We start from the raw sequence: 72,089 nt of genomic DNA on the forward strand, positions 1-72,089 counted from the left end.
CAGCTTTATTCATAATAGCTAGAAGCTAGAAGGAGCCCAGATGTCTCTCAACTGAAGAATGGACACAGAAAATATGGTTCATTTACACAATGGAATACTCTTCAGCTATTAAAATGAAGAAAACATGAATTTTGCAAGTAAATGAATGGAACTAGAAAATATCATTCTGAGTGATTTAACCTAGACCCAAAAGGACCTACATGGTATGTACTCACCGATAAGTGGATATTAGCCAAAAAGTACAGAATACGCATGATACAATACATAGACCCTAAGAAGTTTAAAAAGAACGAAAGTACAAGTGAGAATGCTTAAATCCCACTTAGAGGGGGGAAAATTATTAATTGGAGGCAGAAGGAGGGAGGGACATTTGTGGTAGAGTAGACAAGGAGTGGAAAGGGAGACAGTCTCAGGTATGGGGAAAGACAGGAGGGAAGCCCAGAAGGCCAGGAGAATGAATGGAAATATGAGGCTGATGGGGTTGTAGGTGAGGGGAACCTCTAGAAAATTCCAGAGACCTGAGATGAGAGAGGATTCCAGGACTCAATGCGGGTGTCGGTAGCCAAATTGCCCAACAGTGTGAAGATGAAACCTGAAGAGACACCCTCCAGAAGATAGACAGAATCCCTGTGGAGAAATGGGGTCAGCGACCTACCTTCAAAATTTTTGACCCAAAATTGTTCCTATCTAACAGAAATGTGGGACAAAAGTGGAACAGAAACTGAAGGATAGGCCATCCAGTGATGGGCCCAACTTGGGATTTTTCCCATGGACAGCCATCAAACCTGACTCTATTACTGTTCTTATGTTGTACTTGCAGACAGGAACCTAGCATAGCTGTCCTTTGAGAGACTCTACTAGTAGCTGACTAAACAGATGCAGATACTCACAGCCAAGCATTGGCTGAAGTCAGGGACCCCTATGGAATAGTTAGGAATAGGATTGAAGGAGCTGAAAGGGATGGCAACTCTATAGGAAGACCAACAGTGTTAGCTAACCTGGAGCCCTGGAAAATCTCAGAGACTAAGACACTAACCAAAAAGTATACACAATCTGGTCGGAGCCCACAATATGTAACAGAGGACTGCCTCATCTGGCCTCAGTGGGCGAAGATGTACCTTATCTTGTATAGATTTGATGCCCCATGGAAGCATGATGACTGGAGTGGCACTCTCTCAGATGAAAAGGGGAAGTGGGACTCGGGGGAGAGTTCTACAAGGGTATTGGGAGGGGGCAACATTTGGGGTATAAATAAATAAGATAATTAATGGTAAAGAATAAATTTTAAGAAAGATAATTATATCTAACATTTTATCAAAATAATGATATGAATCAGGTCCTTTTGCCACCTCCTGGATAAAATATCAGGGAAAAGAAATGATTCCTTAATAAGATTTTTTTTGACATGGAGCATGAATGCCCTGCATTTCCTTACCTACTGATGGCAGTCTAATGTGCTATATTTAGCTTTGGAGGAGTGGATGATGTTGTAGCAATGAAAATTTGAAGAGATATTCTAAAGTTTAAACTGGCTTTGTGTAATCTTTGTGAAGGTTATTGGAGAGTGGTGTCTATTCCTACTATTACAAATAATATTTTATTTTTATTATATATGTTAAATGAGAATCAAAAGGTTTTCCAAAGCCACAGTAAAGAATACCTGAAGCCTTAGAAATATCACCACTGTGAACACCTTAATTCATACAACAAATATGAACCAATTTTTTTTAAAAAAAATCTTTGTGTATGGCGTATGTATATGTGTGTCTCTCTGTGTGTATATGTGTGTTGTGAAATCAAAATCGAAATCAGATCGTCATGCTTTTGTCGGAAGTACTTTATCCCCTGACCCATTGCCCTAGACCAAAAAGGTTTTATCTGGACCTCAACTGTCTCAAGCATGTAGAGACTAAGCCACCAATCAAAGAATACATGGGTTGGTCTGAAGTCCCTCCCCCATTACACACACATATATAGCAGAGGACTGAGCTCAATGGGAGAACATGCACCTTATTCTGTAGAGACTTAATACCCCAGAGTAAGCAGGGAGGAAGGGGGAGGGGGATACAGAGGAGAACCCTCTCAGAGATAAAAGGGAAGTGGTTGGAGGGTGAAGAACTCTGGGAGGGGGAACTGGGATGTGAATAAATAAAATAATTTAAAAAAATAATAAAACAAAAGTCCAAGTCTGAGACACTGAAAAACTGACAGGACCAAGCAAAGAACTCCTCATGAACCAAACTGGAACAATTATGATAACACCAACTGAAGCTATTTCACTCATACCCTAAACAACAAAATTCATACCCCAAATCATGCTGCTCTAAACGACTGATCTAAGTAAGTAATAAGGCTATGAAAAAGTCCCCTGTGTACAACAACTGAAGAAATGTTTAAAGATACTCCCTACTCATAGACCTTGCTTAGAAATCAGTAGAGAAATCCAGAACCATTCCTTGGAACATATGTTTATCTTAAACCATGCTAAAGATATAGGTGGAATAGTCATTCCTTTAATGGAACAGTATACCTTTCCTTCTCAAGATTTCTGTCCCAATACAGTTTCTACAAGCTTCCAGGAGTTTCAGCTGGGTGTGCCACACTTTCTTGAGTTCTGACTAAGAAATTTGTAATTTTCTTTTGCATTCCCCTTTCTCTTTCTTTTAGATAATTCCTGCAACCTAGGGATGCTTTTTTATTTTTCTAGAAATCTAGGCTTCTTTACTCTTTCTGTAACTCTCCTCTACTCACCATGCTGCTGCCTAGTGACACGTGGCCTCCATGCCCACTTAACTCAAACAACAAGACCCTTTAGCTTCTGTTCTCAATTCTCCTTCTCTGGGTAGTTGCTGGGACTCACAGCTTGGCAGCCTTCAGGTTTTCTCCTTTACATTTTTGCATAATTTTCTTTCTGAATTTAAAAATTATATCTAGAAAAATTATTTAAGAAGATAGCTAGAACATCTTCTGGGTATATGCTCAGGAGTGGAATAGCTGGGTCCTCAGGTAATGTTATGTCCAATTTTCTGAGGAAACGCCGGACTGATTTCCAGAGTGATTGTACCAGCTTGCAGTCCCACCAATAATGGAGGAGTTTTCCTCTATTTCCACATCCTCTCCAGCATCTGCTGTCACCTGAGTTTTTGATTTTGGTCATTTTGACTGGTGTGAGGTAGAATCTCAGGGTTGTTTCGATTTGCATTTCCCTGATGACTAAGATGACTAAGGATACTGAACATTTCTTTAGGTGCTTTTCAGGCATTCAAGTTTCCTCAGTTGAGAATTCTTAGTTTAGCTCTGTACCCCAATTTTTAATAGAGTTATTTGTTTGTCTGCAGTCTAATTTCTTGAGTTCTTTGTATATTTTGGATATTAGGCCTCTATCAGATGAAGAATTAGTAACGATCTTTGCCCAATCTGTTGGTTGCTGTTTTGTACTATTGACAGTGTCCTTTGCCTTACAGAAGCTTTGGAATTTTATGAGATTCCATTTGTCAATTCTTGATCTTAGAAAATAAGCCATTGGTGTTCTGTTCAGGAACTTTTCCCTGACCACATGAAGCTCATGAACAAGGAAGACCAAAGTGTGGGTGCTTTGGCCCTTCTTAAAAGGGTAACAAAATACTCATGGGAGCAAATACGGAGACAAATCATGGAACAGAAAGTGAAGGAGGGGTCGCCCAGAGACTGTTCCACCTGGGTATCCATCCCTTTTGCAGTCACCAAAGGTAGACACTGATATGGATGACAGGAAGTGCATGCTGACAGGAGCCTGATATAGCTGTCTCCGTAGAGGTCTGCCAGAGCATGAAATATATAGCTGTGAGTCAGATGATCACAGATAACCATTGAGCTGATTGTGAGATTCTCAATGGAGGAGTGACAGAGAAGACTGAAGGAGCTGAAGGGTTAGTGACTCCATGGGGAGAGCAGCAATATCAACCAACCAGAGCTCCCAGGGTCTAAACCACCAGCCTGGGAGCACACAGGGAGGGACCCATGGCTCCAGCTGTATATGTAGGGGAGGATGACAGTGTCAGGCATAGGTGGGTGAGGAATTCTTTGGTCCAGTGAAGGCTGCACGCCCCAGTGTGAGGAAAATCGTGGGAGGGGAGGTGGGAGTGGAAGGCTGGGTGGGGGCATATCCTCATAGAAGCAGGAGGAGTGAAGATAGGATAGGTGGTTCCTGGGTGGCGGGAAAAAGGGATTACTTCTAAAATATAAATAAAATATCCAATAAAAAAATGAAAAAAAAGATAGCTAAAAATATCCTTTATATGCCTGAAAATATAAAGAGTACTTTTAAATAGTCCATGAATCAAAGCAGTTTCAAAGATAACCAGAAAACATCTTACATTTATTGACAAAAAAATATACTATACATAAATATTTGTGGAATTTATATAATGCAATGAATAGAAATAATTTCATATAATTAAATACTTGTATTTCAAATGAAACATGACCGCAAATGAGATTCTAAGGTTCCACTGTGCAAAACTGGAAGTAAAGGAGACAGCTGAGGAAAAGAAGTTTAAAAAGACAATAACAAAATGCCTTCAAATATAAGATTATAAAATAAGGAAACCTAAAATTTAAGCCTTGGGATAAAAATAAATATAAGTGATAAAACTTCTAGTTGGTATGATTATTTTAAGAACAAAAGATTACACATAAAATTTGTCACACCTAGAAGACTGCTCATTTATGGGACATTAAAGTAATGAGTTCTTTGAAAGATACAAAATACCAAAACTGAATTGAAAATATATTATTTTTAAAAAAGAAATAAACTCTGTGATACAAGACCAATTTACATAAGTAATCATAATAATGATCGTGATCATTATTGTTATTTCAAGAAAAGGGTAGGCTAAGCTGTCCCATGAAACAGCACACCTCGCCCATATAATTTTTTCTTATTGCACACTATCCATGAATGATTAGAATTAAAATAGAATCAATAGTATGATGCATCTGAAAAAACTACACATTGTATGTTTTTAAGAATCAGACAATTGGGAAAAGACATAATTGCAGAAATAAGACTAAATCTTCATGAAACTATGGACCTTGATAATGACATGTAAGTCAAGGTTCAATTGCAATACTGCTATAATAGAAAGCTAATCTTCTGGAAGGCAATGCATACCATGGACCAGTGACAAAAGGCAAGCCCTGCTACCTGTTCAATTTGTTACTTTTCTATGTCTCAATTAAAAAATAAGATATATAGTAAAAAAATAAAATGAAAGTTAAGAAACTACTTTTATGCAGAAATACACATTTAATAATACATAAATCTGAATAGTTTTCCCTAAAAGCATCTGTAGGTTCCATTTAGTTTCTATAATATCTTAGGATTTCATAGACTTGACTGTCCAATTTTAAGTTTGTAAGGAGATAAATTGTCTAGAAAATCTGAAACAGTTTTGAAAATAATAAATGTCTACATTCATTAAAATAACTAAAATGCATGATTATGTCAATTAATTAAAGATTAATTAACCAATTTAAGATATAAGACAATGCAAATTGTCCTACCTCATTGGTTAAAACTATAAAATAATACTTCAGAGAACTGTTTAATGTTTTAATAAAAAGAGTAATAGATTTCCTCATATCACATGTCAATTTGACAAACATTCATCTAAGAGAATCAAAACTAATTCTATGCAAATGTCTGTAAACTCATGTTTAGAGAATCTTTATTCACAAGAACCAAGAAGACTGTTGATGTGAGCAAAGATTGAATTGCACACATAGCAATATGAATTCATTAGGCATGTAAAAATTATAGTACTGAAATCCACATACAAAAGAGCTTATGCCATCGAAACCGTGCTTATGAGGTGTTCTTTAAAACAAACAAATACATAGCCCTAATTATCTAAATTCCAATGCCAAGATGCTGCACATACTCAGGAGGTACAAGATATAAGAGCTAACTTTCAAGTCTTACTTTAATTTTTGTTTTAAGATGCACTTGTTCTGAATCAAAAGCTCTATATTTGTAGAATATTAGCTGGTTAATTTATAGCTGGAAGAATTAAATAGTAAAAGTAACATGTTATTTTAGATTGGAGGCATCCTTACCAGAACATCTCACTTATCTTGGCCCTAGATTTTGCTCACCTGTGCCCAGAGGACCCAGGTATTAATCTTGGTTCCACAGTTAATTAGCTTTGTGACCTAGGATATGTTACTCATTTCTCTTAACCTATTAAATGATATAATGGACTATACTATCCTAAATGCCCAGCTATCTGTAAAATCTTGAGTCCAAGGTAAATACTTGAAACTTTAACAGAGTAATAAAATGTATCCTTTAATTTATTAAATCTTGAATTTATTAAAAGATCAACAACATATAATTACTGATGTGTTCATGTGCCAAAAATTTAAGGTTGGAAGATTTTCCTTAACCTCTGGATAGTATTACCTGCAAGGACAGAGGGAAGCCTAGAGAGAATGTGGCCTTCAGCTGCATGGCCCCATCAGCAAAGAGGGTATATAGTTCACTCTTTTCTTCTTCGTGATTCGGTCTTGGAGATAAATAAAAGAGTTGGGGTTTTTTTTTTGATTTTTTTAGTACCTAACACTAATTACTACCAAATAAGAAAACGCAACCATTATATTATTCAGTTCATCTAAATCTAAAGAAGTTTATATGGAAGTTTTAACAGCATCCTCTAGCTTGATTATTCCATTCTAAAAGTGATCTATAAGTGTTATTGATAGCAACGTGACTGCTGATTTTCCAGTAATCAAAAGTTAGTCTTAAAGCCACTGAAATAGTGCCCCTGCTGCAGGCATCACTGGTCTCTGTTGTGTACATAGGCATTCTTAGCATCTAGAAACTACTAATTTGCTGAAAATATGCTAATTAACAAAAATTATTGTCTGATGATACTGTCCAGCAAATAAGGATGCTTGACATTAAGCCTGACAACTTGACTCTGATCACCAGATTCCATGTAATGGAAAAAGAGAACCAATTTTTTTGCAACTGTCATCTATAACTTCCACATGCAGATCATAGCATTCACAAACACATAATAAATACATCTTTAAAAAGTTATTTGACACCAATGAATCAAATAATAAACTGAAATTTTCCAATCTTTGAAATAATTTAAGATACCCCTAAACAACAAGTAAGAGTTTTGAGCAATTTTTTTTCTTACTGGTATAAGGGAAAGCTGGAGAAAGAGATCCTTGAGAATAACAGAGGCTTTCTCTCCTCAGTTATGCATCATTTAAAGACCATGTCTATTGTAATTGTTTAATTGTTGTTTGATATAGTAGAGACAAGCCCACAGTTGGTGTCATCCCTAGGGAGATAGTTCTGGCTTGCATAAGAAAGCTGGCTGAGAAATAGAGGAAATAGGTCATGAAGCATCACTCCTCCACTGCTTCTGTAACAGTTCCTGCTTTGAATTCTTGCTCTGAATTCCTCAATAATAATAAATCATACCTGGACGTGCAAACCAAAAAAAATCTCTTTCTTACCTTAAGTTATTTCTGGTTATGCTGCTTATCAGAGCAACCTGGAGTTATTTTTTGTTTGTTTATTTGTCTGATGTTTAGTAATGTGTAGTGTGGCGAATTCAGAGGTATCTAACACTTGCATTCAGCTGTGGGGTTTCATTAACAAAGAAAAACTGTCGGGAAGCATGTGTGTGTGGTGTTGCAGCCATATTGCTTGTACTACGCTCCATTAGCTAAAATGCTCATGCTGAATCATGGTCACTGCAATCAAATTTCTTCTGTATTTCAACACTGATGATTTACTTGTGTAATTTTCCAGTACAATATAATACAAGTTTCTTTGAAAATTAATTGCATAGAACTCAGATATGAACATTATGTTATCTAAATCCAAAGTTAATCAATACTTAAAAATTAGAACTTTTCAGTTCTTAGATCTCACCTATCTCAATTTGTATCAGTTTCTACCTATGAAAGTATTAATACATTTTATATATTCAGTGTAGATCAAGTAGGAGATGTCACCTAAGAAATAATATCTGACGCTCAAAGTTACTGAGATTCTGGCATTATGTCCCAAGCTTGGTAAATAATATCTAAATAGAGGTAGCTTGTATGACAAAGATTGTTTTCTTATTGTGTATGAAAAATTTAACTTTATCATGCTTAGCTCTGGTATTTTTGCTTCTGAACTTTAAAATTGGATACATCACTTCTACTTTCTATATCCTAGCATATTATAAAGTGATCTACCTCTGACATAATGGTTTATTTATTACCAACCAACATGCAGTAGAAGCACTCCTTCTATAGATATACTCCCTCCACACCTAAGCACAGCTGAGGCGGCATGTTTACCCACACAATATGACAGTGTGGTGGCTGAGTGTATCCACAGCTATATTCCGTAGGATACAGATGTATAAGAATAACAAGAATAGCTTGTACAGCTTTATAAATTATAAGCTATTTTAGCCTAGGGATAAACTGTCTTGTCTAGAAGATTGGTTAGCGAGTCTGCCATTTCTCTATAGGCACTTGTACATCTACAGGATAGTAGAGAGCAACTCAAATTCTCCCATGACTATCAAGTGCTTCTGGCCAAAGAATAGGAAAAGATAAGACAGAATGTCATTATCTACCCATATAGAAAATTTGCCCACTGCCTGACAGGTAAACTATTTGCTACACTTTATTTCTTGATGATTCCTCATGCCTAGCAGGGGATGGGAGGAAGTAAAGTAAAAATTGGCCAACTCTAGCAATTCTGAAACCTCCTTGATTTCTATCATGTTTGTTTTCTGTGTGAGTTTGATAGTATACTTGCAAATAAAACTTGCAAAACTTGGAGGATAATTTATCTTTAAAATTCTCCCCTTTCAAATATCCAACCTTGGAGGGCAGAGGTGGGGGACCTGTTAGAAAGTAGCAGAGACCTGAGAGGTGGAAGACTCTCAGGCTCGATGGAAGTGACCTTAGCCAAAATGTCCAACAGTGGGGAAAGGGAACTTGAAAAGTCCACCTCCGGTATATAGACAGGGCCTCAAGTGGAAGACAGGGTTGATAACCCACAGTCAAAATTTCTGACCCAGAATTGCTCCTGTCTAAAAGAACTACAGGGGATAAAATGGTGAAGAGACTGAAGGAAAGGTGGTCTAATGACTGTCCCAACTTAGGATCTGTGTAATGGGAGAGCTGATGCTATGATGTGCTTACAGAAGAGAGCCTGACATGGCTGTCATCTGAGAGGTCCTACCTGAAGTTGAGTGAGACAGATGCAGATACTTATACCCAGGCATTGGACTGAGGTCGGGGACCCCTGTGGTTGAATTAAAGAAAGGATTGAAAAAGCTGAAGGGGAAGGTGACCCCATAGGAAAACCAGCAGACTCAACTAATCCAGACCCCATGGAGCTCTCAGAGACTGAACCACCAACCAGGCAGCATACACATACACAAGCTTGTCTGAGTCCCCTCCACACACACACACACTACCCCCCATTCCCTCCCCACCCTGCCACCCAGTGTATGTATAGCAGAGGACTGCCTGGTCTGGTCTCAGTAGGAGATGTGCTTATTTCTGGAGATAATTGACATTTCAGGGAAGGGGGAGGCCAGTTGGGGGGAGTAAAACACCCTCTTGGAGGCAAGGAGGAGGAGGAGGAGAGGTATGAGAAACTGTGGGAAGGAGGACCAGGAGGGGAGGCAATGGATGGAATGTAAATAAATAAGATAATTTAAAATATATATATGAAAATTCTCCCCTTTCTCTTCAACTATAATTTTATGAATATAAATATGTAGACAACAAAGAAGTTGTAGGAAATTTCTCAGAACTATGCAATATTGAATAATTTCCCTATAATCTGGGGTTCAAATTTCCAATGTAGCAGTGGCCACTTACTATTCTGTGGTAGAATGGCAGGACCGAGAGATATCAAAGCTTCATTAATGTCACCATTCCAAGTTCAGCAGAAACTCTCTGACCTAGACCTCAGATGTTTAGCAACCAATTTACACTCTGTTGAATGAACTTGAGAATGGTACTTTACATACTAAATATAATCAACTATTCACCATTATAAAGTTGTATTAATTTCAGGAGTCTAGAGCTACCATAAAAATTAGAAAAATTGAATGATCTATCACATAAGCAAATTAAAAATAGAAACTCATGTGACCATATCAATTGACACACTAAAATTAATAAATAAAATATACTATTCAAGTCAAAGTTTTGAACTAATAAGAAATCCATATGAATAATTTCTGCAATCTGATAAACCACACTTTCCAAGGCACTAGACAAAGAAAAAAAATACCATATTTAACTAAAAGAATGAGACCCATTCTTCCTGTGAATGATAACAAGATAAATATTTATTTGGTCAACAAATCTACCAATATCCACCAATAACTATGGTGGCTATTCTAGCTAAGTCAGTAAGTAAGACAAGGAAAAAGTAATGTTATATAAAATCGAACAGAAGAAGTAAGACCACCATATCTATGTACAGATGACAAGATTGTCTACAGTAACCCCTCCAAACATAGTCATCATCATCTTAGTCATCCTCACCAAGAACAACAACCAAAAATTACACCTGCAATTAGTAAATGAGCCTAGGATACTGAATATGAAGGTCATATCTGCCAGGGGGAAAATGTAATTTTAAACTCTTTGAATTGAAAAAATTGTACTCTGAAACTTTAAATAAAAAATTAACAGAAACATACCAATTAAAGTACGTAATATATTCCAAACATGTACCCACCAAAAAACCTCAATATAGTGAGAGAAATTTATTGTATATGGAATGAAAGAATGTAATTTGGTACAGTACAATTTACTACAATTTTGACATTCCATCCTCAATGAAAACATCAGCAAAATGTTTTTGTAGATATCTACAACTTTGTTTTAGTAACTATATAGATAGAAAAATAAATTTGAAGAACTAATACAATACATGAAACTAATAATGAGCTGTAGATTACTGGCTAGAAAATACACATTCTCCTGAATTTCCTGACTTAACATGAAGCCATAATAGCCAAGACACGACAATATTGGCAAAAGAACAGATACAAATTCAACTGTATAGAAAAGACAGCCCCAAAATAGACCCATACAAATATGGTTAACTGACTGATCTTTGACAAAGAAGCAAAAAGCAATCCAAGGGAGAATGACAGTCTATTCTTCAAATTGTGATGGAACAATCAGATGTCCATATACAAAAATAGAAACATGGACAGACTTCACATCTCTCACAAAAATTGACTCAAAATGGATCATAGATGAAAGAATTCAAAAGTGTAACACCACTGCACAAAAATAAACAATGTAAGTCACCTTATGTTTGGCGATAAGTGGAAATGTAGCCCCAAATTGTAATATCTGAAAAAATCTTTGGATTTTATTAAAATTAAAGCTATTTTGTGAATAAAGACACTAAAAATATATTTTTTAAAAAAACTTTAATGGGGAAAGTTATTTGCACAATACAAAAAATTTATTTATTTCTAATATATGTAAAACAAGTTCAAGATAAGAGGATAACAACTTTAGGATGTACAAAAGGTCTGAGTAGATAACACACCGAAGAATAAGATAGTCTTTAAAGTATTCTCAACATTATTATTTACCATGGAATATCAAACTAAAGCAATGCTGAAATTTTACTACTTATGTATCACTGCAGCTAAAATTCCAAAATAGCAAAATAAACAGCTCATGAGGCAGGGAACCATTAAGAACTTCCATTCATTGCAGCCTAGAAAGTAGAATGATATTGTATTTTACAAGACACTGTTTTTGAGAAGATTCTCAGAAATGCAATAATAAACTTACCAAATGATATAATGATGCTTGTTGGTAATTACCAATTAATTGACTAGATAAGTATGCACAAAACCTTTTACTTAAATGTTTGCAGCAATTGTCTTCTAGATCATTCCAAACTAAAAGTAGATAAAATATTCTGTACAAGAAAGATAAACTATAGTGTATCCATTCAATGGAATGTTACCCAAGAATAAAACTAAATGAGCTTTTTAGCTTTGAAAATGTATTTTAAAATCCCATATACATATTTGATACAATAAAAAACAATGTGCTCAAACAATTTATGAAAATAAATATTGCTAACATAGGTATAGTTAACTGGTTGACCTAGGGGTGATTTGAGTTTGCCTATATATAAAGAGAAATTAATTTAAAGAATATGGCCAATAACAATTTACTTACTCTATCCTTTCTTTGTTCATGTCATTTGCTTCTGAACCAACCCAGGTTCAATCACCTAGCATATTTTTATTATATCCAAATTTATTTTTATAATTCAGAGTTCAGCACTGTATAGGCTTTCTATAGCCTATGACATCTGTCAATGTATCAGTAGAATAGCCAGTTACTCTTGTGATTCTCTACACACACACACACACGCACATGCACACACACACACAAACACACATACACGATAGGGGGAAGGGAGTGAAGGAGGGTGGGAGGAAGAGAAGGAGAGTCAGTGTTTTCTATTGAGCTGCACATAGAAGCTGTGTTAGACAGGGGTCTCTATAGTCAGAGAACTTATGGAATGTCTCTATATATTAAGGGAATTTATTGTAATCATTTACAGTCTGTAGTCCAACTAACCCAACAATGGGCATCGGTGTGTGAGAAGTCGAAGAATCTAGTAGTTGCTTAGTTCCATGAGGCTACTTGTTTCAGCTGGTCTTCTGTATCAGCAGGAATACTGAAGAGGAAAGTTCCAACAGATGTGCTGGCAAGTAAGTGCAATCAGGGGAAGAAGAGTGAGTTTTCCTTCTTCCAGTGTCCTTATGTAGGCATCCAGCAATAGGTGTGGCCCAGATGAAAGGCATGTACCACCACGCCTGGATTTGGAACTTGCTTTGTCCTAGGCTGGCCTTGAACCCAGAAATCTGCTTGCCTTGGTGTCCTGGGATTTAAGGAGTGTACTACTATGCCTGGTCTTAGGCCTTTTATGGCCACTGTGCCTCAAAATCTTCATATCAAGATCAAAGTCAGAGTCTGTGTTTTCCAGCCTCAAGATCTGTATCATAAGTGTGCCCTTCATTTCTGGATTGTAGTTCAAGTTGACAATCAGGAATAGCCATCACAGAAACTGATTTTATTTTTTCATTTATTTGATCGTAGTGTCTGTCTGTATGATGTGTATGCATATACACTTGTAAGTGCAGAGTTGAACATGTCATGGTAGAGGACAATCTCAGATGTTGGTCTTACCTTCTACTCAGTTTGATAAATGGTTTCTTTTTTGGTGTTCTCTATTATGCGTGCCAGGCTAGCTGGCCCCTGAGCTTCTTGGGATTCTCCCATCATGCATTCTTAAGTCATTAGAGGAAGACTAGGACTTCAGCCTTACACTACCATGCTCAGATTTCCATGGATTCTTGTCACTCTAACTCAAGTACCCACACTTCTGCTCTAAGTACGTTACCCATTGAGTGATCTTGCCAGCCAAAGAACTAGTTAAAAATAATGTTTGACAATTCTATTAATGCATAATAGCATATTCCTTTTGTTATTAGCCTCCTCCTCCTTATCTTCCTCATAAATTTTGTCCATCCTTCTCCCAACAGTTTCCTTTTCCTCATTTATTATCTTTTTGTTTTATTCGAGTCTCACTGAGTTTTGGAATTATCCATTTTTCCTTGGTGGGGCTTTCCAGAGAATACACAGCTAAGACAGTGATTCCTGCCCCTGTATAATCCATCAGCAGTCAGTAGTCCATAGGGATCCATAAGCACCTACCCCTAATTTATGCTTAGCTGTTGGAAGGCATAGTCTTGTTAATGCTCACTGAAGGTAACTGCAACCGCCTTCATGAATGAATTGTCAGTGTCATGCCCAGAAGACAGCATCTCACAGCCCCTATCTGTTTTATCTGCATCTAACATTATTCTTACCTCTTCTTCTCCAATGTTTCTTTGTGCATTAGAGAGAATGGTATGGATGTTCTGTATAGATTTGAATATCTTGATCAGCATTTCATCATTCATTATTATTCATTACAAAGAGGTTTTCTCATTAAGGTTGAGAGTAGAATTTGTCTAGGTTATAAACATAAATATTTACAAGGCAGCTTGTCACCACATTATTTGGATAAACAATGGTAGTAAATTCGGACTTCAGTCATGAATTATGGCTGAGTTTATAGTATCAGACATGGATTCTTTGTTGTGGATCAGGCCTCACATCCAATCACAGACCAGTTGTTACCTTCTTAACAGTTGTGTCAATGTTGTACCAGTAGGTCTATCTTGCTTGGAATGTTAGTGTTGTAGTTTATAACGTTCACAGCTGGGTAAGATCATTGGTGTGTTTTCTCTATAGATAGCATTTGTAGTAATATCAGGTACTATGCATACTTGTTACCAAGAAGGAAGTTTCTAAGACAGTTCTAATTTGGTTTCTTTATGTATCCAAACTAAGATATATGATGTCTATAGAAATTGGGTCTTTATTAGCTACTTCTGGTAGGCAGTGAAGAATGACAAGGGCCTATAATGTTCTGGAAGCCTTGGGGCCTCCCTGGCCAACAATTTTGGAACTTTTGTTTAATAAGATTGTTTTAAAGAGTAGCATTATCTAGCCCTGCTGATCTCCTTTCAACTATATCCTTTTTGTAAAACTGATGCTTGGGCTATGGAGGTGGCACAGCTGTTAAGAGCACTTCCTGCTCTTCCAGGGGATCTGAGTTCAGTTCCTAGTACCTGATCAGGAGGCTGGCAACACACCTGTGCTTCCAGCTCCAAGGGATATGCTGCCCTCCTCTGGCCTCTGTGGTTCCTGCATACTTATGTGCATATATCCTAGACAGAAGGTCACACACATGCTAGTACACACACACACACACACACACACACACACTGACACACACACTAAAAATAAAAAGATAAATATTTTAAAAATTCAATGATCAGGTTTTTAATTGAGTGACAAAGCAATATGCTTGCATATATATTTTTTTCATACATCTTTTGGTTAATTCTACCTCCTCCTTCATCTCCTCCAACCCTTTATCCCCCATCCATGAGTTTAAATTTCTACCTTCAGGATTTTCCTCATCTGTTTTCAAATCATCTAAGTTTTGATGTACTCAGCTCAATGCTACTCCCATCCCACTTTCTAGTATCCTTGATGCTATAAGTTCTAAGGACATAGATATGAATATTTGAAGCTAGGATCCACATGTGAGAGACAACACAACATTTATCTTTCTGAGCCTTTCTTACCACGCTAAGTCTGCATTCTTTTATGTTTCATTTATTTAACTGCAAGTTTCATAATTTTATTTTAATTACAGATGAATAAAATTGTGATTATGGATCATATTTCTATCATCTACTATCGATTGATGGACAGTTAGGATGATTACATTGCCTAGTTATTGTGAATAGCTCAGCAGTAGACATAGTTGGGCAAATAGCTCTCTAGTAGGATATGGGGTTCTTTGGGTACATATCCAGAAGTGATATAGCTGGCTCATAAGTTGGATCTACTTCTGTCATTTTGAGGAACCTCCACACTGATTTCCATATTAACTTCCCCAGTTTACGTTATCACTGGCAGAGAGTAAGGGTTCCTCTTTTCTCACATCCTCACTGAGGAGTACTATCCTTTGGTTGCTTGAGGAAGCCATTCTAGACTGGAGTGAAGAGGAATATGACAGTAGGCTTAATTTTCATTTCTTCAATGGCTAAGGTTGCTCAACAATCTTTAAAATGTTTATTAGCCAATGTGTTCCTTCTTTTGTGAGTCTTTAGTAAGATCTATGGCCTATTTTTCGTTGTTTACTTGGTATTTATTATTCTAGTTCATTAGGTATTGTAGATATTAGATTAGTGCCAGATATAGAACTACTGAAGGTTTTCTCCCACGTTTTCCATTCTGTTTCATAAGAATCCATTTCTTCTGCCAGGGTCCTATTCAAAATATTTCTTGCCTGTGGACATATGTTGAAATGTACTGTCTTCTTGTTCTTTTAATAGTTTTAAAGTATCCAGCCTTATGTTATGCCTTTGATCTGCTTAGAGTTGAGTTTGATGCCAGATGAGAGACAGGATTTAGTCTCATTGTTCTGCATGCAGCTATCTAGTTTGACCAGCAACATTTGTTGAAAATGTTCTTTTCTCCAATATGCATTTTTTAACATCTTTGTACAAAAAGGTAAAAGGTATCTCTAGATGTGAGAAATTATACCTTGGTTTTCTAATCTATTCTACCAACCTACATATCTATTTTTATGATAATACCATGCTGTTTTATTAGTATTTCTCTATAGTATAACTTAAAATCAGGAATAGTAATTATTACTTCAACAAAGGAGCTAATTTTTAAATAAAGAACTTGGCTTTACTAAGAAGGAATATGATCCACAATGCTGCATTCCACAGGAAGATGGACCAGTTGAGATAGCTTTGCATACCACTCAGAAGATAAAATAAAAACATATGCTTTTCTTGACCACCTCAGTTTTTCCTGGCCTCCCAACTAGCTGTTGGTACTGCTTCCACCTGAACAGTAGGACTGCTCATGGGTCAGCTAATGATATGGATTTATCAAATAAAATTTGGAACTATTTCTGAATTGCCTTTGTTGCACAAAACCTAAGTACTCGCTAGCATCCCTTCTCCAGTGAAATTTAAATTTTATGTAACTTATAATAATCATGTTATAACACCTCGCTGGCTTTCCCTTTGAATGAGAATTCTTGTAAATCATGATCAGCGTGCAACACTTTCAACTGAACCATGTTCTTAGATCAATGAAAATTGAGGATGGTCAACATTTATCAATCAAATAGTCGCTGTGATCTAGGACCTTGTTATGTTTGAGGCAGCAAGGTTTCTTTCACTCAGAAAAAAATCCAAACTGATACTCAAGAATTGTTCGTTCATTCCTATCAGGCACCAAGGCTGACAACGTGGAACACTGGTCGAAAAACACTTATTTTAAGCATCCAATGTATTATCTTGTTTAATGTGTATGAAGCTGCTGTGAACAACCCTTCATTATTATTCTAATTCTCCCGAGGGGGAAAAAAAGAGGTATTATAATTGGAAGAGCAAAACAAAACCAATAGCAGAATTCAGGATCTAACCTGGACAGTCTGACTCCATTGTTTTCCATGTACAAGAGAAGAAGTGTGTTTCAAATATTTTATAGTTTTTCAGCATAGGCAACAACAATCTGGAACAGATGCTAGAAACTGAGCTTTAATAACCACCACCATGTAAGACAATAAACAACGACAATAGTTAGAGAAGAAATAGTAATCCCAGGAATGCACTGGCACAGTAAGAAAAATAGACTTGTGTGGTATGAGGAAAGCAGTCCTTGGCTACCAACCTAGACAGAAACTTGCAGTGTTTTAATATAGCCGGTGACACAGAGTAAACATCCATCAGCCTTGTTACATATGTGCCTCAAATTAATTTACCAACTCTTATTCTAATAAGAATCGAGCAACAAAGGGACACCTAGGCAATGCCTTTTAGTTTCACTCTCTGTATCTTTTTTGCCTTAAGTTCATCCCTACTGGTCTATGTTCATTTGCAGTGTCAAAGTTATCACTGTCATTCCGAGTTGAAAGCTGACTGATTGAACATGAAGAAGATGGTATGTCAGGCTCTACGTTAGTCCCCAGATCATCTGTTAAAAATGCAAAGAAGGCTGTATCATGCAAACCTTGCTCAGAAAATTCCAAAATCTTTTAAAAAGAGTTCAACTCTGATAAAAATCACAATGGAATAAGAGACACATTCGAGTATGAGTCACAGCGGCACAAAAGATATTTAGCTTTATAGGAAAGTGTGGCCTTTGAAGAATGCCTATTCTTTGCCACAGATCAATGTAGGAAGAGGTACACTCCTTTGCTAAGAGGAGAATGTGCTCCCAAGTAGCAAACCAGGTTTTATGTAAGTTACTTTTCAAGTTAGCTAAGATTTTGTAAATCATCTGAAGGATTTTAGCTCAGGGATAAATTTGAAGCTGTTATTTTTCTGGCAAAGCCACCAATAGGGAAATGTATGCTGAGAAAAGGAACAGGGGAACTGGAAAATTGAGCTAACTTAATAGAAATCTAACAGTTTCTGTTGCATTGAATAATTACTTTTCTCAGATCCCTTTGAAGATGAAAGGGTTTTGTATTAACATTTTTTTTATTATGTGACTGTCATGAAAGAGAGCACCCCTCCTCTATCTCAGCATTTCCTGTTTTAAAGTATACAAGTGATCTATTGCCTATTTTATTACCTGAGTTTCTGTTCCAATGAGCTTTAGTATGGAAAGCCTATATAAACAATGAAGACTATGTTAAGATGAGTGACGGAAATATCTTGCTATTGATGCTGATCGGCATTAAGGAAGGTTTCTCACAAGACAAAGGCTGTGCTGTGTTGTGTGTGTTTAGCTATAGCAACTGTGCAGATGAGTCACTGAAAGCATTTCCTAGGCTATTATGTGACTCACTCAATTACTTTCCCTAATATACCTTCATGTTGTTAAAATGTTTAAAAACTGCTCTGGAGATTCTAATAAGTTCAAATGAGCATTAAAAAGCAGAAGGCTGGGAGGGATATTTATCTCTTGAGGAAGGTGTGTCCTTCCTATAAAGTAGGCATTTTATGGCATGTGCTCCAGCAGGGCTGGAATCTGGCCTAACATACGTTGACCAGATCTACTTTGTATTCAGGGAAGTCAAACGAATTCTCTAAGTGCCAAGAAGCTAAGTACACCCACATAGTTTCTGAGTCTATCGGTTCTTCAGTGCACATTAAGCCTTTCCAGATTTATCCACAGAAGCTGGCTGTTTGCCAGAGTGCAGATTCTGTTCTGCTGTGCAGTGGGCTGAGTATCCCCAGGTGATTGCAGAGTTTTATGCCTAGCCCTTATTTACAGTTTTTCTTAGGATTGCTTTGAAGTGTGAACAATCAAGTTGCAGCAAGCTGAAAAGTTCTTCCCACGTGAGCTCTTTATTTCATTTTCTATTACAACCTCAGCTTTCTCAAAACACAAGTATTTATCAACAATGATTAATATGAGTTCTGCATAATGAGCTCTTTAAAATACCTTATAAACAATTTTATTCTCTTTGAGTGAACTAAAACATTAATAGACAATATGCCTCTTACTCTTCTCCTCAGAAAATATTATTTATAAAAATTTCCAATTTGTTAATTATTAAAAATTCACAAAGCATGCTGTAATTCCATGATATGCAAGTCGTATGTATATAGTCTCTGTCATTTGCTATTTAAATTTCTTCAAAAGGTTTTAATACTAATGAGGGAAGTAATTTGCTATAGTAAAGGTCACCATTTTGGGAAAGAGAATGTCTGTCATAGCATGCCCACAAACCTTGCATAAATATTTGTCTTCCTAGTAGCTGCCATTTTAAAAATCTGCAAACCTCAAGGAGTAGGGGTAATCTGATTTTCTGTGGTTTATATTCTCTTATGATCAACATCTTCAGCCACAACTCTGTAGAAGCAGGTCAAAACCCATCACTGCCTCCTTCCCACTTTCCATAGACTCTTTAGAGAGATGACTTTCTGAAGCCACAGAGATTCAGCCCTTCAGGAAGTTCACTTAGATAGGACAGAAAGCTTCTAGTAAGGAAGGGAAACACGCATATCACACAGAACCCAGGTAAGGAAAGTTTTTGTAATTTTGTAATGTGTGTGGCTCTGTCACTTCAAGAATCTTTAGCACTGTACACACTTATTCCTTTTGTGTTCTTTTGCCGAAATAATATCCAAGGCTGTGATAATCATGATCAAAATTAGAAATGGACCAGTGTTTAAAAAGTTGTGCATGATGGTTTGAACTACATCACGTTACCAAATGGCTATCAGGACTTGCAGTTCTAATGGGTTTGGACTTACGGCACCAAGTATCTCTGTGTGAATTTCTTCTGTTTGTCGCAGTTCATAGTTCATAGTTTATTCTGATAAGTGATCCCTAAGAAGCCACTAACTGTGACTGTTATCCCACTAACACTTGGGTTTGGTGGCACATTAATCAATAAAGGTTGTAGCTTGCAGTGGCCAATACCTTAGGCTTTGTCACCTAACCAGAAATAAGTTCAATTTAGAGGAAAAATAGGAGGGACCCTGTTATAGGTTCTACATATATTCTGCATCAGACTATTGCACAAATCACAGAAAAATCCTCTCTTTCACATCACATCTGAGAATGAGGAAGCACTGTCAATGTCAAACCATCAATGACTTAAAATTGCTCTTGTCAAATCAATTTTTTACAGAAGACTGACCATGTACTGACCAATTTTAATAGAAGGGGAAGAGATGGGGAGCAGGACTTCAAGTACACATGTGATTTCTAAATTACTTCAATGTAGGAATTCAGTCTGGCAACATTTTCCTCCCACCTCCCATCCGTATACATGCACACACGCACTATCAACTTCCACTGACATTTCTTCATTACTATGAAAAGGCTCGGACCGTCTGGCCATTCAGCAGAGCATCATTCCTCTTTATACTCAGGCTTTACTGATACCTCAGCAAATTGTTTTCAGAATTTTATGCCCCAACTGAAGGTAGGCTTCAGAGTCTGAGTTGTGAATATAGTGGCTTCTAAATTTGTCACTTTGTCTGTCCTTTCTAATATCTTTCACCTGGTGTGCCCCAATCGCAGGGGCTAAATTGCTGAGTGACATTTCAGGGTGAGCGGTCATAAAGCCTTCATGGATTTATTTAATTTGAGGAAATGTGGACTCAGCTACATGAAAGGAGAGAGAACTGCCAGGAGTACATACTTTCATATACTCTGCCTATGTCTACATCTCTTTGTGTCTATCTCTGTTTGTTTCTGACTCTGTCTATTTCTGTCTGTCTCTATTTCTCTGTCTCCATCTGTCTCTACCTCTCTCTCTTTCTCTCTCTCTCTCTCTCCCTCTCTCCCTCTCTCTCTCTCTCTCTCTCTCACTCTCTCTCTGTATATCCTCTGCAGGTTTTCTTGAATGTTGCAATTACACAGTCCTCTTCAAATGATCAAAGAATTCAGTATGAAATTTGCTTTTATAAACTTTTGTAAAAGGTGCCGTCATTCTTCTCTAATGCTTCAGGAGTACAGGAAGAGAATGCATTCAGCTGTTTCCCTTGATGCCTTAATGATCCGACGCTGAGGACAGCACCATCTGAGTTCCATTCTTATTATTTGATTCTTTCCTATGTAGTGTCTGAACAAGGATGGTATTGACAGTGTCTTCTTGAGTAAAAATAAAAGCCATGCCATGACCCCCAGCCACAGTGTTTCCCATAAAAAACACGTGATAGAAAAGAAAGGGTCTTAAAACATAGCAACACTATCTTCAGAAGTTCAAATGGAAAATAAAGAAGAAGCTTCAGATTTATGTCTGAATACACTTGGGCGTCGGGGTAATGTGTTACTGATAACATGGGTATATTTACTTCTCCTGATATAGCAGAGCACATAAGAATGCTATGACATCAGAAGATAACCATACTGTGCCAATGCCAGTGTTTATATAAAAAGCCATTTTCTGCCTTCTTGGTTGCATTAATATCTACTAAAAAGGCTGACCTGTAAATACACTTATTGCAAACAAACTTTCCAGAAAAATCACTCAGCTTCATTTAAATGACAGCATTTTACCCTACATAAGCAAATTCATTTTGGGCTTTTTTAATGATATTTTCATTTCAGCCTTTATATGACTTAAACAAATTTTCATTTGCAATCATTAGCCCATTATGTTGAGTGCAGCCTTCAGGCATTTTCAAGGAGAGAAATAAAATGATAATATGGTTCTGTTTGGTAAAGCAGATTTTTATGCATATTGTATTTTTCCCTACAGCAAATATTTTGCAATCTGTTTTAAAAGCACAAACTTATCCTTTAGCACATAGAGAAAATAGCTAAGTGTAACCCTACTAGGGTGTTCTAGAACTCAAACACTATTTCTCAGAATCAAATTCTACTTTTATGAACCCATAAACGTTCTGTTACCTCTCCAAACAAACATATAAACCTACTTAATCCATCCTAGGTCCTAACCTGTGCCCCTTAGCTCACATTCATCTCCAGTTTATGTGTCATACCACTCACACTCTCATTCCACTTTCAATCTATTTCGATTTTTCTAGATAATACTAGGCTGTCTGATCTTTCTGTGTCCATTCCCTCCACACTGAGTCTGTTTCTTTTTAGCTAAGCACTTGCACTCACATGTATAAATGGCACATTTAATTTCTTGCCTATGAATGTAAGCATCCCCTTCAATTTCTCTGACGAATATTAACTTCTACTCAGCATAGCACCTTCATATTCTTTATAAGACATCAAATTTGCTTTGGGATCATTAGTTACACAGTCATCTCAGGAATGCAACTCACCAATGGCAGAGGCAATATAATATTCACTATATCCCTCAATGTATTTCATAAAACAGGGTATGTGTGGCTTATAAAACAGCAAACTTTAAGCAGTCCATGGATACCAGATTGTTGAAATATAAACAAATTCACCTTTGTTTTTTGAGGATTTCTAAATACATGTAGTGTGTTCCTTGATATTTTAGACCACTCATAAACTCGGAAACAACGTGTATTTTGCGTGTCACATTTTAAACACATAAAAAGATGGAGCTGAGCGTAACACCACATCATTCCTGGTTATGGGAAAGGGCACAACTCTCCTAGCACTAGTCTGCAGAGGCCATTTAAAAACCTAGCTTGTGTAACTGTGAAACATCTATGCAAAAGCCAGTAAGCTCTCAATAGTCATTCTGTAAAAGGTTTGTGTGGAAATACGTGACATGAGAAATGTTTCATGTAAGAATCTAGAAATGCCTTCTGTGTGCTATAAGCCAACTTGGCCAAAGTTCACCATAGGTTTGGAAAGCCAGTTCCAGCCTGAATTTTCCATGAGACTAATACTGTAATCCCCAGAAAGAATGGAGTGGCTACTTGTGCTCTATTATAATCTAAAATGTCTCCACAAGTCTGTTCCCACCTCAAAATGTTACCTCATTGTGCACACGTTAAGAATTACAGATTTTTTTTTATCCCCTTTTTGTCAAAACCATGAATAGGAGCTGAAGAGATGTATTGGTGGTTAAGAGCACTGACTGCTCTTGAAGAAGACCTAAATCCAGTTCTCAGTAACTACATCATGGCTCACAATCATCCCTACTTCTAATTCCCAGGAATCTGGTGACTTCTTCTGACCTCCTTGACACCATGCATGCATATGGTGTACATGCATATATATATATGGACAAAACATTGAAATGCATAAAATAAATATAAATAAGTAAGGTTTTAAAGGTAAAAGATAAAAATCATAAAGCACATATCAATTTGAGAAAGTGGTCATTTTTTATGATTGTTTGTGTGCATGTACTTATGTATCTATGTATGTATGTATGTATATCTTTACATACATGTATATAGGTGTCCTAAATGACCAGAAAAAAAAAGGCATTAAATTTTATGCAGCTAGGTCATGGCCATTTATGAGCTACCTGATATGGGTGGTAGCTGGGATGAAAACTGATCCACATTATAGAATACCTGTTTTAATCGTGGAACCTTCTCTCCATAACTGTTGTTTTTCTGTTTTGGTTTGTTTGTTTATTTTTGTTTTGGCTTTTTTGTTTTTTTGTATTGAATGGTTTTTGTTTTGTTGTTGTTGCTGTTTTTGTTGATTTGCTTGTTTGTTTGTTTGTTTTAAGGCAGAGTTGCATGAAGCTTTGGCTAGTCTCAAATTTACAATGTACCTGAGAATGATGTTGATTTTCTCCTGTTGACTTTCTAAATGCTGGAATACAGGTATTTCCCACAACTTAAACTGTACAAATGAGAAGATTACAGTTCTTACTTAAGTAAGAATCTAGTACTAAACTGAATAGTAATATTTTTCTACATCCAAGATTAGCTAATGGTAGCTTCATTTTGTTGAGACATCAACAAAAGCCTGATATTTTATATGTGACTTTTATTCATTTTACAATCCAGAAAAATAAATATAATTATCACCATTTTCATTTTGAGGAAACTGAGGCAAACAGAACAAAAAGAATGAGATAGAGGATAACTCTGGGCTCATGTATTTCTGACTCAAGAGCCTATGCTTTCCAATTATATTTTTTTCCTATCTCCTTGTGATAATTAAAATGCACTGTGGCTCTAAAGACTCATTTTTAAGCTAAGATATAAACCTGCTACTGTCACTTAATGCTCTTTAATTCACATGGATTTAAAATAGAAATATGTTCATGAATGACTAAGAAAAAAGAACTCATTCTGGCTCGTATGAATAGGGACAATTATTTTACACTTCTATCATAGTCTTCCAAAGATTCAAGTCCCCTGCTCTCCTACTTCCAACCACTGGCACAGTGAAGTTTCCCACTCTTCTCTGTTCAGAGCCTCCATACCTTTACAAGTCGTGTCTCAGGGCTTGGAGAGAAGATTCATTACTTGAAGTGCTTTAGATTTCAGAACCCAGATAAATGCCACATATATGGTGGCTGCTTATATTTCCAGCTAAAAATGATGAAGGCATAGGATTCTCCAGAGCAAGCTGACTGGTGGGATTAACTGTAACACTGAGCTCTGGGTTTGTCTGATATTCTGTCCCAGAGGATGAGGAAGAAGGACAAATGATTGAGGGAGATGTGATTGTGATGAGATTGTGATTCCAAGTTCAAATGAACACAGGTGTTCTTATTCCAAAACACATAAATACACACATATGCACACATGTATACACACATGCATACATATAAACACACAGACTACTTTCAAACACATGAAAATAAGGAAAGAAATTAAAATATATCTCATTTATTAGGAGTTCTGTTGAATTTTCTGGGGATAGTGTTTTATTTTTAAGTCACATCCATAACCTTTATTTCCAAATGTGCAAAACTGTTCTCTGAAGAGTGCTTATATATGTCTATTGTGCATAACAGTATCACTGATAGCTGCTTCATTCTGGGCATCACATTTCTCTGTGACTCCATTGTGATATTGACAATGCATATGTTGCTTGCCATTCTTTCTGTTGTATGTAGTCCTTCATTCCAGACTTCCTGGGGGTCTTTTATGATGCACTGATTCATGATCTATGGTTTGATCAAGGGATTGAAAATGGACAAATCTTATTTTCTTATGAACAGCCTAATGACTGCCCACACCTTAGATGTTGTAATATTTAAATCAGTTCATATTCAGTATGAATATGCCTCATAATAGTTATTATAAGGGCAGGAAATCTCTCACACAACTTCTACACTATGGATTTTCTAACACCTAATTTAATGTCAAACTTCAAGTTTTATGATCCAATAATGCATGTGAATGCATGTGAATTCTCTCTCTCTCTCTCTCTCCCCCTCTCTCCGTTTCTCTCAATATCTGATATTAAACTATTTTCTAGTATTATCTAATTACTACCAATATTTAATACATTTTTTATATTTTATAAATTGTACACCATATTTTTAAGAACTTCAAGAAATTTACAGGAGCCCATTATTAATCAACCAAACAAAACCATGAAAACAGAGGTGGATTAGGACTGATTTGACATATTACATCTTTTTATTTTTTACTTTGGCTAACAAAGTGATTTAAAAGTGATTTCATAATAGTTATCTAATATTTTATTGCTTATGAATTATAATACATGTTAGTTATGTTACTGTTGCTGTGGTAAAACAATATGACCAAGGCAACTTATAGAAAAGGGTTTTTTTTTGGCCTTAAGGTTACAGAGAGGTAAGAGTGAAAAAGTGTAACAATGAGAGGCATGCTAGAGAAGGATTTTGAGAGCGTCCATCTTTTACCATAAGCACAAAACAGAGAGAACACATTGGAATCGGCTCAAGGTTTTCAATCTCAAAACTCACCTCCAGTGACTTACTTCCTCCAGGGACTTATTTTCTCAGAGCCTGAACCACCTAAACCTTCCTAAACAGCTCCACCAACTGGCAACCAACCAAGTATTCAAATGTCTGAGCCTATGGAGACATTTGTCATTCAAATCACCATATAATGATTAATCCTTTACTACTATGAGAATCATAACTCTTGACTAAAGAACATAGGGTACATTTTAAATGGAAAAATATAGAATAGTAATTAAACAATGAACAAAATGAATGTAGTTGTGAATAATTTTTAAAATTTGACTCTAATCCAAATTGATCCACACTTGGGAGTCTTTACGCCTTATAAAGTATATTTCAAAATACTCTGAGCAAATTAGGAAAATACCAATTGTTGTTTTTAATCTTATTTGTTCTTCTTTATGCTCTGTATGTATGTATGAGTACATATGTATACATGTGTTCCTATGTATGCACATATGTGTGTTAATGTATGTAACTCGTGTGAAGTAGGCATTCCTTAACATCGCAGTATGTGGATAGCTTTTTTTGTTTTGTTTAGTTTGACCTAGAAATCTAATTTCCATACTAGTATAATTTCTCCTACTGACAAAACTCTCCTTCAGAGAAAAAAGCATATTTCACGCTGTATATGGAGAAGAGATCAACAATGTCAAAACAAAACTACAACTTTCCAAAATTATGTGAAATTTAAGAAAATGTTGTAAATAGAAAGATATGACTTCATTAGTGAGGCTAGAAGTATTCATTTTTCAGGAATTTAGCTCTCTATAATTCTTTTATTTCTTTCACAAATTGGATAATTAATGTGAGTTAGTCAAAATCCTCTATGGTTACAATCTCTGTGATTCTTTAATAATATAACTCTATGGGCTCATTTCTCATTTTCCTCCATACCTCATTTAAGGCTTGAAGTCAGTAGGAATTACCCCAGGCAAGATGAATTAGAGACTATCTGCCTAATCACTTAAGGCAGACTGTCAATTTTTAGAAATTATTAAGTACATCTACACAGTCACAGGAAAATGTGGGTTTTCATAAGAATCCACATTTTTATATTTTTAATATAGATGGGAAATTTTTAAAACCTAAAGGCTCAGAGGATTATAGAATTTCAAAACCCTAAGTCTTATGTATTATTTATTTATTACTCATTTGTTGGAGAATTTTCCTGGGGACTTTATATGCCTAAAGGTAGCCTCTTTGTCAAGTGGCTTGAACTTTCTGGGCCTTAGCTTTGGGATCTGTTGCATGAGAAGTCTGAAAAAGATGAAGTTGTGTAATTCTTGACTGCTGTTATTGCTTGGTTCTGAGCTGATAACTACTCAAAAACTTACCTAGTTGATTGGTGTCGGGTGTAAGGCTATGCCCCAGGAGCTTTCCTAGCACCTCTCTCCATGTCCTCTGCACTATGATGCTCCAAATTCCTAAGTTCAATAATGAATAATTCCTGAATCCTCAACGTAGTCTTCATGTCTATAAATTATTATTGCAACTGACACAATTATATAGGAGCTCTATTAATTAGTAGCAAAATATTACATATTATCTCTAGCAATTGAATATTGAAATATGGTGATGATTTATGGTCAGTTCCATACTTATTTAATTTTTGACAAACGGCATATGCCATTTGGATATCCCTGGCCTACAGCTAGCCTTTTCAGTAGTGTTTGAGGTTCACAGTAGAGTAAAGGTGATTCAGGACCTAGATTGGCTGATAGTCTGTCTGTAAGTCGCCAAATTGACACACTATTTTATACTTGTATTATGTTGATAGCTTTTTTATTGACCGCAAAATAGAACTTTAGTAGTGAAATTATCTTCATTGACCTCAAGCCATGTGTCATACAACCTATCTTATGGTTGTGACTGCTCTCTTTTTTGAATGTCTAGAAAAAACAATCAGGTCTTTTGTAGCACATGCCTGCCAGGTCCTGAGCCATCCCTCCTTGTCCCATGTGTTGCCTACAGAAGTCACTTTATGGATGTCAGTAAGAGAAGTAAATATATAACGAAGACTGAGTCAGCGGGACCATGTTCCATATTCTAAGAATGATTTCTCTTGCTACTATCATCCTACCCCAGCCAAAACCCCTACCCTGGAGCCTACTTTGACAGGCAGCAGTGTAACAGAGTGAGAAGAGACTGTCATCAAAAGAGGATAGCTTCTGCTTAAATCCTAAATCTATTACTCACTTGTAAAGTGTCCTTGGAAGAAAATCCCATGACTTTCTAGGGGACATTCACTTCTGCATATGTAAAATCATGGTGTTAGACTGCTCCTCATAGGGCTGTAGTAAAGATTAAAGGATTTAGTTTTTCTAGCTGTTTAAAACAGGCTTTGTTAGCTTTTATTATTAATGTTTTCTGTATTGAATATTTTTCTATTGTTCCGGTTACCAAGCCCAGAAATCATGCTGTCTTCCTCACACTCTGTCACAGCTCAAATTTAACATATCTCTGCAGTTCCACCTCAACAATATCTTGTTAATGCAGCCCATTCTTTATCCTCTCACCTGCATACATAGCTCTTACTGCCTGGGTCACCCTGCCAGAGTGTACTATATACTTTACTTTTCTGTGTTGCTAGTTCTTTGATTATCTTTTTTCTTTTTCCTTCATTGGCTCCCCACTGTGTTTTTTTCCTCATATTTCTTTGCATTATTTTCTGCACTCAGTATTGATAGTCAATGATATACAATCAGAAACAATCATTATTGATTGACCAGTGTTCTATTATTTTTTTTTATTTATTTATTCAACAAAGCCTGATCATTAACTAATTATTAACATTATATACCAACATCAATAAATATAGATAATGTTTAATGACTATCAGTGGATATTATAATTAATAATCATTGTGAATAACTATTAATACACAAGGTTCAACAGAACCCATAATTGTGATACAACATAGTGAAAAGTATAACAAATGAAAATTAGTATATCTATCACTCAGTAAAGTATTGAAAGAAAACTGGATTTCTAGATTTCTAGAGAGTCATAAGATAAATATAGAGAAAAGAGTATGCATATTGTCTCAGAGTTGTAGAATAGTATGGGAAGATTTAGAGCTATTATAACCAGGGGATGGTTAAGGATAGTGAACAAACTAGAAGGCAATCTTCAGGCACATGTGTGAAATATTATGCAGGTTTGGTTAACTGGGATATGAAAATTAACTTTAACAATGAGAAGGACCATTGTCTGGACTGAGGTCTTGGTCTGAATAAAAAGGAGAAAGCAAACTGAACCCTAGCATTCATTGCTGCCACATTCCTGTCTGTGAAAGCAATGTAACTGACCACCTGCCTCAAGATCCTGCCAGCACAACTTCTGCTGCATGATGGTTTGTATCCTCAAACTGTGAACTAAAATCAGTCCTTCTTTAAGTTCCTTATGGGATATTTTGCCTCAGAAATAAGAAAGGTAACTCAAGTACCAGTAAGTGAGGAAAATAATGTAGAATATGTGGTCATAATAATGGTGAGTTTCCTAAATTCATTCATTCCTGAGCATTTTGTATGCATAATTTTGTGTTCTCATTATGGCCCTAACTACTCTGTGGGATTAATACAGGATTCAGTAGGACACAAGGAAGTTTTCAGGGCAATGAGGCTAATAGGGACCAAAGGTAGAATTTGAATCATAACCCTCTGGTTTTCATGTCTGCACTTCTGGTTTTACACATCCCACTCCTCTGGCATGAACACCTGTAAGAAGGGGTATAACATTGCAACAATGGACACTATTGTGAAATGTTAATGTGAAGAGTGGTCTGACCACATTGACCAATCCCATCATCCCTGTACTTGTCCTGGTAGATTGAGCATCTCTTTTGGTGCACTGCTAATGCTGGCCTTTGATGCAAATAACTTCCACTCCTTATAATTGATTGTCCAAGATGCAATGGAAACCAATATTTTAATTTTATTATTTACCTACTCTGTATGAGCCTAGGATGGAAGGAAATAAAAATACTGTGCTTTTTTTCTTAAATTCATTCAGAGTTATAGTCCATTTTATCCTTATAAAGCTTAACTGTTTTTCTTACAAAAATATGATCAATATGCCATGTGTACTCTATAAAGACATCAGCTAAGTATTCCCTTCCCAAATTTCTGATCATTCTACCACCAGCAGAATTTCAGAATATTCTAGACTCATAAAGATGTGCAATAAATTCACACCAAAAAAGAATAGTTGGAATGAGATGGGGAGCAAGCCCAAGACCACTGCTGACCAGAGCCACATAGCATGGGCAGGGGATAGCACTCCTGATAGGACCACAGGCACTCAGAGACCCCAGGTATCACTAAGATAACCAAGTAAGTGGTGAGAAACAAAAAAGAAAGAGAAGGATGTGTGCACAATGAAGAGAGAACTGGATACTCAAGGGAAATGAGGAACAGCCCGGATGTGAGTAGCTGGTGATGCCACCTAAGACCATAGTGAGGATCTGCCCTGTCCTACCATCGGGGGCCATGTTTGGGTCCAAGGCACTACTGTAGTAAGCTCTGTTACCACCAAAGGCTAGGCAGATGTCCTTGGTCTGGGCTATTGCCTGGAGCCATGTTATTGTCTGAAGGCTGTGTAGAACTGTCCCTGCCCATTGTCTGGGCATCATAGGAGAGCTGGTGTCAAAGGTATGATTGCAAAAGAGCTGGCCCCATCCCTATCCAAGTAAAGTATTCAGGAAAGTATCCTGGTACCTCACCCAGGAAGCACACTAGAGTTAGCCTTGGTTGTGGTTGTTGCTGTTGACCCAACCCAGAGAGTGCAAGCATGAGGGAGTTGGCCCTGACACTCATCTGCCGTGCAGTGGTATAGAAAAGGCAATGATGTTTCCCCTCCCCCTACTACCTATGGCAGGTGGGAGAGATGGCCTCAAGATCATGAGAGTGATGACTCTCTCTCATCTCCTACAGCATTCAGGAGAATGGGCCCTGCACCTCCCCTGGGCAGCTCAGTAGTGCTGACCCTGGTGATGAGGACCCGGGTGAACCCCATGGAGTGTGTGAGAATGAGAGATATGGCCCAAGGACTTGTCAGCCTTGGTGTGGTGAGGGAGAGAGGACTTTGTCCCCACCGCTAGCCCCTTGCTACCTATGGTAGACAGGAAAGTTGGCCCTGAGGTCATGAGAGTAGGAGAGCTGGCCCTGTCATTCACCAGCTGCAACACTTGGGAGAGTGGACCAAACATCTTGCCAGGGCACCACAGTAGAACTGGCCCTGGTTGTTGTGGGGATGACTGGTGGATCAGCCCAGCGGGCAGGAGAGCTGTCCCAATCCTTCAGCTACTGCAGCTCTAGGGAGAACTGTGGACAGAGAGTTAAAATCATTTTCTATATCCATCAAATCACATTCTATTAGAGTTTGTGAATGTTCCAATAGAATTCAGAGGTAGTTAACCATTTAACATTAGCCACCATGGGTTTTCAGCAACAGTTATCTATAATAGCAAGTACATACTTGGTTAGTTCCCTTTCTTGATTGAGGTTATCATATTTACTTAGAAGTTCAGGAAAGAGCATGTTTAACACTCCAGTTTAGACTCTGCAGAAAATAAATGTGCCTAGCATCTGTAATTGTTGTTTTCATTGCTTCAGAAGCAAAATCGGTTTTCTTAGGGATTCAAAACAGTAAAAGTGTGACATAATAAGCCAGGCCAAGAGTAGATGAAGTAGCAACCTCTTGTGAAGGTAAAGGCCAGTTTTCAAGGAGTAGTCTACTGCTGAAATGGATGGCTCATATTTCCTGCTATAAATGAATGTGTTTAGACCGTGGCATGCTAGGGGTTTCCTACATTTTATTTACTTGTTGTCTCAGTGTTTCATTGCTGTGAAGAGACACCATGGCCAATGCAACTCTTACAAAGGACAACATGCAATTGCGAGTGACTTACTGGTTCAGAGATTCAATCCATTATCATTATGATGGGAAGCATAATGGCAGGCATGGCACTGGAAGAATTGAGAGTTCTACTTCTTGTTCTAAAGGCAGCTAAAAGAAGACTGACTTTAGGAAGCTAGGTAAAGGATCTGAAAGCCCATCCTCACAGTGACACATTTCCTCCAACAAGGCCACACCTATTCCAAAAGGCCACACCTCCTAATAGTGGCTCATACATATTCAAACCACAGTTGTGTTTTGTTGTGTTTTGTTCTCGCTCACCAAATAAGCTAGCTCTGAAGCAGAAGACTCTTCACTTTAGTTTCTGCTAAAGAACATGAGCATCTGAGATTGGCTTGTTTCATGCTTCTGAGAAGTGATAACCATGGGATTATAAGAGAGAAATCTCGAATTCACATAGATGTAGGCACCTTCAGCAGATTTTCTTCCTACCTATCTTTTATATATTATAACACAGATGACTGGGAGAATAGTTTGCAAATCAACAATGTTCACTCTTGAATTCTCTCATTGATCCCAAATTTTACTATTTGAGAGTTTTTGGAACAAAGTTCACAGAAGAAAGACATTTGTAGAAATACAACTTTGCAGAAAATCCATCATTACAGGTGCTCTGCTGGCACATACTGAAAGATGAACAAAAGTACAAAGTTAAGAGAATGAATCAGATTGGGTTGGCAGAGCTTTTATATCTACATATAAAAAAAGCTGAATCCTGCAGTTCTAAATTTAATTCCTATTAGAAAATCCTGTGATTAATGGCAGGTCCTCATTGATTGTTCAAGTAACATATGGACATGCCTCAGTGAAATATATCCTCTCTTTATTTACAAACAAAGGATAATTTTTATGTAGGCAGAAATTAACACATTACTGAAGTATTGGTTTGCTCAGCTTAAAGGCCTTCACATTAATATGGATCTATTATTATATATTATTGTCCTCAATAGTCTTATGGAATTGAAAGATATAATCCACAGTATATTGAGATTTCATTTCACATGTGTTGGTTTCTCTAGAAAGAAATATGTACCTACCACATAATGAGGCACTTAAATAGGGAACAAAAGCTTTTTCTTCTGATCCAGACAAAACTGGCCTCCGAAATACAAGCAACATAGGCATTCTACTTAGAATCATCTACCTAGTCTTGAATGGTGATTTTGTTCTTAAACATTTCACATCATTCTCTAAGATGCCAAATATAGCTGAAAATATTTAAAAGACAATTGAGATAAAAAATGTGCTGTTTGTTCCTTCAACATATATTCCATTTGACCAATATGCTAGACTTTGGTAAGTCACAATATTCTTCAAATAAATATTATGGATGCCTATTTTGACTAACAGTTCTATTAAGTAAGAGTCAGAAATCATATTGCAGCTAAATGACTTAAAATTCTATTCAAGCATCTCAACATGTATCTAATTAAAGTATATTTCACAAGTCTTGAGCCTAGGAAGTAAGTATAATAGCCCAGAGAATGGCCTGCACAATCTGTGTCTAATGGTGGTATATGTAATTCAGCTTGACTGTCTGCTTCCATCAGTTGATCACCTCTTTCACAAGTGTGAAACTCTTTATTATTTAACACATGCCCCAAAAGTGAAACATATTAAGGAACTCAAAGCATAGCTCCAAACATTATAACTAGAATGTGCAAAATCAGTTGTCCAGTTGACATGTCTAATTAAAGACTTTGTGTATACTAACACTGTGATTTTGTTATTAGTTACCATGTAAGAATTAGTAGAGCCCATTTCCTGGCCCAATGTGTCCATCGTCTTCTAGTTACTAGAACCTGCAAGCATCACCTTATACTGGAGAAGGAACTACACAAATGTGATTGCATCAAGGATCTTGAAGACAGAGGGATGATCCTGGACTGTCAGATGTTGAAAATCTCCTTATGTGAAAAATACTGGACATATCGTAAAGAGATAACATATACACAGAGAAATCAGAAATCTGAGGATACAATCCTGCTTAATGGACCATGACCCAAAAGATGTAGAGGGCCTTTGCAATGATGAGATGAGCAAGAGGACTCTCAATCTGCCAAAAGGAGCACAACCTTACTAAACTATTATAGTTTCTGACCTTCAGAGCTCTAGGAAGGCAAGCCTGTTTTAAGTCACTAAGCGGTGGTATATACCACAATAGTAATAGGAATCTAATCCAGTTGCCTAAGCCTATTATTTTAAAAGTTCACATGAAACTCTCAGGTTTATTTAATTTTTAGATTTTAGGGTTCTCTTAAATTTGCAAAACCCTTTGCCCCTTTGCTCTGGCAACAACTGACTATAACCCCTTCCTTTAGAAGACACTTGCTCTCCAGTCTCCCAAGTGCTCTACTCATAATGTTCTCCCAAGTCTCTACTAGATGTTCCAACTTGTTTGTCCTTATGTATATGACCTTACATTTTCCATTCTCCTCAGTATTCATGGTGCAACTGGTTACTCTTTCTCCTCACACCTACTCTTCAAACATGGCTTTGTATTGAACTCTTGTTCCTGAGAACTTTTCCTTTTACCTGTCCCTGTTTACCAGTTTGTCTTTCCTTTAAACTTTAAACTTTCAGGTATAGGTTATCCGCTCAGGAAGCCAGAATCTCATCCCATGTCAAAGAAAATATGCTGAATAAACTTGTGGTAGGAGCATCCACATCGAATTCTAACATTCCAGCTGACTCGTCTGTTGTCAGCCACACTGGACTCTTAGTACTAACCTCAAGTATCAGTGAGTCTATTGGACTCTAAGATGAAGTTTTCCCATTTCCCAGCAGAGAAGATTAACTTTGGGCTGAAGTGAGAAGAAACATTGAATAGCAGAAATGGCCTCTTCCTGAGTGATCCTTGTGCATAACCCATCCTTGCCTTCATCTAATTTTGAGTGCTACCTTCTTTACATCTCTCTGACTTACCACCTCTTCTTAACTCTTCAAAGCCAGAAGCTGCAACTTAGTTCAACTGTAGAATTACCTTCTTCAGTAACTGTTACTTCCTGTTCTCTTCTGACGGTTCTTATCGCTGACTCTACCTGTATAATTCAGGACATGAATCTCAAGGCATTGATCTTATTTGAAAAATTCTTTTTATATAAAAAATTATATTCACAGATATCAAGTGTTGGGGAGTAGATATCTGTAAACTTCATTATTTAGAAAATCAGATTTAAACTACAGAATTGAAGTCCTAGAACAGATTTTACACTAGCAGACCTCACAGGTACAAAATGCATGGTCCTCATCACACTGACACTCTCCATTGTGCACAAGGAGAGTCCATTTGCATCTTCTTGAAAGCTTCCTCCTATTGGATTTCAGATACCTCTTTCCTGTGGCCAGTCTTCTCAAATACCTTGTCTTTTACCAGAGTCTATTCTGTTCTATCTTCTTCTTTTGAACTCTTATTCTTTGATTAATACCCAAACCTATTTTTCCTGCCTTCTCAGTTCCCATGCTCACTAATAAAATGGCATGCTAACTCCTTTTCAAACATCTTCAGCTATACTTTCCTTAAGTTCACTATTTCTCAAATCAACTCATGCTATCCTGAAAGCTGGTTGGCTTCCATATTTCTCACCCTTTTCCTCATTGTCTTTCTCATTGCTGGAATCTGGAGTTTGGCTTTATATTTATTGTACAAAGACTTTGCATTAACCCTTGTCAGTAGCTTGGCTATCGGATGGTTCCTCAGCTGAATCCATGTATATCATTGCTGTATTTACCTTGCAAAAGCTAAAAGTTCATCATGTCATGCCCATATGTAAAAAATCATCTCTTAACCCAACCATAGTTATATATATATATATATAAATATATATATATATATATATATATATATATATCAATAAACACTTTTATCTTTATCAATTGTACATTGTAAAGCAAGTTTGTTCAGAGCATTCATGACAATAGAGCATTATTTGCCTCAACAAACTTAGCATCACCCTAAGAAATATCTCCTAGAATCACTAAGGCTGACCTCATTTGACATATACGTTGTCACTGTTGCTTTAACATTTCTGTACCTTAGTTTCTTCTTTTGGAAATAGGATGTATATAATAGAGCATGGCTAAATGAATCTTTATGAAATATTTGGAGTCCTGACTTCCATGTGGTAATGGTTTAACTGTGTTGGATAGAAGTAAACAAATGCTTGTTAAATTACATTGTACTGTCTAATGATGTACAAACATAATTTGTTTTCGAAAGGTTTAAGAAATATTTTATGCTCGTACAAAACACTTTTGTTCAAGGTGAGGAGGAATAGAAATATGAAGATATAAGGATATATCTCATCTTGTTCCCCAGTGCTAAGTCTAAGCACAGTTACCTTCAAAAAGAATATATATATATATATATATATATATATATATATATATATATATATTCTTTAGTTGAATAAAGTCCTTGGGACCACAAAGCAAAATGAGAAATTATCCTTTTAATTAGCTTCAGTAAGTTTCAATTAAATTATTTTCTGAGAATTAATAATAGAGGAGGACTTTTCTAGGTCTTTCTTTTAAAAGAAACATGTACGTCTCTTTAAAAATCAAAATCATTACCATGAAAATTTCTTGACCAGAATGAGCAATTCTCTAGATATCTGCAATTTAAGAAAAATAGTATTAAGCAGTCTAACATTGCACACTGATTCTAAATTACTAACACCATCACAGCACTTGCCCAGCAGTCGTCCTTTGAGCAAACTCATTTTAGAGCCAAAATTTAAGAAGAAAATTGAATCTGCAAAAGGAGGAATCGATGAAGCATTGTGTCATGTAATGCTTTCAGATGAATGAGTAAGTACTCAAGGATAAGGAGTCATCAAATTTGTAGAAATAATGGGTGAGAGAGAAGGATCTACAAAGAAACTCACAAACGTCCGCGTACTGTTATTCTATCTTTAATGTATGTCTCAAAACATGTAACCAAACTCCTTGGATTGTAGGCACCCATGTCTACAGAATACATAATTTGTAAGTTCCACTCCAGTACTAAACACTAACTTCCATGTTAGGGTTGCATTATAAATATAATAGAGATGTTAGTTTGGACTTGTTACTGGGAATCTTTTCCAAGAATGTTCTTATCCTTTTGAATTTAAAGCATTCATTTCCTCAGTAAGATGCTAGAACTTGTGAGAAAGTGGCTAGTCTTTCCCTTTTCACATTTGCAAGGAGGTCTGTTGTTTTTAGACAGACAAAATACCCATAAAGCAGGACCATATAGGTACCTATAGCTTACTATAGGTAAGCTAGTACATGAGGAAGTCCTTTCAATTCAATTAGCTACTATTTATCATAGAAATATTTTACCAATAGCTTTTAGGATATAGACTTTTCAAGTAATACAGAAAATATACTGCTCCACACAAGAACATCTGGATCATGAACTCCCTGCACTTTGATGTAAAGGGGGTTTGATGTCCAGGTTTGAGAGAATTTCAGGTTTTTGGACATCATGGATCAAAGATTCATGGCATCAGAATCTGTCTTTATAAGGCACTAGAAGCCTTCATTGAGGTCGAACTACACATCTATCACTGACCATAAATTCTCAAAATGCTTTGCTCCAGCAGCCTGGTCACAGGCAATCCTCTTCTAAAAGAGTTAATATATCCCCCATTTACTTCCAAGACAAACTCCACTTCCTATTTTCTCCCATGAATCCATATCCATTCTCTTGGCTTCTCAAAACAGTTTCTCAATCATTTTCCTGTCAGAAAATAATCACATCAGTACTTTCCCTAGTGTTTCTCATCTTGCTATCCATGGTTGTATTATCACATGCTATTACTTGATGTGTATGCCTACAACCTAGATCCTTGCCTATTTCTCAAAAGAAAGTGAAGCAACAGTTACTTTCCACTCTCACCACAACCTACCTAGCCTGTTTCTACTTTTTAAAGAGTCCAAACTCGAAAAGGGAATCCAGAAGATAATAAGCACCTCACCATTTGCTTCTCTTTTCTCTGTTCCTCAATCCTTAAAGTATACCTTCTCTCCCATTGATACTGAGCCATGTATATGTTTTATTCTTGCCTCTAGTAAGAACTCAATCTCTGCAATAGGTTTGCAACCCTCTTTCTTCTTAACTGTAGCTTCATTGAACAGCTTTAACAGCAAATGCGGTAGAGAAGGAAAACCTAGATTTCTAATAATTAAGGCTGATTTTGTACATCACCCAAACTATGACTTCAACTCTCCATAAAATGTAGGTTATGTTATATGATAGATCTTTTATAGATAGTTAAAGCTATATCAAGAACATGCAGTTGGGAGTGTGTTTTGGTTTGTGTCAAATTTCACATTAACTCCTTATTTTTTAAAATTCGAAACATATGAACTGCACATTTACTGAATGCTGGCACATTCAGTTAAACTTGGTTATCTGTACTATTGCATCCAAAATTACAAGTTAATTACTTTGTAAATTTGAAGGTAACTTAATCATAATATACCATATGCTGCCTTTCTTGTAATTAACCATCTGTGTTTTAACTCAGATAGATTACCATTATTGGTAATATGTAATATTTATTTAGTCTTTATTATATACTAAATGTGAAAGAGCACATAGGCAGAACAAAAAATGTTTTCATTTGTGATGCATCCACAAGATAACATATTCATATCATAAAAACAATAGTGATAAATTTCAAAAAAGAATCAATGTCTTTTGTTCTAAAACTGTCTACAAATGTTAAGAAAGTTAAGACTTTTATAAATAATATAATGAATTAAAGAAAGAATGCTCATTTGTGTATTTGCATGTGTGCAGGTTCGGATGTGTGCATATGGAGGCCAGAAATCCACCTCAGGTCTTTTTGTAAGGTGTTATCACCTGGCCTGGACTTTATGGAGTAACCTAGGCTCTTTGCTTAAGAGCCTACAAAATCCACCTGCCTCTGCCTTCCAAGTACTGGTACTGCAAGCTTATGTTGCCACATGCAACTTTTTACACAGCATCTGGAGACCAAGTCCAGACCTTGATCTTGTGAAGTAAGGACTTTACAAACTCAAGGTATCTGGCTAGCCCTGAAATGCTTTATAAAGGCAGAGAGGAAGCTATTCTGTCAACTACTTCACAACTTCTCCTATCTACCTACTGCTCTCTAAAATGAAGCAGAGCCTATATGATTGGCTATAAAGTTGTAAGTGTTGTGCAGATATTCTAGAGCACAGAGACCCATGAACATTCTGTTTTGCTGGCTTGTGCTTATTTCCATTTTATCTCTTGCCATACAAAACTGATCATTATACTCTTAACATGCATTTACATTAGTAGAAGGGGAAGAGATTTTGACTTCCTACAAAACATCAAGAAGCATCTTACAGAGCCCTCTCTTTTTGAGGGATTTAAGGATGCAAAACAGGAAGATCACACCTATGAGAATTCTTGGAAAAGCACACTAATCTTTGAAGACATGTTTTTTTATCCCTTGAGCTGAAGTACTTACATAAAATTTTTACAACTGGCATAGACTTGGTGTTGGAAATTCCAAGTTTCTTTCATCATTCTCTACGATAATCCTCTGTAGAGAAATGACTAAGTCACAACATTTGACTATACTCTTATGAGAGTTAGATAATATTGTGTTGTCAAAATCTAAGGTACGGTCTTTTAATTTGTGAGTATTAACCCCACATGGAGGTCATGTAACTGACTTTGAGTTCTGCAAATATATGTATATATAAATATATATATTTACACAATATATGTGTATGTATGACTCTCTCTATGTAATATATATATATTACATATATATATATATGTGTGTGTGTATATATATATATACAGACACACACAATAATAAAAAGGTTTTTGAAAACACAACAATGAAAATTCAATCCAAAATCAAATGTCCAATGAATGCAAGCTGTTTTGGGCTGTTCTGACTCATGTTGTCCCATAAGATTTCACTGCATCACTGAGTCTAATAACACAGAATGTTAAAAGATTTATTAGATGGCCATAAAAATTGTAGTCATAATAGTTCAACAATCACTGTCTCATGACGGAGAGGCTTAGAACCTAGTAGTTGCTAGGCCCATGAGGCTGAGTGCCTCTACAGGTCCAACCTGACACTCTACGTCTAGAGAATTCCTGGAAATCCTCTGGTCTTCAATCCACATTGTAATCCCAAAGAATATGGGGCTTCCATATCAGTTCCAAGGAATTGATAATGAGAGCAAGAGAATAGATGAACTTCCCCAAGATCAAAAAGACCAAGCAAGCCAAACAATAAGAAAGCTTTTCTTCTTTCATGTTTATTTATCTGATCATCCAGTAGAAGGTGCTGCCCACATTTATGGTAGGTCTTCTCCAATCAGTTAAGGTATTCGAGACCACTTCCTACATAATGTCCAAAGGCCAACCCAAAGTAGAAAATCTCTTACTGAGAATCTCTTTCCCCCTAGTTCAAGGTTGTGTGGAGTTTACAAGTAAAGATAAGCATCATAGAAGGGAAGCAAAGGACTGAAGAAAATTTGAGACTGGGTGAGATGAAAGAAAAAAGAATAATAGAGCATTTTGGGAAAAGAGATCCAGGAATAAAATTAAATGTGTGCTCTCGTCCCAATGTTGCTAAATGCTAATGACTATGATTAATATCAAAAAAATGCTTGAAATATATCCTGACAACAGCATAAATGGTGACATCTGATTGTGGTAGAATTTCAAGAAATCTTTATGTAATTCTGAGTATACTAAATAATATTAAAATATTCATATATATACATACATACATACATACATACACACATGTATATGTGTGTGTGTAATTTTATACACAAATCAACATTGGAATGCGAATTTAAGGCTAAGAAAGAGCTCTTGTTTTCTAAATATGGTTTATTGTCATTGTATCATTTGAGTTTTTTGATCAAACACTTCTGACCTTACTGTAAGGAGGAAAACAATGCCAATCATGGGGGTGATTGGTCCTGGGAGTAAAGACCCTAATAAAGGTTAGACCAGGGCAGTATGACTTCTCTGGGGGCTTTTGATAACCAGCCCAAAGAGGTACAAGATGGCTTAGTGGAAAGACTAGCGAAAGTAGAGTTGGTATATGGTTAGGGTTAGATTTAGGGTTAGAGTTCACTTTCTACATACTTCCTGCTTCTTGTCAAATCTTGCTACTTCTTTCAAATGAAATGGAATGAATAGAGATATTATTATCATGGTAAAAGTATAAGTTCTTGGTCTTCTAAAATAGTCATTTTTGGCTTTTTACAACCCAAGAATATTGTTGATAACTGGAAACAGCTGTAAAGAATGTATTTTAAATTGGAACTTACTAGAAATCAATTCTTGTATATACAGTAGAGGAATTAGAAAAATTTCTCCAAAATGAGGATTTAATTTTTTTCCTGATAAATAATGGATTTTTTCCATAGAATATAAGTGTGGGAACCTATAAGCTGCAACTTAAATAAAAATTAATCTGAAAAAAGACCACTGGGTTACAGTTTATTCCAGAAAATTTTCTCTGATATTTTCAGAGTGTATTTGTTAATTCTCCTAACATCTTGAAACCCTTTAGTCATTGAATTTTCTGATAAGTAGAATGCCTAAACATATGTAAATACATGAAATATAATTTTTAGATAAAAACATGCAAACTTGTTTTAAAAGACATTCCCAGATTTATGTTTCTTTAGTCAACTCATGGTTGAATATGAGTAGAGATTCAAGTTTAGTATTGATTATTAATTGACAATTTTCATCTGGATTAATAATTGGCATAATTATTTTCAAGATGAAAATAAGAAAATGATGAAAATAAGAGAATGATAATAAAGAGCTATTTATTTCTTCAGAACATCATTCCTCAAACATAGATGACTACATTTTTATTGGATTTTTTCTTATTTACATGTCAAGTGTTTTTCCCTTTCCAGGTCTCCCCTTCAGAAACCCCCTACTCCACCCCCCTCTCCCTGCTCTATGAGCAGGTGCTCCCAAACCCACCCACCCACTTCTGTTTTCCTGCCCTGGCATTCCCTTACACTGGGGGTGGGGATACCCTCAGGCCATAGGGCAGTTGCTCCCACTGGTATCCAAAAAGGCCATCCTCTGCCATGTATTTGGCCAGTACCATGGGTCCCTCCAAGTGTACTCACGTTGGTTGGTGGTCTAGTCCCTGGGAGCTCTGGGGGAGTCTGGCTGATTGACACTGTTGCTCCCCGCATGGGATTGCAATCCCTGTCAGCTGCTGCAGTCCTTCTGCAACTCCTACATCAGGGACCCAGTGCTCAATCAAATGGTTGTCTGTGAGCATACGGTTCTGTATTTGTCAGGCTCTGGCAGAGCCTCTCAGGAGACAGCCAGCAAACACTTCTCAACATCCACAATAGCATCCTGGTTTGGTGACTATATACATATGGAATGGATTCCCAGGTGAGGCAGTCTCTGGATGGCCTTTCTTTCAGTCTCTCCTCCACATCTCTCCATATTTCCTCTTGTGAGTATTTTGTTTCCCCTTCTAAGAAGCACTGAAGCATCCACATTTTGGTATTCCTTCTTGGGCTTCATATGGTCTGTGAATTGAATCTGGGGTATTCTGAACTTTTGGGCTAATATCCACTTATCAGTGAGTACAAGCCATGTGTGTTCTTTTGTGACTAAGTTACTTCACTCAGGATGATATTTTCAAGTTCCATCCACTTATCTGTGAATTTCATAAAGTCATTGATTTTAATAGCTGAGTAGTACTCCACTGTGTAAATGTACCACATTTTCTGTATCCATTCCTCTGTTGAGGGACATCTGGGTTATTTCCAGCTTCTGACTATTATAAATATGGCTGCTATAAACATCGCGGAACATGTGTCTTTGTTATATGATGGAGCATCTTCTATGTATATCCCCAGGAGTGGTATAGCTGGGTTCTTAGGTAGTACTATGTTCAATTTTCTAAGGAACCACCAGATTGATTTCCAGAGTGGTTGTACCAGCTTGCAATCCCACTAGAAATGGAAAAATGTTCCTCTTTCTCCACATCCAGTCCAGCATCTGCTGTTACCTGAGCTTTTGATCTTAGCCATTCTGACTGGTATGAGGTGGAATCTCAGGGTTGTTTTGATTTGCATTTCCCTGATGACTAAGGATATTGAACATTTCTTTAGGTGATTCTCAGCCATTTGAGTTTCCTCAGTTGAGAATTCTGCTTAGCTCTGTACCCCATTTTTAATAGAGTTATTTGATTGTCTGGAGTCGAATTTCTTGAGTTCTTTGTATACACTGGATATTAACCCTCTATAGGACATAACATTGGTAAAGATATTTTCCCAATCTGTTGGCTGCTATTTTGACTTATTTACAGTGTCCTTTGCCTTACAGAAGCTTTGCAATTTTATGAGGTCCCATTTGTCAATTCTTGATCTTAGAGCATAAGCCATTGGTGTTCTATTCAGGAACTTTTCCCCTGTGCCCATGTATTCAAGGGTATTCCCCACTTTCTCTTCTTTTAGATTCAGTATATCTGGTTTTATGTGGAGGTCCTTTATTCACTTGGACTTGAGCATTGTACAGGGAGATAAGAATGGATCAATTTGCATTCTTCTACATGTGACTGCCAGTTGAACCAGCACCATTTGTTGAAAATGCTGTCTTTTTTTTTCCACTGGATGATTTTAGCTCCTTTGCCATAGATCAAGTGACCATAGGTATGTGGGTTCATTTCTGGGTATTCAATTCTATTCCATTGATCTACCTGCCTGTCTCTGTTCCAATACCATGCAGTTTTTATCACTATTGCTATGTAGTACACCTCGAAGTCAAGGATGGTGATTCCCCCAGAAGTTCTTTTATTTTTGAGAATAGTATTTGCTATCCTGGGTTTTTGTTATTCTAAATGGATTTGAGAACTCGATAAATACTGTTCTAATTCAGAAATACTTTTGAGTGTTAGGATATTTCTCATTTTTTATGCTTTTTAAAATCAAATAACTATGAATATGACACTTGTCAAAGTTAATTTAATATCACATTTTCTCAATTGTTATGTAAACTCCAGACAGTACATAAAAAATTTACCAATTCTTATTCAGTAGTATTTAACAAACTCCAAGGTGTAAATACTGATACCTGGTCAATTTTAGGCTGCAATATAGTCAATGATACTAGAACATTTAATAGATGAATAAACAAATATGCAGTTGTATATTATGACAGAATGTTTCTACTATGCCAATAACTTCAAGAGCATAATAAACAGTAAAATAATCAAGGTGTGATAACTTTTAAGTTCTGATTACTCTTGGTTTTGTTTATTTATATTGTGGGGCTACATATTTTTATTTTAGCAACAGCTATAGTTAACTAAGATTGTACAAGTTGCTGAAAATTACAAATCAAATCATGTATACAAAATAATTTCAGCACCAAAATAACACCTTATTCTGTAAGTGAGCTTTACTTACGTGCATACCAAAGCATAAGCTTTGCAAGGCAAAGTAGAAGGAACAGCAAAGAAGTGCATGAAATAGGTCCTATCTCTGAGAGAATGGAAGTGAGTCAGACTGTATTTCACTTTGTATTTGAAAGTCTCTGTGAAGGTTCAGTAAATAGCTTGGAAGATAAAGCATTGATGCCAACTCTAAAGACAAGTCAGGTTCCATCTGGGTGAAATTAGAAATTCAAACCCCTCAGTTGACCATTCTAAATCATGGCATTTGCATAACCAGATACACACCCACACTCATATACCAACCCGTATACTCAAGATAAATACATGAATGAAGATGAACAGTTAAAAGTTTTAAAGCCTTCATTAGATTTCTCCTGTGAGCGTGTTAGTGTATTACCTTTGTTCTTTTTAAGTTACACAAAATGCTGTAAAATTATGAGAGTAAGTTTTGGGGAAAACATATCAAATAGGTAATTTTAGACTTAAAATAACATTTTTAAAAAGAAGAATCATTTCTCAATAGCTATACCACACAAAGTGGGGGACTGTCATGATCATTTGTTTTGAGAGCATACTATGTAACTTAAAAAAGCCTCAAGAAACTGGAGGCTCCAGGGAGTGGGGAGGCCTGGTAGGGGGCAAGGACATCCTCATGGAGACAGGGGAGTGTAGGGGAAGGAGTTATAGGGTGTGAAACAGAGGGTGGACTGGGAGGGGGATGAAATTTGGAGTGTAAATAAAAATTAAATAAAATTTTAAAAAAATTTTTAAAAAGTCATATATCTCTAAAAAATAAAAAAGGAACTTGCTAAAATTGGTGAGCATACATAATATTCTGTCATCATGCTAATACAAATAATAAAATACTACTAGAGAACAAAGGCACAACTAGAAGTAGGTTAAGTTTTCCAATGCGGCTTTTCTTATCCCTCTGGTCTATACACACCTGTTCACCTCACACATACACACATCCTCACATATACACATAAAAGTTCAAAAGTTCCATGAACATTATTATTTTATAAAATTTAAGTTCTGTGTTTTAGAAAGTTTTTCTGCATAATACAAGAAAATATAGACCTAAAGTATAAATGAAATATATGCACTGTCTTAGTCACAAATACAAACTTTAACATGTACTTTTAATACATTGTAAATATGTCTCTGTGTGTGTATGTATATGTGTATGTATGTATATAAACACACACACACATATATATGTATATGTCATATTGGATCATACAGATATCTATAACAGAAAGCAAGGAGTTATGGGTTAACTTAATTAACATTTATGACATTGTATTTAATTAGTTTGACTTCTGATAATGACTGTAAAACCAGTAGTATTCATGCTAAAGTCTCTTTTAATGCGATGAAATATATTTTAGTGTCTTGTTTTAAAATCACCCTACCACTAGCCCTAGCATTTTATCAAAATTTAGGGACATTAAAACTGGATGTTCTAAAGCAACCAGAACTTAATCCACAAGCCTCATGCTTTACCATCTTTACCTTTTAAATATAACCGAAGCGGATGGCAACTTGCACCAGTAACCAAATTCGTGTGGTTTCAAAATTGTCATACATCCCAATTTGTGTTTTCCCAAGCTGCCTCCGATTTTCCTCATGTATTTACTCACCTACAGTAGATTTTTGAAACCTTTGACAGCTATTAAAATAGAGAATATCAAGAAGGTTAGTTAGTGCCCTTATTAAAACCCAAAAAGACATTGAAATACAAAGAAGGAAGTGGGAAGGTTTCATTCCTACTGAATTCATTGAGAAGCAACAGATTGGGGTTGGGATTTATGTTTTAAGTCGTGTTTTACATATCTGTTTCTTATTGAGTATGCCTATGTGGAGTGGTAGTTTTAACTATTTGAGCTTCCCAGCTTTAAAGTTGGTTTCTTTGTAGGTGTCCAAACCATTGAGCTTATGTTTGTTTAAAGAGGAAGCATGTGCCATGTTTCTTCTGGACATCAAGTACTGATATCACTCCTCCCCCTCTCAGAAATTAATACTTGTATGCGTTATTTGTTCATAAGAATTGTGCCTAAATATGAAATTTGGAATGAATCAACTTATTATGAATACCTTCTAAGAATAGCATTTCAGAAGATACAAAACATAAATGTATGTGACACATGTATATGCATTGCTGATTCTTTGCCATGTATTCGTGCATCACTCATGTATTTTGAGTCTCTTAAGGTGCTTATGAGTTCACAAAGGCTTTTATAATTCTGTATTCTATTTTATTCTTTGCTATTATTAGAATCTGATACATGGGGTTCTTAAATACTGCTTTCGACTTCTCAGAACCTTTGGCTTTTCCAGACTCAAGTTATATTATTATATAATTTATTGAAAGCCAATAATTACGAAGACATGTGGTAGGCGCTTATCACGAGTAACGTCACACTGCTGGCTCTATGTACAAGCTAGGATAGGGCAAATGGTACAATTAGAGGCAAGTTCTTTGGTGCATAACAATAGAAGCCTTGGTGACATTGTAAGATTAAGAAAAGGCTAAAACATCTTTAAAACTACTCATTACCACCAGTCAAGATGTGCATATTTGACCTTTATGGTAATCGGAAGCATCACCACTTATGCAGTAGGTGGCTAAATAATCGTCACTTTCGACACAGTTTTCCTTGAAGTGACCGAAGGTTAACATGCTTGATCCTGAAGCTGACACAGACACTGAATCAACTTATCAGCGGTCACAGTGAAAGGCCACTGTCTTCATCATCTAGGTTACGGTGACAGGATAGAATGTTGTAGGTTTTCTTCTCAGCAAAAGACAGAGGGACTTAGGTGCTGACTGCTCTGTGCATCTCAAAGGTTACAAAATTACTAAGAAACCTCTCCCTGGGGTGCATATTCACTCTGTGTTGTAATAATCATGCAACTTGCATCAAAAATAATTGCTTAGTTTATTACCTTGTTGTCTTACGATATTAAAGCCTCATCCGAGATTCAGAAATCTCCTTGTGCTGATCTCTCTTCCTTTCCCTGGGATTACCATTAACCTCAGTCTTTTTAATTTGAATATATGAGCAGTTGCAATAAGGAACCTCAAAACTAAATCAGTATCTTCAAATAATATAAAATCAACACTATAATGAGAGCTAACATCACAATTCTAGCACTTGAAAAGAAACATTTTTAATCATGTGAAATAAATGTAACTGTTTCCACAACATCTCTTGCCTCCAGTGTTTCAGCTGAAGATATAGAAATCGATGAGACAAGTATTGTTATCCTTGAACATCAAATGAAACTAATTTTTGTGTTGGAGAGTTTAGCAGTCTCCTGTTTCCATAGTAAAACATCCTAACAATCATAAAAATTATGCTATGTATGTTATGTCCATATGATTTTGGAGCATGATAATGTATCATATACAGACAGAAGAATTTAACCATCATAAAAATAATGGCAAAGGAATAAAAACTTTTTACAGGTAGCTAAGGTAAAAATGTTTTAAGGCACAAAGCCAAAATTTCCCAAATATTTGTGACTTTGATATCACTTAGAAGTGGCCATTGACAATTGTCTTTAATAAACACAACATTAACCAGTGTGTACCTAGGAAACCAGGCAACTTTCTGTATTTCAGTCACTGCTTTTGATGTGAAACCTGGAGAGTGTTTCAGGATTCATTATGACGCATGGAATATATAAGCAATAAGGCATGACAGAAAGTGTGGTTATCATAAGATAATCACTCCCTTGGGTCATTACAAAGCAAAAGGAAGGATGGTGTCCCTTTCATTCCCCCTGGGGTGTGATTACTGAACAACAATCCTACTCCATGCCATTACCTTAGAGCTTTATAGAAAGTCTTTGTAGGGAAGAAAAACCACATGCTTCTATTGCTTAAAGGAGATAAAGTTAGCAGTTAATAGCATCAACATTTGTTCATTTAAGTCAGTCAGTTTACCAATACTAATCTGTTCCTTTAAAATGAGCACCTGCCAAGACCAATCAGAATCTAGGACCATAAAATTAGAACCCATTCTGTATTTGTGTATTCACAAAGAGTGCTGTTTCCACAAAAAGTCCAATACCTAGAAACAACATGTGGAAGACATATTCTCCTTCAAATATTATTACTCTTTTCCAAAGTTGGGAATTCAGATTTACAGACTGGATTGAGGACAGGCAATGTAAAGTAGCTGACTGATCAAGCATGGGTCAACAGAGTATGTACATTCATTTTTCTCCTTAGTTCCAGATCCAAATTAGGAGACAACTCAATTTAAAGTGCTCAGTCAGATACCGAATCCCATTGCTGTCATTCAAATTATAGCCTAAGGGTCCCTGTTGTGATCTCACAACTTCTCATTCTACATAATATGTTTTACATTACTTAACAGTAGTCTTGTCCCTTTATTCAAGGTTATGCCATCTTGAGGCAGATATAACCTCAACTAATGAATCTTGTGTGTCAAACTACTAATTTTATAACAATATTTTCTTTACATACATGTGGAACATTTATTTCCATAAAATTCTGTGTATACGATATATAGGTGTTATTATTCCCATTATATAGAAAAATGAGACAAGCTGCTAGGAAATGAAATTATGCAGGTTATTCAGTTATTCCAGTGCTAACATGCTGATTGGAAACATGAATCACGGTTTTATTGACGTCTCATGTTGCAGTGAGAACACCGAACAGAAGCAGGTGAAGGGAAAAGTGTTTGTTGGCTAGCTGATTCAGAGGGTATGACCCATCACATTGGGAAAGAATTGGTTTCTACAGTGACAATATAATCCAGTGGTAGCTTCTTTATCCAAGTTTTGAAGACATTGCAAGAAGCACAGCTTGGAACCAGGGGAAAGTATAACCTGAGAGTTTGTCCCTAGTAAACTATTTCCACTGGCTTGGCCTTTGCCTTAAAGATCCCAAAACCTTCCTTAGAAAAATGACCACATGCAAACTCTAACATAAACTGTGAGGGAAAGAACATTAGTGAAAGCTATTTTTGACAAGGATCTGAACCTCCTCTGGTTCCTTTTCCTAATCTGCAAAATAAGGTTGTGAATGTTGATGGCTGTCATGATGCATATCACACCAAGCATTCTGAGAATAGATTTCTTGTATAATTTCACTATCTCATAGTAGTTAATTTGGGCAGCTTCATGCTTAGGCATTAGATTCTCAGACAGTGGTCATTTTAAGGCATGCTGCTAATGCAAAAAGCAAACAGGTGACACCATATATCACTGGAAAGGAGAATGACCTGCCTTGAAATCTGTTACTATTCTATTCTTTACTGGAGTCATTCTCTGAGTTGGTTGATTTAGTATTTCATCATTAGTAAATATGATCTTGAAATATCTTTAGGACAGAAGGTGACACTACTTGCAGTACCAAAACAAAGGACTAAGTTCCAGAGTGGTTCATAGGTTATCGCAATGCAACTGATAAGGAAAGTAACTTGTAGTCAATCATATCCACATATTGAATTTAAAAGAAGCCCATGATGATGTAAATGCTCAACAACCTTAGCCACCAAAAGCATAGACTATTATCCATTAATGAAGAAAACTAGGAATTTCCAGTAATCTATTTGTGACTGTAGTTAAGCAATCTTGCATGTAGATTCTCTCACTCATCTTGCCTTTCATATAGATTTTCTGCATTGGGGTCAAATTTGGTACTTTTGATGGCTTTGGAACCTGTCTTCTGATACTCAATTAGAACCCGCCTCCTTATAAGTCCCTAGGAGTGAACAAAAGTCCCATGGTTCAGGAAGCTCCTGAAGTTTGAATGATTAACAGTCTCCTTTCCGAGGTTATAAAAGCAGTGACAACTGCTAAGGAGAGCTGTTTGCAAACCATGAAGTTATGCAGGGGTTTGAAGAAATTCTCTTTCATGAGACAGCACTATGATGGGTGGGCTTTTTGGTGATGCAATTGCGTTTAAGTAAACCCTTCTCTTATGCATAATTCCTAAACTCTGCTCCTTTAAGCTGTCGGAATGAACTGAATGACTCACTAAGATAGACTTAGGTAAATGTTTTCTTTAGTCTTTTATTGGTGCCCTATCTAAAGTGAACAGGCCCTGAGTCATACCTCCATAATTAAAGCTACACTACAAAAAACTACTTGATCAGACTTCTTGGCATAAACCATAAAATATCTGCAATATTAATAGTAGCATAACATCTTTAAAATGAAAAAAGTAATGTGACCAATTTTCCAATCGAAATACAACGGGATATATTTCAAAACAAAATTTAAAAGGATTTTTCCTTCTTTCAGATAAAGATAGATTTAAAAATATTTAGTGACTCAAAAGAATGTAAACACACACTTGGGGAGCTAGCAGAGGAGAGAGAGAGAGAGAGAGAGAGAGAGAGAGAGAGAGAGAGAGAGACAGAAAAGAGAGTGTCATAAAATTTAAATGGTAGAAGAACAAGTGGATAGTGAACAAGATAATAGCAAAATGAGCTATTTCTATAGAAGTATGAATTCCAGAGTGTGAGGAATTTCAGAGGGTAGAGCAGTTATTGGCAAAGGAAGAAAAGTGGGCATTCTTTCTGCTTCTCTAGAAAAAACATCTTATGACTATACTCAAAAGTCATAACTAAGATATTTACAGTCAAGATATAGAACTTATCAACCCCTTGCAGGAGTGAGTTTCCAGGTTTGGACTCCAGAAGATCAACCCTGGGTGTGTCCTTGGTTTTGTTTTGCTTTGCTTTGATTTTAGAGATGGGATCTCTCACTGAGGCCCAGGGCCTTTCAATTAACCTGGCCAAAAAGTTCCAGGAGTCTACCCATTACTGCCTCCTCTACATTGAGATACAACTGTGTGTCAACACAATCTACTTTTAACAGGGATAGTATAGATTATCTCTAGACCCTTGTGCTTAACTAGTATGCATTTCATTGGGTTTACCATATTCCATGCTCTCTGTTTTTGTTGTTGAATAATATTTTATAGCATGGAAATATCACATACACATATATATGTACATATGAATTCATGTTAAACAGTGTTCTTGTGTCTATAACAATTTTTATTTCTCTGGTATTGATTATTAGAGCAGAATTTTTAGTAATAAATCATATGGTAGGTGCATACTCCTTTTTCTTTCAAACTGGTTCATTACTTTCCAAGTGTCTATAGCATTTAATATCGCAACCAAGACCATGTGAGCCATTAAGTTTCCCTATACTTCTATTGACACTGAAACACATAGCAGTATCTTATTGGCGTCTTGATTTGTAGTTCTGTAGTAGTTAATGGTGTGACTTGTCATATCCAGTGTGCTTGGTTACAATATATGTGTGTGCTTTAGAGAAAGGTCTGTCATGTATTTTTCCTCTATGCCATGTTTAACTTTAATTTTAGAGTTTAAAATATTCTTAATACACTGCACATATAAGTCCTTAATTGCTTTGAAGATATTTTGATCAGAACACACAGTCTTTTCTCTCATCAGGGACAATCATTGTGCAAAGGCATTAGATTTAAATGTGGCCCATATTACCAGCTTCATTTTGTGAATTGGGCTTCCAGTGTCCAGGAATCTTAGCCTAAATGATAAGAGTGCCTTCTTAGAAGTGTTTGGTTTTACATCTTCTTTCAAAATCTGGGGTAAAACTTGAGTTAACTTTTATGAAAATTGTTATATATTTATTGAGGATCATTTATTAATTAATTAATACCTCACAAGGCACAATTTTTCCTAGCACCTTATCTTGAAAAGACCATTCTTCCAATATTATACTAATCTTGTGCTTCTGTCAAAAAAATTAGGTATTAAAAGTTGTACAGGTTCGTCTTGGAGGTATGCATTTTCGCTGATTTATATGTTTGATTTCATGTCAATAACAAGAATATATAACTATATCCTTATATACCAATATATGGAACCTAAATAACTCCAATGCTCCTGTTTGGGACATATCAGAGATACATAAGACATTAAAAAAGCGTGGCGGGGGGAGGTTGTTCTGAAAAAAAATCATGAGTTTGAATAAACTGGTTTTCCTCCTGCTTTTCCTTCTGTGTTATATACTCTAGCTCATTTTCTACTTGAATTATGTTTTTATAGCTACCTAAATATCTTGCCTGTATCTTGATGAACTATTTTAAATTTGTGTATCAGCTCAAGGAGGGCAATTTTTTTATTAATCATTTTATTTATTTACATTTCAAATGATATCCCGCTTTCCAGTTTCCCCTCCACAAGTCCCCATCCCTTCTCTCCTGCTCCCCTTTGCCTCTATGAGGGTGCTCCTCTACCCACTCACCCACTCCTCCTCTCTGCTCTAACATCCCTCTACACTGGGGCATACCAACTCCCACTGATGCCCGACAAGTCCATCTTCTGCTACATATGTAGCTGGAACCATAGATTCCTTCATGTATACTCTTTGGTTAGTGGTTCAGTCCCTGGGAGCTCTGGTGGTCCTGTTAGTTAATATTGTTTCTCCTGTGGGATTGCAATCCTCTTTAGCTCCACAGTTTTTCCCCTGGTTCTTCCATTGGGTTCCCTGGGTTAAGTCTGATGATTGGCTATGAGTTATCTGCATCCGTATTAGTCAGAGGCTGACAGAACCTCACAGGGTTCAAACCAGGCTCCTATCAGCAAGTGCTTCTTGGCATCTGCAAATAGTGTCTGGGTTTGGTGTCTGTATATGGAATGGATCCAGTCTCTGGATTTATTTTTGTCCATTTTTTTGTCCTTGTTTTTCTTTGGACAGGAACAATTCTGGGTTAAGAATTTTGAGATGTGTTTGTGGCTCCATCCCTCAAGTGGAGGCCATGCCTATATACTGGAGGTGTTCTCTACAGGTTCTATCTCCCCTTTCTTGGGTATTTCGGCTAAAGTTATCCCTATTGGGTCCTGTGAGCCTCTCCTTTATCTGATTTCTGGGACTTTCTAGTGACTACTGCTAGTTTGTGTGGGGAGAGATTTTTAAAAGTCTGCCTCTGTATAGCATGGTGAACCATCTTTGGTGACTGAAGGTACATCTTGGGAAGTGGCAGGACCATCTTAAGGGTATGAATAACTAGTCATTGGTTTGTTTTTATCATACACTAAACTCAAACACAACTGAAACAACAAGGCCTGCATCTGAAAAGCAAACAAGACCTGTAATATTTAGGACTGTTCTAAGAGCTGAGAGTGAGGGAGGTTGTTGCATAAGCCTTCAATGTATCTCATTTTCAACTATCGGTCTGGAGTCAACTAAACAGGAAGCCATTGAAGAGAGTCCTTAAAACTGGTGATAAAAAACACTGAAATGTAACTCTTCACAGTTGATGGCTTCTGGCAGGGGGATAGGAAAGACTCACCTTTCAGGGGCTGGCCACTGGGAGTTTGGCCATGCTACAGTAAGTGTATGAGCAACACAAATTGTACTTGGTATATTTTTTTCCTTAATTGTTTTCCTATGGGTTGGGATGGGGGGCTTGGGACAAATGAGAAGCAATCATGCCGTGGTGCATTGTGAAATTCCCAGATAATCAATGTAAAAATGTTGAAAAGTGATCTGAGAGAATATTTCAAATGTTTGATATAGAAAACTTACCTAGTTCAAAGTTCAACCAACCCCTCGGGTTCTATTGCTTTTTCTTCCTTTCAGGACCATGTCAAGTTGCTTTTGGCTTCTGAATTTCATGCTTGTAACTCACTGAAAATATCTCTTCATACCTTAGCATGAGGGGTAAAGTATTAGCTGGTTCTTGCATCCATGTATCAGTTCAAATTTCACTTCCTCTTTGATGCCCTCTATGATTTCTAACCTGTTACCCCACCAGCCACCATAGTATCCTCCTCTTTTACCTCCCTTACATTATTGAATACGATCGTCTTTTTAAAATTATTAGCAGTGGGTTTATAGTTCATCTAAATGATTTTTTTCTGACTCCACCTCTTTGAAATGTGACACCATGCTGTCTCTGTCCATTCCTTTGCTTCCTCTGTCTAATACAAATGCTGACACACAGTAGATGATATTTTATAATAGATATCTTCTTTGTGGAATGTGTGAATGAATATATTTACTTAAGGCAAAGAAGCCTGAAAGCAACTTGAAGAGACTATGACTTAATCAAAGCTTGGAAGAAAGAATAATGGAGGGCTTGGACCCACTAGAGTGGGTGACTCCACTTTTGCTTGGAGCTAATGGGGATGATTCTAACATGGTTGACATAATAACATACCATTTTAAGAAAGTTATGTGGGAATAATACACCAAATTAGGAGGGGGGTGACGAGCTCAAATAGAAGCAGGTACCAGTTGGGAATATTATCATTGGCAGTGTTGCTGTGGATATCAAGGGACCTATGAGGTGTCAGTCTCACTGGAAAGAAGGCTCAACATGGAAACACCGTGAGAAGATTTGTCTTCTATAGCAGGGTCAATACAACTATCTCATCTGATCAAAGGATAGCAGCAATGAACTAGAGGTGTAATTTTATATCTCTTTGACATTTTTCTTTCATTATTATTTGCAAACTCCTTTTTTCTGTCTTGAGAAAAAAATTTTATATTTTTTCAACGTTTCATTTTATTGGCTTATCACATTTCGAATACATACTTAATGTTGTATCTGAATTTACTATAACATTCTCACTTAATTTTAATTTTATGGATACTGACATTTTCTTTTCATTTGTTTATTTCTCTCAATCTCTCTCTCTCTCTCTCTCTCTCTCTCTCTCCATATATATATATATATATATACACACATATGGTTTTTCGAAACAGGGTTTCTCTGGCTGTCCTGGAACTCACTCTGTAGACCAGGCTGGCCTCGAACTCAGAAATCTGCCTGCCTCTGCCTCCCAAGTGCTGAGATTAAAGGCTTGCGCCACCACTGCCTGGCTCGTATTTATATTTTTCATTGGATATTTTATTTACATTTCAGATGTTATCCTCTTACCTCAATCCCCCTCCAGGAGCTCCTTATCCCATCCCCCTCCTCCTGCTTCTATGAGGATGTGCCCTCACCTACCCTCCCACTCCTACGTCCCCATCTTCCAATTCCCCCACACTCAGTGTCCAGCCTTCATGGGTCCAAGGATCTCCTCCTCTCCCATCTACACTCAACAGGGCCATCCTCCCACACATATACAACTGGAGCCATGGGTCACTCCCTATGTGCTCCCAGGCTGGTGGTTTAGACCCTGGGAGCTTTGGTTGGTATTGTTGCCCTCCTCATTGGGCCACAAACACTTCAGCTCCTTCAGTCTTCTCTCTAACTCCTCCATCAGGAACCCCTTGATCAGTTCAATGGTTAGCTATGAGCATCTGCCTCTGAATATGTCCAACTCTGGCAGACCTCTAAGGAGACAGTTATATCAGGCTCCTGACAGCATGCACTTTCTGACATCCACATCAGCCTCTACCTTTGGTGACTGTGCATGGGATGGATACCTATGTGGAATAGTCTCCAGACAGCTCCTCCTACAGTTTCTGTTCCACACTTTGTCTTCATATTTGCTCCCTTGATTATTTTGTTACTCCTTCTAAGACGGATAGAAGCACCCACACTTGGTCTTCCTTCTTCATGAGCTTCATGTGGTCTGTGAGTTCAGTCTTGGGCATTTTAAGCTTCTGGGCTAATATCCAATTATCAGTGAGTGAATACAATGTGTGTTCTTTAGTGATTGGGTTACCTTACTCAGGATGATATTTTCTAGTTCCATCCATTTACCTAAGAATTTCTCGAATTCATTGTCTTTAATAGCTGAGTAATACTCCATTGTGTAAATGTACCACATTTTTTGTATCCATTCCTCTGTTGAAGGACATCTGGGTTCTTTCCAGCTTCTGGCTATTATAAATAAGGCTGCTATGAACATAGTGGAGCATATGTTCTTGTTACATTTTGGAGCATCTTTTGGGTGTATGTCCAGAAGCTGTATAGCTGGGTCCTCAAGTAATGCTATGTCCAATTTTCAGAGGAACCACCAGACTGATTTTCAAAGTGTTTGCATCATCTTGAAATCCTACCAACAATGGAGGAGTGTTCCTCTTTCTCCACATCCTCGCCAGCATCTACTATCCTCTATGTTTTTGATCTTAGCCATTCTGACTGGTGTGAAGTGGAATCTCAGGGTTGTTTTGATTTGCATTTCCCTGATGACTAAGGATGCTGAACATTTCTTTAGGTGCTTCTTGGCCATTCGATTTTCCTCAGTTGAGAATTCTTTGTTAAGCTCTATACCCCATATTTTAATAGGATTGTTTGTTTGTCTGGATTCTAAGTTCTTGAGTTCTTTGTATATATTTTTCCATGAAAAATCACTATAGGTAACTTCATAGGAGCCTGATTTACCCCAGCTTTTGTTTGAAGTTATTTAGCTATTAGTAAATATTTGTCCACTTTAAAACTGGGGAGGTTGCTTGCTGAATTGACCTGGCAAAGGCTTAATATTGATTAGAATAAGAATCAATTTGTGTGGACTTAGTTTCCTAGTAGGCACATGTGGCCATCCAGACATCATCTACTTTAGCACGTCATTTGATTTATAATAGGGAATAATGGTCCTGAGACTGCTGATCTTTTATCCCACATTTTTGTGACTCACTCTTTGTTATACTCAATTTGTGCTCCAAGATTTGCCTCTGGCAGGCTTTAAAACAGGTCAGTCCAAGATGGTAGCACAGGACTTCCCTTATGAAGGTTACTCTTAGCTCCTCTGTTTTCCTCAGTCTCTGGACAAAAATTCCAGAACATTCCATTTGACATCAAAATTTCTAGGCCAGTCTTTTTTTTTTAAACTGTGAATAGATGCCATGATTTTCAAGGGCTGTTCTATATCCTTTCTGTTCAGGCAGTTCTTAATCCTGGCAGGATGCCGCTCTCTGAAGCTGAGAACAATGAAGCAGTTGCTGTAGGAAAACCAAATAGTCCTGACATTTCTACTTCCTAGGTTTCACTTACAGTTCATTTCAGTGGCTGACAATTAGAAGAAACAAGGAAGGGCTTTGTTTTGTTTTGCCAGACTCATTTCAAGGAAGACTACACACAGCCTGCCTACTTGCTTGTTTGGTTAAAGGAAACATTTCCACTCCTCTTACAGCTGCATAGTCATGGAAAATTGCTTTGGGTGCCAAACCTGCCAGCAACATTCACAACAGCAAAGGCCTCTGAACTTGACTTAGTGTAAATTTCTCCTTTCTTGAATAGATCAGCCAAGAGTTAAAAAGTGTCAAGGGCCTTTGGAAATGGGACAGGATCGGTCAACCTCAATTTGAGCCCCAACTCTCTGTTGATAAGCAAAGAGAAGTTTCCTGAATTGCAAGGTAAATAGTTTCTTGTGGGAATGCAGCCATGTAATCGTTGTAGAATTTGGTTCACTGGCCTCCACGTTGCCCTTTGCTTGGAAGCTTGCTCTGCCAAGGATTTGTGATGGTTATTAAAGATGACTTGGAAAGTTAAAAAAAGGCCAAGGAAGTCGTTGTGGCTTCTATCACTGTTTTGACATTGCTTACTACAATTTTCAATGAGATAGGATCAGAGATATTATTATTAGTGCATAGTATTGTTACCTAAATTACAGTATACCTCTCATTCAATTTCACACTGGGAAAAATTGAAAACTTCTAACAGACAAGGAAATTATTATGTAAGAACTTGCATGGTACAAAGAAATCCAAGAAATAAATGATTCATCTTGAGTATTCTGAAAGACACCTTATTATTAGTCTAATACATAAATAACTGGAATGAATTATCCCATATCTATAAGAACCTTTATCTGGATAAATCAACCACTGGGATTGTATTTATGAATTCATGGACATAATGTAATTATGAAATATTCATTAGAGTTTCCTTGTATGAAAGTGTGGAAATTCACTCCACACTTAAAGTTTAAGGAAAAAAACCTAGTTCAATGAAAGGTTTGGCTTTTCCTTTTATAGGGATTTACAGTACTTATCAGTGGGTATAGTTCACATTAGCATCCGGTGACATTGCTTTGTCTGTATATATTTCTAGCTGTCAACAGAATGTCCTGAGGCAATTGCATCTCGATTCTATAGCTATCTTCTATTCTTTTCGAATACACAAGGGTCTAATTTTCCATCAGCAAAGCATGAAATCATGTAAGAAGGCCACGTAGACAGAGTGTGCAAACAAGTAGCTGTTTTTCAACACATCAAAATGCTTCATAAAGTAACAGATAAATTAAATCTCCTTACTGAAGTAAAGAGCTGGGAAATGAAGACTTGTTATAAGAAATTAAGGGTTTCTTCAAAGAACTAGCAGTGTCCTGAAACTCAAGCAAATTTTCTCACCACTTTATATGTTAATATGTGTGACTATATCATTTTTCTTTGATTTACAGTGGAATTGCCTTATATCAGAAGTATCTTGTGGTTATAGATCACATGCACTTTAACTGCCTCATGAGCAGTGCTTGGCAATTATCAAATTAACACTGTGGTGAATAGGATATAACTTGCATCTCTCTATGTTAACTTTAAGAACCATTCAGTATGGTGTATTGAAAGTATGTATAAACTAAGTGTTCATTTACTCATTGTTTGGGTGCAGTGGGATAGGCAGTCAAAGTAAACATGAATCCTCAAAAAAAATGACATTATAAGATATACTAAATGATGCATTCAAGATTCTCCTACCTCTCTGGAACATGTCTGAGTTTGACAAACTGTTTGAAATTATCAGTTCAATGATGCCCTTAAAAGGGGTTAGCTTTAGCGTATATTTAAAACGCCTTCAAGACACAAGTCGTTTCTGCTACAAGAACTACAGAAAGCTCCTGAAGTGGCTTAAATTATCATTCTCTGTATGCACCTCACATTTCTACAACTTCAGGGTATTTTTAAACATTCTTGCTACATGATGTAAAGTTTACTTAGCACGTGGCATTCATATGTCTAGCCATAAAATATCTTGTTGTAATTTAAGCAAACATGTTTACATAAAAGGTAGCTAAAGTCTGTAATCTCTGATGTACCACGTGTAGTGAAAGCATCCATAAAAATGGATTTCCCAGGCAGCTAAAGATCATAGTTTCCCCTTAAGAAATATCACAATTTATAGTTTCCCCTCATGTATTTCAATATATCTTTACTGACTAGTTTCATCAAAGATGTGGTATCATTGACAAATTAGACTAAAATTAGAGTGGAAGAAGAAAAATCATTTATTTTTTCCTATTTTTTTTCATTTTCAAACATTAGCAATTAACATAATGGCCATGACTCACATATTCAATTTAAAAATACAATTTGTGAGTTAAGATTGATATGTAATTCTTTGCGTATGTCTAGAGAATTTTTTTTGATAAGTTTGGATGGTGAGTAAGTAGATAAACCCATCATCAAACCAAGAAAATGAAAATATTGCCATTCCAAATCTTTCCTTCCACTACTTTCAAATGAATCTCTCCCAGTGCCCCCATAGTTCACACTCTCTCCCTAAATGTAGAAGTGGAGAAGAACATGACCCACAAAGGTATGTATTAAGTAATACAAATAAAATGCTCTGAATAAGTACCAGCTTCTCCCACATATCTAAAATTTTACGTAAATGGAATCATACAGCTCGCAGCCTTCCTTTTATTCATTTCCTTAATTCTAGTGCAATTACCTTGAGATTCACACCAGTATTTCACTCTTTCTGTCATGTGGTATTTCATTTTATTGGTGTTCTATATTTTCTTTACCTATGACCTGCTGATGCACATTGTGTTGCTAAATAAGGCTGCAGTGAGCATTCCTGTGTAAGTTGTTATAAAACACACACTGTTATTACCTTTGAATAATTGCCCAAACATAGAATATCTGGATTATGTAGTAATGATGTATTTTATTTGTTGAAGTGGATACCAACCTCTTTTCCAAAATAATTGATCTTTACATTTTACAACTACTCTAGAAACTTGAGAGGGATTCAGTTCCTTTGGATCCTCACACGGACTTAATGTCATCCGCCTCTTTTATTACTGTAATTTTGATAGGTATATGATATATAGATATTTTACTGTATTTTAATTGACACTTTGTTACTGATAAATTAGGTTTAGCAATTTTCATACATGATCCTTTATTACTAAAATGGTCTGCTTCAATTTTTCCATGTTTACTGTAATAAAGCCACCTGTAATCTCGTGGGTTTTCTACCCTTTTCTACTCAGCCTCTTTGTTCCCAGAAATAATGACTCTGAGAGTTCTTATAGATGAATAAATGCTTAGGCCAATAACTTTGGTTTTGTTTCCTAACTCACATATATCTTTATCACTCATTTATTTTATTCTAAGTCATGAAATATAACTGGTTACCTGGTCCTTAGTTTCATAAAACCATCTTCTTCCTTGTCTGGGTTGACTCTCCTATACCTGACCATTTTCCCAGATTTCCTCTCTCTTTCTCTACCAGATGTCACACCTTCTAATCTTGTGTCAGCTCATTGGTCAATCAGCCTTTTATTGACAAGTTATGCTTCTATTCAGTCCAAAGTTTATCTCTACATTTCCCCCACCCTTAATCCAGTAAAAGTCTCTTTATCTTACAATAATAAACTATACACAATAATAACAATTATGAAAACAATCAGGTAAGATTTACATTCATAATGTCCAGTCCATCTGTATTTGGCAACTTTGAAAAAGTACTCTCTGATTCATCTTGTTGTTTTGTACCTAAACCAATCTTTATTATGACTTGCATAGACCACAAAAATATTTTCTTATATCCTAAATAGTTTAAGCTTAACTGTGAGACTATAACTATCTAGTCTTCAACTCCATCCAAGACCTGAGAATAAATAAATATTGTGTGAGTACATAGAAAAATGCAGCTTCAAAAATTACAGAAATGACAGAGTTGCTGGCTAACTGGACAGTCACCCAAGCTTCCTCTGTATCATAGGAGCATCCATCTTCGGCCTTCTGACCCAGAGTATCTGACAGACCTTTACGTGATCCAGGAAATATAAAAGACTGCTTACCCTGTATTGGCAAAGCTCAGAAGTCAACTTCCCTGCATCTTACTCATTCAGTTTGGACAACTTACTGTCAGCAGTTGAATCAAGGGTAGCCTAACCAGTGACTAGGTTGCCACTTTTGAAACAAATTCCATATGGAGATTCTTTGATGCTCATCACCTTCTCTGAAGTAGAGTGAGAAGCTGCCAGGATCAGAAATGTCTCATTGTTTTAAAAGCCTTTTATTAATAAATCACCGTTAAACACCATTTTTGGTGGAACTCTGAGGTATTTGGAGACCATTTGTCTATCTATAGTATATCTCAATAAGCATCCATTGCTTGTTTCTAGCTATTTACTATCTGTTCAACCTAGAAAAATATATTTCTATAATAAACTAGACTAGCATCTAATATAACCATAAGTTTGATTAACTATTGCATTTCTTTTTTATTTTGATTTTTTCTTTCTTTTTTTTTATTGGTTATTTTATTAATTTACATTTCAAATGTTATCCCCCTTCCTAGTTTCCCCTCCACAGAGCACCTAAATCATTTCTCCTCCTCCCAGCTTTTATGAGGGAGCTCACCCACCCAGGGACTACCACCTCACTGCCTTAGCACTCCCCCACACTGGGGCATCAAGCCACAGGACCAAGGGTCTCCCCCCCACTGATGCCAGATAAGGCCATCCTCTGCACCATATGTACTTTTTGGTTTAATCCCTGAGAGCGCTTGGGGGTCTGGTTGGTTGGTGTTGTTGATCATTTTATGGGGTTGCAAAGCCCTTCAGCTCCTTTAGTCTTTCTCCTAACTCCTCCTTTGGGGTCACTCTGCTTAATCTGAAGGTCAGCTGCAATCATCTGCATCTGCAAAGCCTCTAAGGAGATAGCTATGCCAGGCTTTTGTTAGGACTTCTTGGCATCAGCAATAGTGTGGGGGTTTGGTGTCTGCAAATGAGATGGACCCCCAAGTGGGGCACTCTGTGGATGGCCTTTCCTTCAGTCTCTGCTCTACTCTTTGTTCCTGCATTTCCTTTAGACAAAAACGATTCTTGGTTGATAGTTTTGAGATGGATGGGTGGCTCATTCCTCAATCTGCGACTGTGATTATCCTCTGGATATGGGCTCTACAGGTTCTCTCGCCCTCTCTTAGGTATTTCAGCTCATGTCATCCCTGTTGTTTCCTGGGAACTTCTTATTTTCCTGGAATCTGGGACTTTCTAGTGACTATTCCCTAGTTCCTGATCCCCCACTGCTGCACATCTATCGTTTTCCTGACCCTCTGTACTTCTCTCCTGTGTCCATCCACACCTGATCCTGACCCCCTTTAACCCCCCTCCTCTCTCCCTCCTAGGTTCCTCCATCCCTCTTCTTCCTGTGTTTATTTTGTTCCACCTTCTAAATAGGACTGAAGTATACACACTTTGGTCTTCCTTCTTCTTTAGCTTCATGTGGCCTGTGATTCGTATTGTGGGTATTCTGAGATTTTTTTTCCTAATATCCACTTACCAGTGAGTACATAACATGTGTGTTCTTTTGTGACTGGATTACCTCTCTCAGTATGATATTTTCTAGTTCCCCCCTTTCTAGTTCCATTTCATTAAGTCGTTGTTTTTAATAGCTGAGTAGTACTTCATTATGTGAATGTACCACATTTTGTGTATCCATTTCTCTGTTGCAGGACATCTAGGTTGTTTCCAGCTTCTGGATATTATAAATATGGCTGCTATGAACACAGTGGAGCGTGTGTCTTTGTTATATGTCAGAGCATCTTTTGGGTATATGCTCAGGAGTGGTATAGCTGGGTCTTCAGGTAGAACTATTTCCAGTTTTCTGAGGAACCGCCAGACTGATTTCTAGAGTGCTTGTACCAGTTTGCAATCCCACCAGCAATGGAGGAGTGTTCCCTTTTTCTCCACATCCTTGCCAACATCTGCTGTCACCTGAGCATCTTAGCCATTCCAATTGGTATGAAGTGGAATCTCAGGATTGTTTTGATTTGCATTTCCCTGATGACTAAGGATTTTGAACATTTCTTTTGGTAACTCTAGGTCTGAAGAGATGGTTCAGTGGTTAAGAGCATTGACTGTTCTTCCAGAGATCCTGAGTTCAATTCTCAGCAACTACATGGTGGGTCATAACTATTGCATTTCTTAATTATTCTAAACAATTTTTAATAGCAACTTCTAAAAGAGTAGAACTTAATACTGCATTTTAAAGAATTATGTAAGTACAATAACTTTAAAAGAGTTTATAGATAGTATATTGCAACCAAATATAACCTCAAATTTGTATTAATATATGAAATTGTATATCAATGTCAGATCTTTGGCTTATGAGTGTTCTTGGGTCTAAACATAAATTATATAATCTACCTTTTTGTCCTATTATTCCTATAACCCCCTTTTTCCATTTCAGACATTATCCTCTCTCTCCTTCCTAATATTAGATAGGAGAGAATAAAGGATAGATGAGAGAAAAAGAAAGCCATGAATTGAGTTTAACCTCTTATACTTTGATCAAGACCATAACAACTTTTAATCACTCCCCTTAAATGATGACCAACGTTTATCATCCATTGAATGACCAAAACCCATCCATACCACCTCCTGTGAATGGAGGTATAACTCTCTTAAATCTTCTTCCTACTGACTTGGGGCAACATTTTTCTTTTTGGAGCTCCTTTAAAAATTTGAGATGTTAGTCAGTCTTAAGAAACCTAACTGTAGTATTTGTTGTCCAGTTTCTTCATGCTGAGAAAGTTTGGGACTGAAGTCCCGAGTGACTGGCACAGTCTGCTATGTTGGGCCAATTAGGGTGAGCAGCTTTCTTTGAGGATGTCCTGGAATCAGGTTTTAATGAAGCAGCTATTAAGGGAGTCTGAAGTGGGAGGAAGCAGGATGCTGGAATAAATATGGCTGCCTCGGTGTCCCAGCATTCTCACTGTGAATCTTGTCAGGGGTGCTGCTTTAGTTGTTTTTCTGTGTGAACATCTAAACTTTGATTTATTACATCATTATATTATTATAGAACTCATTATACCTTTTTTAATAACATGTATATGGAATGAGCAGTGTGCATAATTCATTTAAAGACCATTCTCTGTTCTCTGTCCCCTTCTGTTTTATGAACATTTCCTTTAAAGTCCTGTTAGATCTCTCTTTAACTGTTCAACCTGCATTGTTATAAGATATATTTGTAACATTTTCTATACCATAATGTCTAAAAAAAATGGTTGTATTCTAGTGGATACATCATCTTTAATCAGTAAAGGTATCTCCAAGCTAGCTATCATCTCTAATAAATGTGCAATCTCAGAATTAGCCTTTTCAGAATTCAAACCAAAATCTCATTGATATTCTGAATATGCATCAACTGTATGATGCACCAACACATGTACATATCTTAATTCTCCAAACTTAACAAAATGAAACATATTGTTCCAAGGTAATATAAACAAGTAGAATTCTTAACTCCATATATTGTATCTCTATGGGTTGCCATTCTAACTTATCAAGCTTTTATGATTTTTTTTTCATCTGGAACTACCTTTTCTGCTGGTGTTACAGATTCCAGATCCTCTAACCACTGTCCTATGGCCTCTAACCTAGCATTCCATCCTTCAGCCCTCTCCTCTTATAAGTTTGCCTTCTTTTGCTCTCATTTATCTATCTATCTATCTATCTATCTATCTATCTATCTATCTATTCATACTGAAATAATAATTATTTCTATGCCTACAAGTGAAGAGAATCATACAGGATCCAGGTGCATTGTGTTTCCATTTTTAACATAAAATTTATTTTTTCCTTGAATCTCTAACTCTCTTTATAGACTTCAATTTACCAATTTTAAACTATTTATATCTATCTGTGATGTTTTATATTTAGTCTCTTTCCTCTTTTATTGTTTTCAATTGAATATCTTACCATTTCAGAAATGTGGGGCTTTTTAGTCCATAGCAGCTCCAGGAAAATGTCCCTTCTGAACTTTTGTGCCTTTGCAGGCTCCTGAGGCCAGCATGTGTCTATGGCAGCTAACTCTGCTCCCTCTGCTCAGTTCAGAAGGTGTACCACTGGTTCTGCCTTCTGTCAGCTCTGGCGAGACCTGAGCTGCTTCTGAATGTTTTAGGCCTTCACCTGTTGCCACCTCAAGGTCCTAGCTCTGGGTTGCATTTTTGCATGCTGTATTGCGTTTACGCAGCTCTAAGAAGTTGCTGAGACTGAAGCAGGCTGGTGTGTGTTCTAATCCCTTGTCTAGGGCCCTTGTGCCCTGCTGGGAGATCGAGCCTCACATATATAGGCGTTGGCTGCACCACACCTATCATGTCAGCAGGCTGTTCTCCTGAAGGTCATGAGTGCTCCTTTTGAGTCACTGTTGTGCACCCGCTGGCTGGGCGTGGCAGCCTGCAAAGTTGTTCATTTGCAGGTAATACCTAAGGTTCCGCAGTCCCCTGTTCACTATCTGCTGCTCACAGGCTGCCTGTCTAGCTAGTCTGTTGCTACCTGACTCTGGTCCAGGCTTGCCTGTCCATAACGTTTGATCTAAGGTCTGAATCTTCTGTTCAAAGCTTGTATTCTATGCCTGATGGCAGACACCATCTGTAGTAAAGGCCATCTGTAACCTTGTATTTTTCCACCCACTCAGTTTGTTCCCAGAAATAGTGACTCCAAGACTCCTTATCTATATGAATAAGTGCTTAAGCCAATAGCTTCGACTCTGTTCCTCAACTAGCTCATATATTAGTTACCGATTTATTTTTATTCTAAGTCATGCCACATGGTTGGTTACCTGGTCCTTAATTTCATGCTACCATCTTCTTTTGTGTCTGGGGTGAAGCTCCCAAGCATGTCTATTTTCCTATAATTTCTTTCTCTCTCTACCAGCTGTCCCACCTTCTAGTCTAGCCTTAGCTCATTGGTCAATCAGGCTTTTATTGACAGGCGATGCTTCCATTCAGAATAAGAGACTATCTCTACATTTACACAGTATTTGTTTTGATAATAATTTATATATTCAGAATATAAATGTCTTAGTCAGAATTATGACATATAATTACTTTTAAATGTTTGATGATAAAGAAAAACTTACTCCTAAACAAATGATTGTTACAGTGCAGGACTAGTTATGGCTGATAAATCTTTAGCACACAGTACACTTTATTTTCCATTCAAAGAACTCAGCAATTGAGCTAAAGAGTTCAATACATCCTGTAATAAAACATAAATTGCATGTGGTTGTTTCTTCTTCTTAAGCTTTTGTTGCTCTGTGTCATATTGCAATGAAGTGAGGTGTTAGATTCATGTTCCTTCACCAAATATTATATATAGCTGTACTGAGCATTTTATAAGATTGAAACTGCTCCATATCTATAGCCCTTCTAGCATATTGGAGCTTGGCTCTAGCAAGAACTTAGCAAGGATGCAGTGGTTGAAATGGAACATCTTCTCCCTGTTCTGTCACAGTATGCACTGCAAAAATCAGTCACCACAACTTCCAAATTCTTCCTCCAGGCAATAGTAAATGATTTCAACCCCAGCCAGATGGATTAAGACAGAGATCCTAAAGAGAACCTTACCAATATTGTCACTAAAGAATGTCAGATTCCCTCTAAAATGGAAACACACAAGAGAAAATAAAACAGTACAAACACTTATGTGTTCTGAATTCCAGAACAGGGCTTACCTAAGTCAAAGAAGTAGTCAGATAATTTTCTGTGGAAAAAAAAAGTGATTTCATTTACTCTATAGCATCTCTGATCACATGGAACAGGCATATCTACCTGTGGGTCTGGGCACTTGTCATAAGAAATCTTCATATCCATTTGTGCTCAGTTCATGAGTAAATAAAAATATTGTTTCTGTCATGTAGATAGAAATGTGGTCTCAGAGAGATCAGAAACCCTCACTAGCAGGTGTGTACTTTATTCATACATCCAACCACACTGATGCTAGGCTCAGATACTTACTGGCCCCATGTAGACTCAGGCAACAGGAAGAAGACATGGTTGCTGCCCACTGGACTCTAGAATGTCATAGTGAATTGTCAGCCTCTTGAGTAGAAGATATTGCCTGGGAATACCGTAGTGTAAGAATTAGTATTTCTTGCCATATTCCACCTCTCTCTTCCAAATTGAAAGATGAAACTTTCATTTCTCAGATATATAAATCCTGCTTCTTTTAACTAGCATCAAGCAATCTCAAGATAGCATCAAATGACGATAATGCAGCTGTCATTGTGATCTTGTTATTAGGTAACAGAACAAAGTCTTGGTGGTGTTGCGATTACTGTTTTTGTATTCACATAGGGTCATATTCTCTAGCATCATTACTTCAGAAGCCACTATCTGAAGTATAGAACACTTTCATTACTGCAAAGATCAGCTTCGTTACATGCAAGTCTACTGACACATTTCTAAACACTGGCTGTTCCTCTCCCTCCAGGTAGGATGTCACTAGCAAAAGAGAACAACTGCTCTTTCCAAAACTCCAATACCAGAAACTCAGAGCTTCCCCTAGGAGCTTCTCTCATTTAAACGTAGACAACAAACGTGCAGCCTCCGTCAGTTTCGCATGCTTCAGTTAGCCCTTCTTCCTTCTGTCCTCAGGGATTTCAAACAGACAATAACCGGCTCTCATTTATTTTGTGCTTAAAAATAATATTTATTACGAAAGTATGAGACATACTTATATGTGCTGTGTCCCCATGCCAAATCTAAGGAAAATTAACAATTAATATGTGGCTAGATAATTGAAACTCAAGCATACTCCCTTACCATTTAAGCATAAAATTTCAATTTTAAAGAGGCAGACTTGTGTAATTTTATTTGGGAGGTAGGTATTTAAAGCAATAAGAAATGAGAACAGCACAGCAAATGCCCAAGTAATTTTTATTTTTACTAGAAGCCATTCTGAACTTCGTGTGTGTGTGTGTGTGTGTGTGTGTGTGTGTGATATTTTGTATGTTTTTATATGATTGGAATTTAAAATGCTTCATTTCACCTTAGAGTTTCTCAGAGAATATTGCAACACTATTTTCCTGTCTGCTAAACTAACCGAAAATCAAAATAACCAGAGTTTTAGTTTAAAGAGCTTCTTTGTAGATAAATGATACAACTTAAAATGTAGCCTTTCAGGTTATCTGGAGTAAAGGTATCCTGATAAGAGAATCTTGCCTTTGCTCTATGAATTTGTACAAGTAGTTACAACACAAAACTGTGTCCTCAGATTGCTACCTTTTCACAGATACCTTAATGATCATCCTGCAAAGTTGATTGTTATCGTCATTCCCAAGAAGGAGGATGACATTTTATCAATATCACAGCATTTTCAAGGAGCATAGGAAATAGCAGTATGCCAGTTCTGAGGGGTTTTATGAAGCAAAGAATTAAACTGGCAATTAACCCATCAGCAGTGCAAGCAGATGTGAGTATTAGAAGTGGGTCCAGTCAAACTGTCCTGATTATTAGCTGTTGTACGTGAGCTGGTGCACACATATTTTTGTAATTCACCATTTCAAAACTACACATTTTTTTCTTCAGACTTTCTAAAAATCTAATAGCAGAATTTTTATTATATGCAAATAAATAGCATTTGATTAGGTTCTGAGGCAGTCTCACCTGGATGTTCAGAGGAATGGCAATTGGAAGTGTATTTCATCACTGAAGTGTGTTTTCCCTTGGGGGATACCACCATTTGATTTTGACATTTATTTGTCCTATTTTATAAAGGACAAAACTACAATTACACTTTTCTTATATGCTTCTTTGGGCATTGTGTCAGGAAAAAAAAATCAAATCAAAAAGAGTGTTTGTACACAAGCGAGCTTAAAAGCAAGTTTATTAAATGAATTCCTAGTTTGAATCATTGTGCACTGAGAAGTATTATTCCACTAATATGCGATATTGAGATTATAAGGAAAACATAATGAGAAATCAACCTGAAGAAAATGGATCTCATCTCTCTCCTTGCGTAATGCCCTCTTGACTTTCAGTAACAAAATAAAATAAAAAGTGGGTTCAGCATTTGATTAATTACTAAGTTCCTGATTGTTATTTAATTTTTGGATCCTGAAATAAAGGTGCTGTTGATAATTAATTTAATTACTATAACAATGCATAAATATTTGCCAAACAAATTTTAATGCATTTTAAATGTTTTTGAAATCTATTTTAAAATTGAAATAATCACTCTCTCAGTCAAGAAATAATCTCCAACCGTATGAATAGTTGCCCTTACCTTTTTGTAATTAAGCTTGATTATATTAAATGCATTGGCAAAACATATTTCATTTTTCTGTTTATCAAAATGTAAGCTTTGCAAATGATTGTCTTAAGCAAGAAATATATGGCAGGGGACTGAGACTAACCAATGACAGCTATAATTTTTCATAAAAATGGAGAAACCTTTTATTGACTAATTGTTCTTGTGCTAGCAATTATAAACAGTTCATTGAACTCAATAAATTGAAACTTGCTCAGAACTATTTTAAAATTTATGTCTTCTCGAACATAAGATTTCCTTTAAAGCATTTATTTACAAGAAGAGCCTTAGGTATTAGAAACACATGCTCATAATAGTTGCACATAGGAGGCTGAGGCAGGAGACTAGCTGAGGCTCTGTCAGAAACAGGGAGGGGGAGGAGGAGGAATAGAGGGAGAAAAGGAAGGGAAAGAAAAAAGAAAGGAAGGAGAGATGAAGAGAGAAAGGAAGGAGAAGGGGAGGGATGGTAACAAAGTATATTAGATGTTTAGTACGAAAATAAAATTAAAATCCATGCTTGGTAAGTTGGCTCTTTGGTTAGGGGCTCTTAATACTTTTCCAGAAGATTGTAATTTGTTTCCTATCCCTTATACCTACAGTTTTAACAGCCTGTAACCCCATTCCACGTGTACCTGGCTTGTAACCTCAGCACTCAGGAGGCAGATTCCAGGGAATCTCTTTGAGTTCCAGGACAAGTAGAGATGCATGATAAGAGACATAAATACAGAGAGTCAAAAGTTCCTTTATTTTCCTTAATATTTTCCTATTTTATAGGAATGAGTGAAGGCACCATGCTTCAGCTCTGGTGCTTGAATTCAAGGGAAGAAGCAGTTCATCTGTTTGTGTTATATATCAACACACAATTAAATGGTCAACCTTTTTATGATCTCACTTCACTGAACTGCCTATTTAGAGTCACGTAGGTCCCTCTGCTCTACGAAAACATTGTTGTGGGTTTGTTGTTGTTGTTGTTAGCTGTAGCTGTTGCCATTGTTAGGATGACCTAGTTCTCTTTACTGTAAGGAGACATAACAAATTAGGTAGATGAGGATGAGAACAGAAGATGAAATAAGGATTACTGGAGACCAAGACTCCTCCAAACTTTGTGAACAGACCAGGGCTACATAGTTGTCAGCTGCTACTTGTGCTTGTATTGTAATACTAAGAGATCTAAATGGTGCTAGAGAAAGGTTGGATGTCAAGAGGCAACCTGATCAGTGCTATAAATCAGTGAATATGTGTAACTCGAACTTTATTCCCCCATCTCCTTGTGAAGCTGAAAAGGATTTTGGAGGACAGAAACATCTTCTACTTCCCTGCAGAGATTGGGAGCATGGTTTTCAGTGACAACCAGCCAATGGCCTAGGGGTGCTAGAGCACTGCTCAGGATGCCATGCACATGTGATGCTTGACACAATCTTAAAAGACTTAATTGTCCTTAAGATTTATCGTGTATTATGAATAGAATCCTGTATTTAATCCATGGAGCTAGTAAAAAACACTGAGGTGTAGAGAAAGCCTAAGAAAGCCACAGGATGAGCAACAGGGAACAGAGGCACTACTATAACAGGAAAGCACGATTGTGAGCCTTTCTCTGAATTGCCTTTCTCTGTATTGCTTTTCTCTGTATTGTCTTTCTCAGTGGGCCATTTCACCATTGATCAAGCTAGCATAGAAAGCACTCACTAAATTGAGGCTCCAGAAAGAGACCAAACCCATAGATAACCTCTTTTTCTGGACAAGTAGTATTTAGTATGCTTGCACAACCATCAAGACATGTCCTTAAAGAAAGGCTGCACAGTCAAGAATAATCCTGGTTGTAGCCCATGTTAGACATGGATGACTGAGCCCAGCCTTGAAGAGGGAAAGGCCACTGCACTGTGGCCTTAGGGAGTCCACGATGTAAATGTCACCATCACAGTTTAGCCATGGAAACAGGTTCTAGTCAAGGCTATGTGATGGATGCTATCCCCTGATGACAATTCTGGGCAACACATATTCCACCTGTACACCTAACTGAATGTTTCACCAAAGAATCAGTGTACTTCATTCCAGGGGTACATTCCACAGAGAAGCAAAAAACTTGTCTTAATTAAGATACTTCTTAGAAAAAAACATACATAAGTTAATTTACTATTTAAGAAAATAATCATTTTGAGAAGCACCAAATAGATTCTTGCTTTCATCAATTCCATTCACTAGCTTTGCTGCATCTCAGGAAAAGAAAATCTGTCCATTATATATGTGTGTATATGTGTGTGTGTGTTTCTGTGTGTTTCTGTAGGTCTATGTATATGACATTTATACACACTATATGTATAATATATAATATACGTAGTATGTGTGGGTGATTCTGGTGATTTAAACTTTTAATAAAAAGAGAATATTTTCTCTACTCATTAAAAAATCCAGCACAGAAACACCACTTTTTTTCTTATTATTTTTGTAGTTACATTATGTAATATAAGCATGTACAGAAAAAATGAAGTGATTTGTTTAATCAAGTTTAAAACATTAAATATGAACGACTCTTCCCTCTTTATGTCTTTAATAATAAAAACAGACCAAAGATATCAATTATTGGTTAGCTCTGAAAAG

This window comes from Grammomys surdaster, unplaced genomic scaffold (assembly GCF_004785775.1).
Source record: "Grammomys surdaster isolate TR1022 unplaced genomic scaffold, NIH_TR_1.0 335, whole genome shotgun sequence".
Taxonomy (NCBI): Eukaryota; Metazoa; Chordata; class Mammalia; order Rodentia; family Muridae; genus Grammomys; species Grammomys surdaster.